The sequence below is a fragment of the Channa argus genome, chromosome 12 (genome assembly GCF_033026475.1).
Source record: "Channa argus isolate prfri chromosome 12, Channa argus male v1.0, whole genome shotgun sequence".
Taxonomy (NCBI): domain Eukaryota; kingdom Metazoa; phylum Chordata; class Actinopteri; order Anabantiformes; family Channidae; genus Channa; species Channa argus.
In genome coordinates, this window is record NC_090208.1 from 20,050,509 (window position 1) to 20,109,330 (window position 58,822).

The 58,822-nt window shown below is 40.0% G+C and overlaps 3 protein-coding genes across 3 annotated transcripts; all 3 read right to left on the bottom strand.

Moving 5' to 3' along the window:
• Positions 1–2,263: 2,263 nt before the first annotated feature.
• On the bottom strand, positions 2,264–3,555 carry LOC137138380 (type-2 ice-structuring protein-like). Its single transcript, XM_067525513.1, has 5 exons — positions 3,467–3,555; positions 3,091–3,206; positions 2,798–2,932; positions 2,611–2,716; positions 2,264–2,448 (listed from the first exon to the last, which is right to left on the bottom strand). The coding sequence occupies exons 1-5, from the start codon at positions 3,531–3,533 to the stop codon at positions 2,375–2,377; spliced, it is 498 nt and encodes a 165-aa protein (XP_067381614.1). The 5' UTR covers positions 3,534–3,555; the 3' UTR covers positions 2,264–2,374.
• Positions 3,556–18,129: 14,574 nt separating this feature from the next.
• Positions 18,130–19,286, bottom strand: LOC137137156 (type-2 ice-structuring protein-like). The gene is made up of 5 exons (XM_067523092.1): positions 19,241–19,286; positions 18,860–18,975; positions 18,553–18,687; positions 18,366–18,471; positions 18,130–18,203 (listed from the first exon to the last, which is right to left on the bottom strand). The coding sequence occupies exons 1-5, from the start codon at positions 19,284–19,286 to the stop codon at positions 18,130–18,132; spliced, it is 477 nt and encodes a 158-aa protein (XP_067379193.1).
• Positions 19,287–25,761: 6,475 nt separating this feature from the next.
• LOC137137234 (uncharacterized) lies at positions 25,762–57,412 on the bottom strand. Its single transcript, XM_067523223.1, has 35 exons — positions 57,318–57,412; positions 52,550–54,818; positions 51,276–51,337; positions 50,869–50,907; positions 50,534–50,743; positions 50,015–50,322; positions 49,468–49,745; positions 49,027–49,161; positions 48,630–48,728; positions 48,469–48,506; positions 46,749–47,776; positions 45,381–46,190; positions 45,215–45,249; positions 41,749–41,901; positions 41,423–41,551; positions 40,764–40,802; positions 40,288–40,413; positions 40,080–40,206; positions 37,891–38,061; positions 37,777–37,811; positions 37,458–37,622; positions 37,203–37,337; positions 36,844–36,882; positions 36,615–36,755; positions 35,357–35,451; positions 35,225–35,248; positions 34,510–34,978; positions 34,102–34,149; positions 30,674–33,955; positions 30,485–30,581; positions 29,100–29,219; positions 28,688–28,948; positions 28,414–28,527; positions 28,197–28,318; positions 25,762–26,710 (listed from the first exon to the last, which is right to left on the bottom strand). The coding sequence occupies exons 2-35, from the start codon at positions 54,662–54,664 to the stop codon at positions 26,639–26,641; spliced, it is 11,121 nt and encodes a 3,706-aa protein (XP_067379324.1). The 5' UTR covers positions 54,665–54,818; positions 57,318–57,412; the 3' UTR covers positions 25,762–26,638.
• Between the last annotated feature and the right edge of the window lie 1,410 nt (positions 57,413–58,822).

Sequence of the window (58,822 nt, forward strand, 5' to 3'; positions counted from 1 at the left end):
GATGCACAGAGCCTGTCAGTCACTCTTAACACTCTTGAGCCAAGACTGTCATTGATGTTTTTCGGAAAGCGTGTCAAAATTCCCTCAAAAGGAGACAAGAACAAAATATCACATCACTAAGAATATTAGTGTATGAATCAGCAGTGACCGATCCTTCCCAGTCTGCAGCACAGTAATAATAATTATAATAATTCTAATAGCTTTATTTATAAAGAACTTATCAAACAAAGTACAAAGTGCTGTACATTAAAAGGAAAATCAAAATAATTTAACATTTACATTTACATCCCCCCCTTTCTGTGTGCATGCCACATAAAGAGAGGAAAGGAAACAGATCCAGAGCAACACATTCCAGCACAGTGCTACCAAATTAACTGCAACCTCCTCTATTTTGTCATAATTCTACAGTGTATCGCTTTGTTTTATTTCATTTTTTAATATTTTTTTGTTATCCAAGATTTTTCATCCATGGATGCTTTGATTGTGAGGCCTAAATGATTTCTCAGGTTACCATCAATATCAGTTTTTCTGGCATCTCTGACAACCCCCTCCATGAGCTCTATGGAAACCGCTTCCCCTGGGGCTGAGTACACTGAAGAAGAGGTATTGAAACTTTACTGTATCTTTGTCCTGCTGAAGAACCGTAAAGTCCAGAGTAGGTCATCTGATAACTTAAAAAGCAAAGCAAGAGAAAACAAAATGGGTTGCCATTCACTAAAGTAGCTTTTAGGGAATTGTAGTTTCTTTAAGGCTACCTCACTCCTTGGCTACCTGTATCCAGACCTCCTGGTTGTTCTCGCACCACCCTACATGCTTGGACATATCGGTCAACTTCAGCATTACCTCGCCAGTATTTTCCTTGCGTAGTGTGTGCTCTCCGGTGCATCGCTTTGAGGTTGTGAGTAGATTGATAGTTAGGATAGAGCAACAACAGTTAAATTTCATTGGTTAACGTTTTATGAATTTTGTTATTTTAAACCCTTTTGTTTGCCATCTGCTAAATAAAGTACAACATATGCAATTCGGTTTCTATGTTTAGAAACTTTAGAAAGGGTTCCTTTAATATGTTCATAGCCTCTGTTGATGTAAAAAAAAAAGTGTGACCAAGCCAAGTTCACTAGATGAAGGTTCCGGTCAGTTTAATCTAAATGTTGAAATTAACCTCCAAGCTGTGAAAAGTTCACTTCTACAACTTAAAAATATTGCAGCAACCACAGCTGTTACAAGATGGAACCTGTGTTTTCTGCCCAGGCAAAACAAACAAAATACTTCCTGTACACAGAGGCACGCACTGAAAATATCAGTTGATTCAAGCTGCAGTTGCGAGCAATCATGCACAAAAGAAAATTTTTTGACAAAGTACCCTAAATTTTCCCACCATTTATTCTGATTTAGCTAATGAAAATATGGGGAACAGTATTTGGAATGTCATAGAAGCAGTTTTGTTCCTCATTCAGAGACCACACATCCATGGTCAGACCAATAAAACACTGCAGTCACTTTCTCAAACTTCACTGAATACCATCTTTGTTCAGAAGAAACGTCAATGAGACGTCAAACTTAAAGCACGCCCAAAAGACAATGGCCTGCACATCCAATAATTTCCTACTTTAAAATTCAGACCTCCTTAAAAGTCAAATACAAGTTATTGTATTTGGGCCTTAAACTCACCAATTAGTTACTTTAGATAGCAAACCTGTGTGGAACCATGGTTATTTTTGACCAGGACCTGTCCTTAACCTCCCACATACACGCTAACTTTTAGAACAGCCTTCTTCCACCTGTGATATATTGCCAAAATTAAGAGCATCCTTTATCAAAGCAATGTTGAAAAAGTAGCCCATGCATTTCTTACTTCTATTTTTGGCTACTGTAATATAAAATCTTGAAAACCACAAATCTAGAATTTCAAACCCTCCTCACATACCCAAGTGCCATATTATCCAATTAACCACTTTTAATCAAAGCAGGCCTACTTGAGATTCCCCACAGTGTCCAACCATAGCATGGGAGCCAGAGCCTTTGGACATCAAGCGCCACTCCTGTGGAATTGGTTTGTAAGCCAGACAGCCTCTCTACTTTTATGACTTGGCTTAAAGTGTTTTCTAGATAAAGCTCAATAAAAAAGCGCAACCAAGCCATTCAAAAACTGTGCAGTGAACATCCCTGTGTAATGGAAGTTGCTTCCCATCTAGTAGACTTGTTTGAACATTGGTGCATCCACAGTGTGATCAGACACAGACCAGCTTGTTTCAATGTCGGAGCCTTTAATTGTGTAGTATTCAGTACAACATGCAAGAGTATGATCAAGACCAAGTTGGTGAAGTAAGCCATCGGTCATATCCATGCACTGCGCATCTGTGCTGCAGAGAGTTCATGGCTGCAGCTGGTCCTTCTCACATACAAAGGGCAGTTTGTTCGAGCAGGGTAGAGGACCGAACTTCTTATCTGCGAAGACAAGACATTTAAAGATCACTCACTGCCTTCTTAGTCAACTAAGAAATCTTAAGGGCTAAATATGCACGATACATTAAATTTTACACAGACAGGACACAGTCATCATCTACTAGAGGGTGTGTGGAATTATGGATCGTTTCAGCCTTGTTTTACCTCCAAAGTTCATCACCAAACAGCACTCGGCAGCAGGACAAACAAGCTGTGCTGGAGACCCCAGGTGAAAATTCAAAGCTAGCTCAAACAAGGCCCATCTTCCCACCTGGAAAAAACACATAAAAGGTTACATGATCATATGGTTTGCAGACTCCTTTCATCTTAGTTTCAGTAATCAGCTACATACCTGTGATGATGTAGAGCCTCTAAGCCATACGGGTTGAGATAGTTTAGTGGCCGTCATTACCAGTTGTTGAATAAAGTCATATTCGTCAACACTGGCCATCAATGCAAGGTGTCCATTTTGAGACTGACAGCAGTTCTTCAGAAGGACACACAGACCAGGAATGTCATGGTATGTTCACACAGCGAGTCCAGAAATGAGAAAAGACAAGACCAAAAATGACCACACAAAATCACAAATGGATGCTAGAATTTTAGCAATGACGTTATGGACCGAATCCAAATTCCCCTGATTACCTCAGCATCGTCCCAAGATGTTCGTGTCGAATTGCAGTAATAACAGCGGTCATTATAGGGAGTCCAGTTGGTGGGACAACGTGGCGTTTTGGTATCACGAGTCTCAGAAACCAACACTGTCCAACAGAATTTTACATGTGTATACTGATGCCATACAACAACATGAATTCTTTACTGTGCGTATTCAAGTACATGACACAGTGGTACACAAGTTCAATCACCTACATTTTATTCCACCTTAAATTCGCACTTGATTAAAGGAAGGAGGCAGGAAGTAGTTTATTTTATGTCAAATATCACATGTAATTACTGATAATGCCCAACGGGTTTTAAAACCTTTGACATAATAACTTGCCATTTACAAATCAATACTCACTAGCAGCTGTGACCAGAGTCAACATGCCACAGATTAGAAGAGACATTTTCACAATCTTCATGGACATGATGTAAATGTTCAAGACTATCACCTTTACTGAAGAGAAACAGAGACATCACTAACAAACTAAAACTTTCTCCAAATGTTTCATTTCAGAGGCAAAAGTCAGTAAGTGTTCAGAACAGACATAATTTCAACACAGATGCAAACAGGGACTCGTTACCAGAGAAGAGGTGAACAGGACAAACGATCACTGAGGTAGATTCAGGTCCAACACAGGCTTCAAAGGGAGCAAACAAAAGCTGGCCGAAGGCTTTTATCCAAACTGTGATGGGCTGATAAGCTGCAGGTGAGAGTGGGTGGAGCCAGGCAGAAACAGCAGAAAGACAAAAGAACATGAACAGGAACTGCAGAGGGGGGAAACTGATGAGTTCTCAGCAAACCTGAATCTGTCAAAATATGTTTACAGTATAAATACATTTTCTATTTTATTTTACCCAAACAGTTCAGTCTCTAAGCTACTAAGCATTAAGGTTTATATGACAATGGCATTGTGTTAGTAGATCAGGTTAGAAGAAGTCATTTTCTACAACATCAGATAATTCTCTGCTCTTAAGCCTTTGTGCTGTGTTCTGTTTACAGTTCAAATTGTTGTAAGCCACATGTAGGCTACGTGTCTTCTTGCTGATTGTATTGGTCAACCTTCCTCTCCCATAGCGGAGCCACATTTGGCTTGAGGGAGGAAGGGGTTGAGACCCTCAGTATGGCTTGAAGATGATCGTCAGTAAGTCTGGACCTGTACTTGGACTTATTGAAGTTCAAGTTAGAGAAAACCTTTTCGTACAAATATGTGCTCCCAAAAAAAGGACATGGTCGGCTTGAACATTCGGGAAACCTCAGGGGAGCCGGGGGTCAATTCTCTCAAATATTGCCCAAGCTCGTCTGATTCTCCACTCACCTCCCTGAACTTGGCTTTGAGGTCAGAGTTGCACATCAGGTCAATGAGCTCCATTTGAAGCACAGGAGGGGCATCTTGCACATTAAACAAGCATGGGTCATGTCTTTCATGATGACATTACCTTCTTAACATTTGTAGATGGTAGAAAGTACCAGTATAGCGAGCGCAAAAAAACTGACTGACACCATTATTTATTTATTACATAAAACAATGGGATGCAGCCATGGAGGCGTTGCTCACTGGCTTTTATTTTCTATAATAGCCCCCTGGATTCAGCGGTACGTCGTAGCCAACGCCGACGTTCCGACGCCCCTGATGAGGCTCCGGCCTGACTCCGAAGCGGGACGGCGGGCGGGAGATGGCCGAGCGGCCCCATCGGAGGTCCAGTGCCCTCGGGGACATCGGTGTTGGTCGTTTGCACTGACGTCATCCAGCTCGAAGTCAAACACGCTCATTTCAAACCCAGTAAGAAGTAGTAATTCTATGACGGCTATGTGACGTCACACGGGCGCCTCCACAGTTGCGCATTGTTTCTCTGCTTGCGTCGAGCCCGGCCGATGGCCCGCCCCCGGGAGCCAGCCACTCCACTGCGATGGGTAGGTTCGTTCACCTCCAGCTTGCACAAAACAGGAACCTTCCACACACGGTAGAGTGCCATTCATATAAAACTTGGGGGCCGCACGAACATTAAACTTTCACATCGTCCTGCGGCCCACTATTGGCCCCCGGGAGTGTGAGACCTCTGCTTTAGATGGCAAAGCTCTGGCCTCCAGTACTACTGTGTGGAACCATGGTTATTTTTGACCGGGACCTGTCCTTAACCTCCCACATACACGCTAACTTTTAGAACGGCCTTCTTCCCCCTGTGAAATATTGCCAAAATTAAAAGCATCCTGTATCAAAGCTAGGTTGAAAAAGTAGCCCATGCATTTCTTATTTCCATATTGGGCTACTGTAATATAAAATCTTGAAAACCGCAAATCTAGAATTTCAAACCCTCCTCACATACCTCAGTGCCATATTATCCAATAAACCCCTTTTAATCGCAAAGCAGGCCTACTTGAGATTCCCACAGTGTCCAACCATAGCATGGGAGCCAGAGCCTTTGGACATCAAGCGCCACTCCTGTGGAATTGGCTTGTAAGCCAGACAGCCTCTCTACTTTTATGACTTGGCTTAAAGTGTTTTCTAGATAAAGCTCAATAAAAAAGCGCAACCAAGCCATTCAAAAACTGCGCAGTGAACATCCCTGTGTAATGGAAGTTGCTTCCCATCTAGTAGACTTGTTTGAACATTGGTGCATCCACAGTGTGATCAGACACAGACCAGCTTGTTTCAATGTCGGAGCCTTTAATTGTGTAGTATTCAGTACAACATGCAAGAGTATGATCAAGACCAAGTTGGTGAAGTAAGCCATCGGTCATATCCATGCACTGCGCATCTGTGCTGCAGAGAGTTCATGGCTGCAGCTGGTCCTTCTCACATACAAAGGGCATTTTGTTCGAGCAGGGTAGAGGACCGAACTTCTTATCTGCGGAGAGACAGGATATTTAGAGCTCAGTTGTCTGCCTTCTTGGTCAACTAAGGAATCTTGAGTGCTAAATTTGCACTATACATGAAATTTTACACAGCCATCGTCTACTAGAGGGTGTGTTGAATTGTGGCTTGTTTCAGCCTCGTTTTACCTCCAATGTTCATCACCAAACAGCACTCGGCAGCAGGACAAAGAAGCTGGGCTAGAGACACCGGTTGTAAAGTCAAAGATACATCAATCAAGAGCCATTTGCCTGCCTGGAAAACAAAAATAAAAATAAAAACACCCCAAAAGGTTAGATGATCATATGGTTTACTGTACCTAAAAGCAGAGGATTCCATAATCAGCAACATACCTGTGTTGTAATGGAGGCTCCAAGCCATATGGGTTGAGAGAGTTTAGTGGCCGTCATTACCAGTTGTTGAATAAAGTTATATTCGTCAACACTGGCCACCGATGCAAGGTGTCCACTTTGAGACCGACAGCAGTTCTACAGGAATGTCATGGTATGTTCACACAGCGAGTCCAGAGATGAGAAAAAAGGACAAGACCAAAAATGACCACACAAAATCAGACATTTGAGTTCAGCAATGACACATTGTGGACTAAATCCAAATTCCCCTGATTACCTCAGCATCATCCCAAGTTGTTTGCGTTGAATTGCAGTAGTAACAGTGGCCATTATAGGGAGTCCAGTTGGTGGGACACTGCGGCGTCTCGGAAACCGACGCTGTCCAACAGAATTGAAAAAGTGTACACTGATTCCAAACAACTACATTGACTCTTTACGGTGCGTACTCACGTACACCACTGAGAGAGCGCTACAGGACCTCATTCACCCACGTCCCCCCCCCCCCCCCAACCCCACCTTAAACTTACACTTGATTACAGTTGGAAGAAAGTCTTTACATGTCACATACCACGTGTAAATATTAGTTGTCTTAACATTTACCTTTGCCAAATATGCAATGCAACCGTTTTAAAGCCATTGACTTGGTAACCCGCAGTTTCCGACTTGACGACATTTCCACACCAATACTCACCAGCGGCTTCGGTCTGAGCCATTGCAGCACAGACGAGGAGGAACGTCGTCAGAATCTTCGCGGACATGATGCGGACGCTAAAGACGATCGCCTTCACCAAAGAGAAACGTTACTAACAAACTAACCCTTTGTCTCTACATTATCATTTCTCTCATGGAGAGGAGGCGGTCAACATTTCTTAGCGTTCAGAAACAGGGAGCAACCTTACAGGGGAGTTCAGAGGCAGCAGGCAGCCAGTAAGCGTTCAAAAGTGACCTAATTGGAACAGGGATTTCTTACCAGCGAAGAGGTGAACAGGACGCACGAGCACTGAGGTAGATTCAGGTCCAACACAGGCTTCAAAGGGAGCAAACAAAAGCCGACCGAAGGCTTTGACCCAAACTGTGATGGGCTGATGAGCTGCAGGTGAGAGTGGGTGGAGCCAGGCAGCAACAGCAGAAAGACAAAAGAACGTGAACAGGAACCGCAGACGGGGGAAACTGATGAGTTCTCAGCAAACCTGAATCTGTCAAAATATGTTTGGGTAAAATAAAATAGAAAATGTATTTATACTGTAAACAGTTCAGGCTCTAAGCTACTAAGCGTTAAGGTTTATATGACAATGGCATTGTGTTAGTAGATCAGGTTAGAAGAAGTCATTTTCTACAACATCAGATCATTCTCTGCTCTTAAGCCTTTGTGCTGTGTTCTGTTTACAGTTCAAATTGTTGTAAGCCACATGTAGGCTACGTGTCTTCTTGCTGATTGTATTGGTCAACCTTCCTCTCCCATAGCGGAGCCACATTTGGCTTGAGGGAGGAAGCGGTTGAAACCCTCAGTATGGCTTGAAGATGATCGTCAGTAAGTGTGGACCTGTACTTGGACTTATTGAAGTTCAAGTTAGAGAAAACCTTTTCGCACAAATATGTGCTCCCAAAAAAGGCACATGGTTGGCTTGAACATTGAGGTCAGAGTTGCACATCAGGTCAATGAGCTCCATTTGAAGCACAGGAGGGGCATCTTGCACATTAAACAAGCATGGGTCATGTCTTTCATGATGACATTACCTTCTTAACATTTGTAGATGGTAGAAAGTACCAGTATAGCGAGCGCAAAAAAACTGACTGACACCATTATTTATTTAGTACATAAAACAATGGGATGCAGCCATGGAGGCGTTGCTCACTGGCTTTTATTTTCTATAATAGCCCCCTGGATTCAGCGGTACGTCGTAGCCAACGCCGACGTTCCGACGCCCCTGATGAGGCTCCGGCCTGACTCCGAAGCGGGACGGCGGGCGGGAGATGGCCGAGCGGCCCCATCGGAGGTCCAGTGCCCTCGGGGACATCGGTGTTGGTCGTTTGCACTGACGTCATCCAGCTCGAAGTCAAACACGCTCATTTCAAACCCAGTAAGAAGTAGTAATTCTATGACGGCTATGTGACGTCACACGGGCGCCTCCACAGTTGCGCATTGTTTCTCTGCTTGCGTCGAGCCCGGCCGATGGCCCGCCCCCGGGAGCCAGCCACTCCACTGCGATGGGTAGGTTCGTTCACCTCCAGCTTGCACAAAACAGGAACCTTCCACACACGGTAGAGTGCCATTCATATAAAACTTGGGGGCCGCACGAACATTAAACTTTCACATCGTCCTGCGGCCCACTATTGGCCCCCGGGAGTGAGAGACCTCTGCTTTAGATGGCAAAGCTCTGGCCTCCAGTACTACTGTGTGGAACCATGGTTATTTTTGACCGGGACCTGTCCTTAACCTCCCACATACACGCTAACTTTTAGAACGGCCTTCTTCCCCCTGTGGAATATTGCCAAAATTAAAAGCATCCTGTATCAAAGCTAGGTTGAAAAAGTAGCCCATGCATTTCTTACTTCCATATTGGGCTACTGTAATATAAAATCTTGAAAACCGCAAATCTAGAATTTCAAACCCTCCTCACATACCTCAGTGCCATATTATCCAATAAACCCCTTTTAATCGCAAAGCAGGCCTACTTGAGATTCCCACAGTGTCCTTTGGACATCAAGCGCCACTCCTGTGGAATTGGCTTTTAACCAGACAGCCTCTCTACTTTTATGACTTGGCTTGAAGTGTTTTCTAGATAAAGCTCAATAAAAACTGACAAAGCTCAACCAAGCCATTCAAAAACTGCACAGTGAACATCCCTGTGTAATGGACGTTGCTTCCCATCTAGTAGACTTGTTTGAACATTGGTGCATCGACAGTGTGATCAGACACAGACCAGCTTGTTTCAATGTCGGAGCCTTTAATTGTGTAATATTCAGTACAACATGCAAGAGTATGATCAAGACCAAGTTGGTGAAGTAAGCCATCGGTCATATCCATGCACTGCGCATCTGTGCTTCAGAGAGTCCATGGCTTCGGCTTGCGCTTCTCACACACAAAGGGCAATTTGTTAGAGCAGGGCAGAGCACCAAATTTCTTAGCTGCAAAGACAAGACATTTAGAGATCACTCATCAGGCTTCTTAGTCAACTAAGAAATCTTGAGCGCTCAATATGCACTATATATTAATTACACAGACAGGACACAGTCATCGTCTACTAGAGGGTGTGTGGAATTATGGCTTGTTTCTGCCTTGTTTTACCTCCAAAGTTCATCACCAAACAGCACTTGGTAGCAGGACAAATAAGCTGTTCTAGAGACGCCGGTTGAAAAGTCAAAGTTACATCAACCAAGAGCCATTTCTCTGCCTGGAAAACAAAAAACACAAGGTTAGATGATCATATGGTTTACAGAATCCTTTGCTTTTAGGTACAGTAATCAGCAACATACCTGTGCTGTAATGGAGCCTCCAAGCCATATGGGTTGAGATAGTTTAGTGGCCGTCATTACCAGTTGTTTAACTAGGTAATATTCTTCAACATTGTCCAACAATGCAAGGTGTCCATTTTGAGACTCACAGCATCTCTACAGAAGGACACACAGACCAGGAATGTCATGGTATGTTCACACATCGAGTCCAGAGATGAGAAAAAGGACAAGACCAAAAATGACCACACAAAATCAGACATAAGACACCAAAACAAATAGATGCCAGAATTTTGCAATGACATATTGTGGACCGAATCCAAATTCCCCTGATTACCTCAGCATCAGCCCAAGAGGTTTGTGTCGAATTGCAGTAATAACAGCGGTCATTATAGGGAGTCCAGTTGGTTGGACACCGTCGCTTCTTGGCATCACGGGTTTCAGAAATCAACACTGTCCAACAGAATTGAACATGTGTACACTGATTTCATACAACAACATTAACTCTTTACTGTGCGTATTCAAGTACACATGAAACAGTGGTACACAAGTTCTATCACCTACATTTTATTCCACCTTAGAACTTGCACTTGATTACAGTTGGCAGGAAGTAGTTTTTATGTCAAATTTCACATGTAATTACTAATAATGCCCACCGGGTTTTAAAACCTATGACTTGGTAACTTGCCATTTCCAGCTTGACATTTACAAATCAATACTCACTAGCAGCTGTGGCCAGAGTCAACGTGCCACAGATGAAAAGAGACATAGTCTTCATGGACATGATGTAAGTTTTAAAGAGGTTTACCTTCACTGAAGAGAAAAAGACACGTCACTAAAAAACTAAGACTTTCTCCAAATGCTTCATTTCAGAGGCAGAAGTCAGTAAGTGTTCAGAACAGACATAATTTCAACAAGGATCCAAACAGGGATTTCTTACCAGAGACGAGGTGAACAGGACACACGAGCACTGTGGTAGATTCAGGTCCAACACAGGCTTCAAAGGGAGAAAACAAAAGCTGGCTGAAGGCTTTTATCCAAACTGTGATGGGCTGATGATCTGCAGGTGAGAGTGGGTGGAGCGAGACAAGCCAGGCAAGGCAGCAGTAATGTACCTGCTGTGCATCAGTGCCTCCAAGCCGTGTGAAGTGCTGGATGAAGTACTTAAAGATTGTACCTAATTAAAAGTACAAATACTAAAAACTAAAATATACTTTTTTTGTCTTCCTGTATTTTTCTGGGGACCACTGCCAACTTATCATTGTGTTTGTGGGACGGGGGTCAAGAAAACCTTCTCTTTCGTTCTCTTGAATGCTGACTCTAATGTCATTTATCAGCTTTTCGAGCACGTTCAATGCTATCTCTGTGACCAGAGGTGGCTCTTTTGCTTCTACAGTACCTGGCCATGGAGGAGGGTGAGAATCACTGTATTCCCCCCAACTGCTTTTCTGGGGGTAGAGGTGATATGGGTGGCTGATGCTTTGGAGAACATGCCGTTGTCCGTGGTTGTAGAGGTGGCCCTGCCTCAGCTCCCTTAACAGTGTCAATTGGGCTTAGTGAAGTGGGCTGATGAGATGATGTATAGTGTTGGACTGATTCCATCAGCCTTTCCATTTCCTCATTCAATTCTCTGAGTTCAGTCAATTCTACTTGTAGTCCTCACTGTAACTATTGCAGCTCCTTTTAATCTGTACAAATATCTTTTAATACTGCTGGGAGGGTGCAGTGGTCTCTGATGTACAAAGGGTGTAGAGTGATCCAAACGACTCCCAAAAAATTATCTTTAGCTAGTGGTTTGGAACCTGGCAGTGTATTGCTGCTGAGGATGTCCTCTTGAGACTGAATCCACTCATCAACAGTAGAATCCCACTGGACATCATGACCACCTGGCAGTTGAAGGTGGATGAAGGCTGCTGTCTTGGCAGCTCTTTCTATTCTATACTCTATATCTCCTCTTCGTGTTCGAGTGTGTACTGTGTAATAATAATAATAATAATAATAATAATAGCTTTATTTATAAAGCACTAATTAAACAAAGTACAAAGTGCTGTACATTAAAAGGAAAATCAAAATAATTTGACATTTACATTTACATCCCCCCCTTTCTGTGTGCATGGCACATAAAGAAAGAGAGGAAAGGAAACAGATCCAGAGCAACACATTCCAGCAAAGTGCTACCAAATTAACTGCAACCTCCTCTATTTTGTCATAATTCTATAGTGTATCGCTTTGTTTATTATATTTATAATATTTTTTTGTTATCCCACACCCAATAACATTAAAGATTTTTCATTTATGGATGCTTTGATTGTGAGGCCTAAATAATTTCTCAGGTTACCATCAATATCAGTTTTTCTAGCCTCTTTGACAACCCCCTCCATGAACTCTATGGAAACCGCTTCCCCTGGGGCTGAGTACACTGGAGAAGAGATATTGAAACTTTACTGTATCTTTGTCCTGCTGAAGAAACGTAAAGTCCAGAGTAGGTCATCTGATAACTTAAAAAGCAAAGAAAGAGAAAACAAAATGGGTTGCCATTCACTAAAGTAGCTTTTAGGGAACTGTAGTTTCTTTAAGGCTACCTCACTCCTTGGTTACCTGTATCCAGACCTCCTGGTTGTTCTAGCACCACCCTACATGCTTGGACATATCGGTCAACTTCAGCATTACCTTGCCAGTATTTTCCTTGCGTAGTGTGTGCTCTCCGGTGCATCGCTTTGAGGTTCTGAGTAGATTGATAGTTAGGATAGAGCAACAACAGTTATATTTTATTGGTTACTGTATTATCGATTTTGTTATTTTAAAACCTTTTGTTTGCCATCTGGTAAATAAAGTACAATATATGCAATTCGGTACAATTCAATGCTTAGAAACTTTTGAAAAGGTTCCTTTAATATGTTCATAGCCTCTGTTCATCTAAACAACAAAAAAAGTGTTACTAAGCCAAGTTCACTAGATGAAGGTTCTGGTCAGTTTAATCTAAATGTTGAAATTAATCTCCAATCTGTAAAAAGTATACTTATACGACTTAAAAATATTCCACCAATCACAAAAGCTGTTACAAGATGGAACCTGTGTGCGTTTTCTGCCCAGGCAAAAGCAGGCAAAACAGAAATAAAAAACTTCCTGTACACACAGGCAGACACTGAAAATATTAGTTGATTCAAGCTGCAGTTGCTAGCAATCATGCACGGAAGAACATTTTTGACAAAATAGGCTAAATTTTCCCACCTATCTTATTCTGATTTAGCTAATGAAAACATGGGGAACAACATTTGGAACGTCATAGAAAGTTTTGTTCCTCATTCAAAGAGACCGCACATCCGTGGTCAGACCAATAAAACACTGCAGTCACTTTCTCAAACCTCACTGAATAGCATCTTTGTTCATAAGAACGTCAGGGCCATGTTTAACATGCACTGTACAATGTAAATCACCTTCTGACATTAACAAGACTGACTGCTGCACTTTCCATTCATACACAACACAGAATCAGGAAACATCCTTCAAAGTTGCACTAGGTAAAATGCAACTCAAACTTGCTCCAAGACTCAAATGTAATTATTTCATTTTACTTGATTTTCCATCCAAAAAGTACTATACAACTTAAAAATATTCCAGTAACCACAACAGGTGTTGGAAGAAGAAACCTTCCTTTAACCAGTCTGACTCCATTAGTATGTCCAGTATCAGGCCTGTACAAGTGCTAGTAAAGAGGCAGCAGGGTTCGTCCCAAACATCGGGATGAAGGTAGTGAATAACTGAACTCCTTCCCCTCATTTCAAATCGAATCTGGTTATGTCCATCTGCAAGATAGTATTGACCATTTAATGTGAGGGCTGACCTGGACTGGAGTAGCAGGGTAACACAAGTTTGATATCGAGTTCCACAGGGTACTGCGTTAGGACCACTCTCCATTAATTGGCAATGCTATGCAGATAACACCCAGCTATATACATCTGTGTGTCCCAATAACACATCAAACTTGAAGCACGTGCAAGAGACAACAGCCCGCACGTCTAATAATTTTCTGCTTTAAAATTCAGACTTACAAGTCAAATACAAGTTATTGGATTTGGGCCTTAATTTCACCATTTAGTTACTTTAGATGGCAGAGGTTGGTTGGTTTCAACGAGGGGGGGGTATTTTAAGTGGAGTGACCATTTAAAAACTTAGGTTTTTACTGGGTAAGCTAGGACAAGCACCAAAGTAGGACAGGAGATATATTCAACTAGTAAGTATTGTTTGAAATTTGTTTGTTGGTTTCAGAGGTAGCTGAGTTTCTCTCATTTTTCTTGAGTCTGCTGATTTAGTCTGTTTGTTTTTAACATAGTTAAGAACTGTAGGTAGAAAGTGTTGCTCTACTGGTGAAGTGAATATTTGGTCTGTTGTGTGTGGTAGTTTCAGCTTAGTAATCACCGAGCGTTCACACCTTTGACCTAACAAAGGCACACAAGTTAGGTTGGTTTACACGAGGGGGCGGTTTCGGCTGTAGCCAATTAAGACCATATTTAAGGCACCTGTTGGGCTGGAGCATCAGCCCTTGTTCAGCCCTCCTTGTGTCCACTGAGCGAGGACACTAGGTAGTTTATTTCAAACTTCTTCTACTTCTATTTTTCTACTTTGCTTCACATTAACCCTTTCTACTCCGGAAAGCCTCTTCTTTGTTATACTATGTGTTTTCAGCAGATCCCTGTTCTCCTCCGCAGACGCAGGACATGGCACCCTACTAGGGGACGACATGTTTCTCACCTGCGCACTCTCACCCAGGCCACTTTGTCACCAGCCTCCTTTTCTCTTGCCCTGTGGAACTGCCAGTCTGCAGTGAACAAGGCCGACTTCATTCCAGCTTTTGTTACACAGTCAGCTGTTCACCTGCTTGCACTTACAGAAACCTGGATCATGCCACAGAACATGGCCACCCCAGCTGCACTCTCCGCCAATTTTTCATCAATGGCACCTGGAAGTTTACCTCGACAGCACCAATGGGCAATCTGTCTCATCTGGAATATCATGCCGTTAGAATCACAGCACCGATTGCAGTCCAGGTGATTGTGATATATCGATCAGGGTGCCAGCTGGGGAACTTCTGCGATGAACTGGACATATTGCTGTCCCACTTCCCGGAAGATGGCACTCCTCTCATCGTCATGGGAGACCTGAACATTCACCTGGACAAACCACAGGCGGCTGATGTGTTTGCTCTTCTAAACACATTTGACCTGAGTCTTGGTTCCACTCCACCGATCCACAAAGCTGGCAACAACCTCGACCTCATCCTCACCCGTAACTGCACCACAGACAACATCTTGGTCACTCCTCTGCATGTATCAGATCATTTCTTCATTCAACTCAGTCTTTATGCCTAGACCTTCGCAATCTCTCCCCACACTTGTAACATTCCGGCGCAACCTCAAGTCTCTCAACCCGGATCGATTCTCCTTGCTGGTCTCCGCAACTCTGCCCCCAACACAGGAACTCTCTATCCGCGATGCAGATGCAGCCACAGACAGCCTTTGCAATACACTTTCATCATGTCTGGATTGTCTCTGTCCCATGTCTTCGAGACCCGCCCGTCTCTCACCTTCTAATCCGTGGCTCACTGACGGGATCCGTGAATAACGCACCATGCTCAGGAGTGCTGAGAGGAAGTGGCACAAATCCAGGAATCCATCTGCCCTTGCTGAGTATCAGAATCTCAAAGACCTTTTTCTCACAGTGTCACCAGGGCAAAGATCAATTACTACCAGGAGAAGCTCAGCAACACCTTGGACACCAGAAAGCTGTTCTCCATTTTCAAATCACTCATCTATCCACCTTCACCTCCGCCATCTACCACTCTCACTGTTGACAACTTTGCCGACTTTTTTACCAACAAGGTGGCAGCCATCAGCTCACAGTTCTCTCCTCCAGATGATGACATCCATCTAACTTCTTCCAACACTGCATTGCTCTCATCATTTGCAATTCTGACTGAGGATGACGTATCCACCCTCCTCCTCTCTAATCATCCGACCACCTGCACTCTGGATCCAATCCCTTCCACTCTTCTTCAAGCAGTTGCACCTGCACTAATGCCAGCTATTACACAAGTCATCAACACATCTCTCAAAACAGGGACTTTTCCAACCTCTTTCAAGCAGGCCTTGATTACCCCACTGCTCAAGAAGCCTTCTCTTGATCCCTCTGTAGTGGAGAACTACAAACCTGTCTCCCTCCTTCATTTTCTGGCCAAGACAATGGAACGAGCAGTGTTCAACCAACTCTCAGACTTCCTTTCCAAGAACAACCTCCTCGATGTCAACAAGTCTGGCTTCAAGAGGGGTCACTCCACAGAAACGGCACTCCTGACTGTTGTGGAATATCTTCGAGCTGCAAAAGCCACAGGTCAATCATCGGTCTTAATTCTACTTGATCTATCATCAGCCTTTGACACTGTAAACCATCAGATCCTCTTGTCCACACTTTCTGACTTGGGCATCTCTGGATCAGTTCTAGACTGGCTCTTTCTTATCTATCGGGACTAACCTTCAAGGTATCCTGGCAGGGGCATCTTTCTCACTCTCATAGCCTCTCTATCGGTGTGCCGCAGGGCTCAGTTTTTGGTCCTCTTCTCTTTTCTATCTATACTTCATCCCTAGGTGCCATCATTCACTCACATGGTCTTTCCTTTCACTGCTACGCTGATGACACACAGCTCTTCCTGTCCTTTCCACCAGACGACGCCACTGTCTCAGCGCGCATTTCTGCCTGTCTCTCAGACATCTCAGCCTGGATGAGCGAGACACCCCTTCACCTCAACCTCTCCAAGACCAAAGTCCTTGTCTTCCCAGCCAGACTTTTGATGCAACACAACATCAGCATCAACATTGGATCTACAGTGATTGTCCCCACTAAATCGGCCAAAAATCTGGGGGTCATCGTTGATGATCAACTGAGCTTTAAAGACCACATCTCCTCAGTCTCTAGGGCTTGCAGATTTGCTTTCTACAACATCAGGAAGAGCAGACCCTACATCACGGAATACACAACCCAACTCATTGTACAGGCGCTGGTCACATCTCGTCTTGATTACTGCAACGCTTTGTTGATGGGGTTTCCAGTATCCACAATCAAACCTTTGCAGATGATCCAAAATGCAGCAGCTCGCCTCATTTTTAATCAGCCAAAAAAGACCCATGTCACACCACTTTTTAGATCTCTACACTGGCTTCCTGTAGCTGCTCGCATCAGGTTCAAAGCTCTGTCTCTTGCTTACAGGGTGGTTAACTCGACAGCTTACCCGCTTACCTCAACTCACTCAAGTCTACAATCCTTCCTGCCCGCTGCGATCTGCCAACGAACAACGTATGGTGGTCCCAGCACCGCATAGAAGACACCAAGCAAAACTGTTTAGCGCAATGATCTCACAATGGTGGAACGAGCTACCAAACGCTGCACGCTCAGCTGACTCTCTCCAATATTCAAAAAACTGCTGAAAACTGAACTGCTCCGCATGTTCCTATGCACTTAAATCTCTTAATAAAAAAAAAAATCCCTTTCTGCTCTCTTGCACTTGCATCTCGTGAACACTTTTCTGATAGGACTTTGCTTTGATGTTTTCTCCTTGATTTTTGCTTGCCTTGTACCTCACTTGTAAGTCGCTTTGGATATAAGCATCTGCTAAATGACTAAATGTAAAGCTCTGGCCTCCACTGCTACTGTGTGGAACCATGGTTATTTTTGACCAGGACCTGTCCTTAACCTCCCACATACACGCTAACTTTTAGAACGGCCTTCTTCTATTGCCAAAATTAAAAGCATCCTGTATCAAAGCTAGGTTGAAAAAGTAGCCCATGCATTTCTTACTTCCATATTGGGCTACTGTAATATAAAATCTTGAAAACCGCAAATCTAGAATTTCAAACCCTCCTCACATACCTCAGTGCCATATTATCCAATAAACCCCTTTTAATCGCAAAGCAGGCCTACTTGAGATTCCCACAGTGTCCAACCATAGCATGGGAGCCAGAGCCTTTGGACATCAAGCGCCACTCCTGTGGAATTGGCTTGTAAGCCAGACAGCCTCTACTTTTATGACTTGGCTTAAAGTGTTTTCTAGATAAAGCTCAATAAAAAAGCGCAACCAAGCCATTCAAAAACTGCACAGTGAACATCCCTGTGTAATGGAAGTTGCTTCCCATCTAGTAGACTTGTTTGAACATTGGTGCATCCACAGTGTGATCAGACACAGACCAGCTTGTTTCAATGTCGGAGCCTTTAATTGTGTAGTATTCAGTACAACATGCAAGAGTATGATCAAGACCAAGTTGGTGAAGTAAGCCATCGGTCATATCCATGCACTGCGCATCTGTGCTGCAGAGAGTTCATGGCTGCAGCTGGTCCTTCTCACATACAAAGGGCATTTTGTTTGAGCAGGGTAGAGCACTGAATTTCTCATCTGTGAAGACAAGACATTTAAATATCACTCACTGCTTTATTAGTCAAGTAAGAAGTCTTGCGGGCCAAATATACACTATACATTAACTTTTACAGAGACAGGACATAGTCATCTTTTACTAGAGGGTGTGTTGAATTATGGCTTGTTCCTGCCTTGTGTTACCTCCAAAGTTCATCACCAAACAGCACTCGGCAGCAGGACAAACAAGCTGTACTGGAGACCTCAGGTGAAAATTCAAAGCTAGCTCAAACAAGGCCCATCTTCCCACCTGGAAATAACATGAAAAAGGTTAGGTCATCATATGGTTTCCAGACTCCTTTGCCCTTAGTTTCAGTAATCAGTTACATACCTGTGATGAAGTAGAGCCTCTAAGCCATACGGGTTGAGATAGTTTAGTGGCTGTCATTACCAGTTGTTGAATAAAGTTATATTCGTCAACACTGGTCATCAATGCAAGGTGTCCATTTTGAGACTGACAGCAGTTCTACAGAAGGACACAGAACAGGAATGTCATGGTATGTTCGAATCCAGAGATGAGAAAGGACAAGACCAAAAATGACCACACAAAAACAGACATTTGATCACAGACAAAATCACAAATGAGGCTTGAATTTTAGCAATGACATTGTGGACCGAATCCAAATTCCCCTGATTACCTCAGCATCGTCCCAAGATGTTAGTGTCGAATTGCAGTAATAACAGCGGTCATTATAGGGAGTCCAGTTGGTGGGACACCGTGGCGTCTTAGTATCACGAGTCTCGGAAACCAACACTGTCCAACAGAATTTAACATGTGTACACTGATGCCATACAACAACATTAACTCTGTGCGTATTCAAGTACACATGAGACAGTTGTACACAAGTTCAATCACCTACATTTTATTCCACCTTAGAATTTGCACTTGATTACAGTTGGCAGGAAGTGGTTTTTATGTCAAATTTCACATGTAATTACTAATAATGCCCAATGGGTTTTAAAACCTTTGACTTGGTAACTTGCCATTTGCAGCTTGACATTTACAAATCAATACTCACTAGCAGCTGTGGCCAGAGTCAACGTGCCACAGATGAGAAGAGACATCGTCCTCATGGACATGAAGTGTTAAAGAGGTTTACCTTCACTGAAGAGAAGCAGACACATCACTAACAAACTAAGACTTTCTCCAAATGCTTCATTTCAGAGGCAGAAGTCAGTAAGTGTTCAGAACAGACATAATTTCAACACAGATACTCGGGACTCGTTACCAGAGAAGAGGTGAACAGGGGACACAAAAACTGAGGTAGATTCAGGTCCAACACAGGCTTCAAAGAGAGCAAACAAAAGCTGGCTGAAGGCTTTTATCCAAACTGTGATGGGCTGATGATCTGCAGGTGAGAGTGGGTGGAGCGAGATAAGCCAGGCAAGGCAGCAGTAATGTACCTGCTTTGCATCAGTGCCTCCAAGCCGTGTGAAGTGCTGGATGAAGTACTTAAAGATTGTACCTAATTAAAAGTATGAATACTAAAAACTAAAATATACTTTTTTGTATGTTCCTGTCTTTTTCTGGGGACCACTGCTGACTTATGATTGTGTTTGTGTGTGGGTGGGGGTGGTTAGGAAAATCTGAAAATGGGGTCAGGTCACAGAGAGCCATATATCCCTTGACAAGGAGACAATGCCAGTGTCAAGGTATGTGGTTGTCTTGTAGCATTATTCTGTTATTTGCTGTTATTTAATACACTGGATGGACATGCATAACCCCACTGTGCACTATTGCGTGTGGCTGCCTTCCTTCAGAAGGAGACCGGAACAAAACAGTCTTGTGTCAAAAAATAGACCATTAGTCCGGTGGTTTTCGCTTTAACTGTGTGCGCTCCTGCGCAGTGTATCCAGATCTTGGTAGACAGGCCAAATTTGCCACAAAAATTGCTTCACTGACTGCATACTGGCTGATTTTAGGCGCTGCTAATATGACGAATAATTCTTTTAAAACAGACAATGGAAGGAAGAACTGACTCTATGCCTGCACCTGGTTTAGTGTAGCAATTCCTGTCTTGCTAGTGATTTGTTTTGCTGGAAACAGCTGCCTGCTGTAACTGGAAATGGACTTGGAAAGTGAATGGTGATCCAAACAGTGGAGGTTCAGCTGTAAAATCCCAAAACACAACACTTTTCAGAACTGATTCTAAGACTAAATTTAAACTATGTGTATGAGTATCTTCACGAGTTTCAGGGAAGACAAAGAGACATGTTAGTATTTTACTAGTAGTTTACTAAATTAATATTTCATACTTGTTTTATGAAATGGTAGAATGTAATAAGGAGTTGTATACTGGTATATATTGAATTTATGGAAAAACACAGCAACCCTGTCTTTTAATTCAATTCAATTTAACTTTATTTATATAGCGCTAATTCACAACAAAGTCATCTCAAAGAGCTTTACAGAATAAAATCAAGACTATAAAGATGTATAGAGAGAACCCAACAATTCCCCCTTGAGCAAGCCCTATGCAACAGTGGAGGAAAAAAAACTCCCTTTTCGGAAGAAACCTCTAGCAGAACCAGGCTCAGGGGCCACTGAGAAGGGTGAGTGGAAAGTGAAGAGAGAAAAGAAAAGAGCAACAACAAAACATCAGGGCAGGTTCTAATCACACATATACAAACACCCCACATCCTCCCACTTCATCTGTTCTCTTCATCATCAACCTCCAATAAAAATGTGTTTTCAGACGGGACCTAAAAGGCAGAACTTCTCAGTTCTAGTCACGAGCCTAGCTGCTGTTTTCTGAACAGTTTGTAGGCGTTTCAAGTCTTTTTGGTGTAGTGAGGAAAATAGGCCATTGCAATAATCTAGATGAGAGGAGATAAAAGCATCAATAATAGTCTCAGCATCTTTAAAATTTAACACACAGCACTGAAGTAGTTTAGTGATGTGATGCTCAAAACACAAGTTGCAGTCAAATAAAACAGCAAGATTACAGGCAACTGGCTTAATGCGTTTTGATCAAGGCCCTAAGGATGGGAGTATATTAGTGGAAATATTTTGAGTTCCAATTATGAGAATTTCTGATTTATTTGAATTTAATTGAAGAAAATTTAAGGACATCGAGTTTCTAATATCAGACATACAATCTTGTAGAGAACTCAGCCTACTATGGTCCATAGGAGTAATAGGGAGATACAGCTGAGTGTCATCGGCAAAACAGTGAGATGAAATATTATGTCTGCGTATGACATCATCCAGTGGAAGCATGTAGATTGAGAAAAGAATTGGGCCAAGTATCAATCCTTGGGGAACACCATACTCAGAGGGGCATGACATATGATTGTCAATGGAGACGCAAGATTTCCTATTAGACAAATATGAAGCAAACCAGTTTAATGCTATGCCCGATATACCCACCCAGTGCCTCAGTCTATCCAACAGAATATTATGGTCTACTCTGTCAAATGCTGCACTTAAATCCAACAGCACTAGGATAGAGCACACTAACCCCAATAACTCGCTTTACAATGCTTTACATCCCCCCCTTTGTGTGCATATCACATAAAGAAAGAGAGGGAGGGAAAGGGATCCAGAGCAACACATTCCAGCACAGTGCTACCAAATTAACTGCAACCTCCTCTATTTTGTCATAATTGTACAGTGTATCGCTTTGTTTTATTTCATTTTTAAATATTTTTTTATCCCACCGCCAATAAAATTAAAGACTTTTCATCCATTAATGCTTTGATTGTGAGGCCTAAATGATTTCTCAGGTTACCATCAATATCAGTTTTTCTAGCATCTTTGACAACCCCCTCCATGAACTCTATGGAAACCGCTTCCCCTGGGGCTGAGTACACTGGAGAAGAGATTTTGAAACTTTACTGTATCTTTGTCCTGCTGAAGAACCGTAAAGTCCAGAGTAGGTCATCTGATAACTTAAAAAGCAAAGAAAGAGAAAACAAAATGGGTTGCCATTCACTAAAGTAGCTTTTAGGGAACTGCAGTTTCTTTAAAGCTACCTCACTCCTTGGTTACCTGTATCCAGACCTCCTGGTTGTTCTCGCACCACCCTACATGCTTGGACATATCGGTCAACTTCAGCATTACCTTGCCAGTATTTTCCTTGCGTAGTGTGTGCTCTTCGGTGCATCGCTTTGAGGTTGTGAGTAGATTGATAGTTAGGATAGAGCAACAACAGTTATATTTCATTGGTTACTGTATTATCGATTTTGTTATTTTAAACCCTTTTGTTTGCCATCTGGTAAATAAAGTACAATATATGCAATTCGGTACAATTCAATGCTGAGAAACTTTTGAAAAGGTTCCTTTAATATGTTCATAGCCTCTGATCATCTAAACAACAAAAAAAGTGTTACTAAGCCAAGTTCACTAGATGAAGGTTCTGGTCAGTTTAATCTAAATGTTGAAATTAACCTCCAAGCTGTAAAAAGTATACTTATACGACTTAAAAATATTCCAGCAATCACAAAAGCTGTTACAAGATGGAACCTGTGTGCGTTAGTGAATAACTGAACTCCTTCCCCTCATTCCAAATCGAATCTGGTTATGTCCATCTGCAAGATAGTATTGACCATTTAATGTGAGGGCTGACCTGGACTGGAGTAGCAGGGTAACACAAGTTTGATATCGAGTTCCACAGGGTACTGCGTTAGGACCACTCTCCATTAATTGGCAATGCTATGCAGATAACACCCAGCTATATACATCTGTGTGTCCCAATAACACATCAAACTTGAAGCACGTGCAAGAGACAACAGCCCGCACGTCTAATAATTTTCTGCTTTAAAATTCAGACTTACAAGTCAAATACAAGTTATTGGATTTGGGCCTTAAGTTCACCATTTAGTTACTTTAGATGGCAAAGCTGTGGCCTCCAGTACTACTGTGTGGAACCATGGTTATTTTTGACCGGGACCTGTCCTTAACCTCCAACATACACGCTAACTTTTAGAACAGCCTTCTTCCACCTGTGAAATATTGCCAAGATTAAGAGCATCCTGTATCAAAGCAATCTTGAAAAAGTAGCCCATGCATTTCTTACTTCCATTTTGGGCTACTGCAATATAAAATCTTGAAAACCGCAAATCTAGAATTTCAAACCCTCCTCACTTACCTAACTGCCATATTATTCAATAAACCCCTTTTAGTCGCAAAGCAGGCCTACTTGAGATTCCCACAGTGTCCAACCATAGCATGGGAGCCAGAGCCTTTGGACATCAAGCACCACTCCTGTGGAATTGGCTTGTAAGCCAAACAGCCTCTCTACTTTTATGACTTGGCTTAAAGTGTTTTCTAGATAAAGCTCAATAAAAACTAACAAAGTGCAACCAAGCCATTCAAAAACTGCGCAGTGAACATCCCTGTGCAATGGAAGTTGCTTCCCATCTAGTAGACTTGTTTGAACATTGGTGCATCGACAGTGTGATCAGACACAGACCAGCTTGTTTCAATGTCGGAGCCTTTAATTGTGTAGTATTCAGTACAACATGCAAGAGTATGATCAAGACCAAGTTGGTGAAGTAAGCCATCGGTCATATCCATGCACTGCGCATCTGTGCTGCAGAGAGTTCATGGCTGCAGCTGGTCCTTCTCACATACAAAGGGCAGTGTGTTCGAGCAGGGTAGAGGACCGAACTTCTTATCTGCGAAGAGACAGGATATTTAGAGTACTCACGTACACCACTGAGAGCGCTACAGGAGTTCATTCACCCACGTCCCCCCCCCACACCTTAAACTTACACTTGATTACAGTTGGAAAAAAGTCTTTACATGTCACATACCACGTGTAAATATTAGTTGTCTTAACATTTAACTTTGCCAAATATGCAATGCAACCATTTTAAAACCGTTTTACTAACAAACTAACACTTTACCTCTACATTATCATTTCTCTCATGGAGAGGAGGCGGTCAACATTTCTTAGCGTTCAGAAACAGGGAGCAACCTTACAGGGGAGTTCAGAGGCAGCAGGCAGCCAGTAAGCGTTCAAAAGTGACCTAATTGGAACAGGGATTTCTTACCAGCGAAGAGGTGAACAGAACACACGAGCACTGAGGTAGATTCAGGTCCAACACAGGCTTCTAAGGGAGCAAACAAAAGCCGGCCGAAGGCTTTGACCCAAACTGTGATGGGCTGATGAGCTGCAGGTGAGAGTGGGTGGAGCCAGGCAGGCCAGGCAGCAACAGCAGAAAGACAAAAGAACATGAACAGGAACTGCAGAGGGGGGAAACTGATGAGTTCTCAGCAAACCTGAATCTGTCAAAATATGTTTACAGTATAAATACATTTTCTATTTTATTTTACCCAAACAGTTCAGGCTCTAAGCTACTAAGCATTAAGGTTTATATGACAATGGCATTGTGTTAGTAGATCAGGTTAGAAGAAGTCATTTTCTACAACATCAGATCATTCTCTGCTCTTAAGCCTTTGTGCTGTGTTCTGTTTACAGTTCAAATTGTTGTAAGCCACATGTAGGCTACGTGTCTTCTTGCTGATTGTATTGGTCAACCTTCCTTTCCCATAGCGGAGCCACATTTGGCTTGAGGGAGGAAGCGGTTGAGACCCTCAGTATGGCTTGAAGATGATCGTCAGTAAGTGTGGACCTGTACTTGGACTTATTGAAGTTCAAGTTAGAGAAAACCTTTTCGCACAAATATGTGCTCCCAAAAAAGGCACATGGTCGGCTTGAACATTCGGGAAAGCTCAGGGGAGCCGGGGGTCAGTGGGTGTAGCGAGGCAGGCCAGGCAGGAACAGCAGGAAAACGAAAGAAAACTGCAGAAGGGGTAAATTGTGGATGAGTTTGACATGAGTGGAAGAGCAGGATAGGAAATAAGGTAAGGCAAATAGGTATTTGCTCTTTTGAAAAGGCATTTCCTGACAATTGCGGAAGAAACATAATTTAAATTTTAACTGCTGTTTCTCAGGCAGGAGGGTTGGTACTTCTTTGTGTGGTGTCCTCTTTTCGTTCTCATTCGAATCATCTTTGTTAATTATTCTCTCATCTCCCTCTAGTAGATCTCGTCAGAATGGTTTGGTTATCACTGCCAGTATCACCCACCGTCTAATATGTGAAAAGTAGTCTTCTCATGGTTGGTGATTTTTTTTCACTCTTTTGTGAAATCCCCTTGATCTCCTTCTTCTACTAGGCTTTTTGTGGCATCAACATCTTTACCTGGTTCAACATTACAAGATGGATGACAATGTAAAACTGTATGATGCCTGATATTAGCACTTTTTGCTGTTTTATTACAAATGGGTAAGAAACTAAAATGAACCACTGACTGCTTTACCACACTGGTATGTCTAGTCCACATTGCCCTACATTATTAGTTAACTAAAGAAATAGCAGAACCGTGTACCGGAACACAGAATTGACGTTTTGTGTTTGCAACATATTAATTCTTATTCTCATCAAATATCTCATTTTATTCCATCTTTTGTTAATCAAGTCATACTGGGAAGCTTCTTGAAGTGAGCCAAGAGAATAAGCCAATATACTTTATATTGAATGATATTGTTTGAGAATTATTCTTAAAAAGGAATCTTGGGCAATAGCAGACACATGGGTTTAAGAAGTAAGTATTTAATATTTTATAGACATAAAACAAAGCAAAATGTACTAGCGAAATAAGTCAACACACTGGACCCTTTTGTAAAAAGACAAAACCCTTAACTGAACTTGTGAGGGTTAATGTAAATGAAAGAACCAATTAAATGAAAACAGTGATCTTTCACTTCACAGGATTCCACTGCGTCAACATTTGTACACTACCTTGACTGATTTTATGATTAATGTGTTTAGAACTGAATTTAGTTTAGGTTTAACTACTTACCAAAATGTTGCTAACACAAACATTTCTCCTTTAAAAAACAAAGACATTTGTCCTGATTTACAATAATGAAATTTTAAAAAATGGCATTTTTTACCAGAAGAAAATTAAGTGATTTTAGCCGAGTTAACAGATTTAAAGGTTACATTTGGGATGCAAAGAAAGCCAAGAAAAAAAAAAAAACATCCCCAAATTTTTAAGCTCTAGTAGTTTTTCACACTTATCTTATCATGTTGTATCATCTACAGTTTTAAATTCTGCTATTTAGTGTGTATAACTTTAAAGTGGCTCCCAGTGTCACTCAAAGATGATACAAGCATTGAAAACAAAATAATCAATGATGAATTGCATTTTTATCTTTCTGCTGTTTTCAGGACAAAGCTGATGCATTTTTCAGAGCAAGGCAGCAAAACTGTTGGAGTTGGAGGGAGTTTGAAATCCAATAGGGCAATTCATGTTAAAATATTTAATAATTTTGGTATATGGTACTGTTGTTAATGTACATTGTTCTGTAAAGCTGCTGACACTTAATTCACCCAGCTTTACCTTTTCACATTTTAATAAAAATAAATGAATGTAAAAAATAGAAGTTGGTAGTTGATTTTTGGGATTAATCAGAAGTGGAGGCTTGATCTTCTTGTGTTGATGTCATTGATGTCTTCTGTTGGAGCTGGTAATATTTCTGGAAAAAAAATAAAAAAACAGTTCAAGCATTTGTTGTTTACTGTTTTAACAAATGCGGATTCAGCATCATTATAATGATGTACATACATCAAGTCAAAATCTACTTCTACGTGATACAGACACCATTCAAATATCATTTTCAGCTCTTTAAGAAAATGGATATTTCATACTTTTTCAGTATTTTCTTTTAGTAAGAGAATAGCTGTAACCATCAAAACCTGCCCAGTTCTAACATCTCTAATATCATACTTTCAACTACAGATATTATTGAAAGAAAATTTAAACTTTCAGCTTTTGTAACTTGCACACATGCACTTCTGAAAGAATTTCAACATTCAAATGTATCGTCCACTCATGAGCAAAAACAAATGTAGGAAAATTTAAACTAACATCTGGGTCATATTCAAATTTAAACACACACACACTTTTTTCAATTTTGTTATGTTGTAACCCTATATTATAATTGTTCAAATTGTTTCCTCGCTTAATAGTCCTTAATGATAAAGCGAAAACAGAAATGTCTGCAACATTTCTAAAACTGAGCAATCAGGGGAGAAGGCTTTAGTAAGAGAGGCAACCAAAAACCTGATGGTCACTATGGTCACTTTGACTGAGCTCCAGAGATGGGCAAAGTTCCAGAAAGAAAGCCATTACTGCAGCCTTCCACTGATCTAGGCTCTATGGCCGAGTGACTAGATGGAAGCCTCTCCAAATCACATAGCCTGCTTTTTTTTGTTTAAAAAAAAAAATAAAAAAAAATTAATAAAATAAAAAATTAAAAAAGGCACCCAAGGTAACAAGATAGGTTTGTCTGATGAAACCAAGTTTGAAACTTTTTGCCCTCAATTCTAAACGTTATGTCTGGAGGAAACCAGGCACAACTCATCACTTGCCCAATACCATCCATAAAGTGAAACATGGTTGTGGCAGCATCATGGTGTGGAGGTATTTTTCAGCAGCATAGACTGTTAAGGGAAAGCGGAATGGGGTAAGATAAAGAGATGCCCTCAATGAAAATCTGTCCACAGAGCTTAGGACCTCAGACTGGGCCTAAAGTTCAATTTCCAACATGTCAACAATCCTAAGCACACAGCCAAGACAAGGGACAACTCTGTCAACGTCCTGAAGTGGCCCAGTAAGAGTCCTGACTTGAATCCAAAAATTCCCCAGTCCCAGTGTGCAAAGCTTCCTGTGTCATACCCAAAAATCCTCAAGACTGTAACTGCTGCTAAAGACGTTTCAACAAAGTACGAAATTTACTAATGTCATAAAAAAAATAAAATAAAATAAAATAAAAATAAAAAAAATTCACAGACATTTTCAGGCTCCACCATAAAAAAGTGAAGGTGGTGGTCTGAATAGTTTCTGAATGCACTGTACACTAACAGCTCCTCACAAACATAGAGCAAACTTTTTAAAAATACTAACTACAGTTTTTGGTGTTGGGGCTCTTTCTAGCTTTGTGTTGTGTTGTGTTAGTGTACCTGCAGGTTGTCATAGTGCCTCTGGCTGCTGCAGTGCAGGTCCTTGGCAGTGCTCTCATTGAGGTAGAAAACAGAGCAAAGGCTACAGAAATAACCTGATTTAGGGACCACAAACTCCTGACCTGAAAACATAAAGAAACAAAAATAAAAAAAAAAATCTAAGATTTAAATCTAAAAGTTTTAATATATTACACTGCTGTATTTATGTGTATCTCACCAAGGGGGTTGTTAGGGCTGAATGGTGGAAACTGGATATCAGCAGCAACAGGAGACTGAGAACGTGATCGCTTTGCTTGAGGCCCAACAAGCTCCTTCTTCCATTGACTAAAAACTGGAGATGAAAAAACAACCATACTTAATTATAGCCAAATCACAGATAGTTTATCTGCTACAATTTTTCGAGATCATTTTCAGAAAGAAGTACTTTTGTTGCCCAAAACAAGAGTTTGAGTGAATCGTATGCAGGAATATTATTGCTCAGCTCTCTGCACCTTTAATGTTCACCCTGCTCCATCTTTCCTTTTCCTCCTCTCCTGCCTCCACACATTCTTCCTGGTTCTGGATCACACCGTAGTGAGGCTGTGGCTCTTGCCCAGCAGTGCTGATATCAGCCTCGCTCACTTCTTCCACCTTTGCCTGGGTCTCCGGCTGCCCTTCACTTGACAGTAGTGATGCATCTTTGGCCAGTAGTGAAGTGGGAAGTGGTTGTTCATCTACTACCTCAACCTTTTTCCATCCAGTAGATTTTCTCACTGTGATTAAAAAAATTAGTTGAGTAAACATGTATAAGGAAAACTGCAAAAAAAAGTAATTCTTCAACTTGGTTTTGTGTTTTAGAGCACCATTCCTGGAAAACAGTAAATCAGAAGATGGCTGTAACAAATATACAGATGTGTGTATTACCAGGGGTCTGTCTGCTTCTCTTCTTGGCTCGACCTCTTGACCTGGTTGTTACCACTTCCTTATCCTCCCCTTCTTCGACCTCTCCCACCTCATCTACTGTAACAAAGTTCATACTCTCCTCTAAAAAAATAAAAATTAAAGATAGAAAAAATACAGTACAATATTCACCTTTCAGACAATTTCAATTTAAAAACAGAAATTTCAACTGTATAAAAAGTAAGTAGAATTAATGGGAGCTGCTGTATTACTATGCATTAGATCGGGGGTCTCCAACCTTTCTTCCCCGAGAGCTACTTTTACAAAACGAAAATGGCCAAGAGCTGCTCATGTTTTGTAACATTATTCTCATTGCTTATTTCAACCCAAAAAAACTGATAAGCTGTTTTCCTGAACCTTTAAAAAATGTTTTTGTATGCGGTTTTGCATTTAGTGCGTCTGTATACATTTCTTTCTGTTGTATTCTCTTGCTGGTATGGGTACCAGCAGTGGCTTTGTGCATGCGCGATTAATTTCTGTTGCAGTCTGGACCCAACAAAGGGGTGAACATCTCCTGCTCTGACTGCAGCTGGGAGGGGCTGCTGTGCAAGGACTGGACTGCCTGTAAGTTCTTGGGGACATTGGTGGGGCCAACGGCAGCATCCGCTGCTCATTGAGAAGAGTAAGAATCATGTCAGAATTTCCAATAGCACAAGAAAAATTCGTTAGATTTGTTGCTAGCAGCTTTTTGGAAAAAGAGCCGCTAGAGGGGTCTGAATACTTGTAAAATGTAGTGACAAAGTCTCTAAGTTGACAACACTGATCACCCATGGCTCATCAAGCTTGACAGCAGTGCACTGTTTGACAACTAATTGTCAAATCTTTCTGTGTAAGAAGGGGGTGGGACACCTATGAATTTGATTGGATATACATTTAAGTTGGTTTGCAGAGTGACCTCTCAAATTTGACTAATCAAGTTTTCAAAGTTATGTAGGATTCATCACCCTTTGGCGAGCTACTTGGAAAGTGGTAGCGAACTAGCAATGTGGAGACCCCTGCATTAGATTGTACATGTGTACCTAATGAAGTTTTCAGTGAGTGTATATTGCTTAGCGGTTTGTCTTGGAGGATCCCTCTAATATGATAATATGAGTAACACCACCACTGAAGAAGTCTGGGGATTAGCTAATACAGATCTCTTACAACCAGTCAAACGCTATGATTCTTATTTGCCTTGGTGTCTGAAACAGCTAACAACAAAAGATTAATAATAAATCCAACAATCATAACAATAGACAAAGATGGCTAACGAAAGTCTTTCCGAAATGTTTCAGATTTAAAAATTATGGTTTATAATGTAAATTATCCTGGACGAGTAAAGTGTTATTTCGAACAGTAAAGTAACCCACCTGTGTCATCGGCCTTGCGTTTAACTGATTTTTTCTCCACTTCATCTTTGTCCGCCGTGTCTTTTTCTGCCTCCCCTTCATCTAAAGTCACTAGTGACTAAAAACCAAGATGACATTTTTATTATTAGTGTTTCTGTAATTGGTAGGACATGAAAGAAAATTTGCAATAGTTTCAAATCTTAACCTCACCTCGGGGTTTAAGAACTCCATTGATGGGAACTCAAGTATGCTTTGTTCGGCTTTCCCCTCCTCCTCTTCTACGATCTCATCGAGAGTAATGAGTGTCTGGAGGTCTCCCTCCATGAGCTCTGTATCCCACTCCTGACCCTCCAGCAAGCTTTCATCTCCAGCCTCATCTGCTCCGACCTCATCCAAAGTCACCAACTCTTTGGCATCTACCTTGTACTTCTCCTTTTCCCTCTCCTTTGCTGCCCTCCTTGTCTTTCCCCCATCACTGTCTCCTCCTCCTCTGCTGCTGCTGCTGCTGCTCCGGCTTCTTCGCTCCCTCTCTTCCTTACCCCTGGTCTTGCTCTCTTCCCTTTCCCTTGCCCCCCTCTCTTCCCGTGCCTTCTCTTGCTCTTTGGCCAGCTGCTTCTCTTTGGCTGCAGCTTGCCTTTCTCTCAATTCTTCCTCCTCTGCCTTGTCGTCAGAGTAATCCTCCTCCTCCTCACTTACTTCATCCAAATTCACAAGAACACTTTTGACTACAGTGTCACTTGTCTTAGGAGGCTGTTTTTTCTTCTCTTGTAGCGGTGCAGGATCACTTACCTCCTTTATATTATCTACTTTTGTTTTCAGACTCCCCATGTTGATGGCTAATGGTTCAGATGTTTCCACGGCAGTGCTGGTACTACAAGTTGGAGTTTCCGCTGGTGTGTCTTCATCTTTTGTCTTACTTCTTTTATTTCTTCCTCTAATGGACATCTCTGTGGTTACTGGCTCTTCTTGAACATGGTCCTCCTCAAGAGAATCTACAATCTGATACAGTTGTTCTTCCTCCTCATCTTTGGGGGGTCTCATGACAGATGCACTTTTATTTGTTTGTTCACTTGTAGGAGGCTTAAAGTCAACTATCTCATCTTCCACTGAATCAAGAATCTGATATGTCGTCTCTTCTTCTTCAACCATTTTTTCATCTTTGTCAACCTTTAGTGTTACACTGTCATTTAAAGTAGTCTTCATTTCTTTTTTTGGTCTTCCCCTTCGTCCCTTTCCTTCTGTGGCAGAAAGATCATCCTTAACAGAATCTAATATTTCATAGATAGCATCCTCCTCACACACCTGTTTTTGAATGTCACACTTCTTTGTGGAGTTGTCTTTTAGAGAGGCATTCTCTTCCTTCTTTGGTGTTTTTTCCCGTAATTCTCTTATAGGTGTGTGCCTCCTTCTTGTTGGAGTGTCCCCGATTTTTATTTTCTCATTTGAAGCATCTTTTTCAACTGTTCTCTCTCGTCTTCCTCTGGTAAATCTTGTCATAATGGTTGGTTTATCATTGCCAGTCTCATCACCCACAGAGTCTAAAATCTCGTAAGTAGCCTCCTCATCCCCAATTATGTTTTCAGACTCTTCTGTGACATTCAATGACATTTTATTCTCTTTCTTTCCTCTTGTACTCCTCCTTCTACCAGACCTTTCTGTAGCACTGGCATCTTGAACTGGTTCATCTTCAACAGAATCTAATACCTCGTATACCATTTCATCTTTGTCTTTTTTAGAAATGCCTGCAGCGGTGTCCATCCTTGTTCGCCTCTCATATTTTTTAAAAGTTCTATCCTGCTTCTTTGTGGATTTCTGTTTCTCTTCACTTCTGGGTGTCCTGGTTCTGGGGCTACTCCTTGTTGCTGGTCTATTATCTTTTCTGGCAGTCAACTCTTCTTTCTTAGGTTTTGTTTCTTTGTTGTTTGTCTCTGAATCCACTTCTCTTATTAAAGTTCTAGGGTCTTCTTTAGATACATGGTCTCTTAAAGTTTCAAGTTTTTGCCTGTCTTCTTCCATTTCCATCTGATCGTCAATTGAATCCAATATCTCAAAGGTGTCCTGTTCATTAACATCACTGTCAGAATCTTTTATGGAATCTTTCTTGTCATGATCTTCATAGGCCTGATCTGCACTTTGAACGTGATCATCAGATTTTTCCACATCTTTGGAGCATTCTGCTAAAAGCAGTTTACTTTCAAGCACTTCTTCATTTTGTTTTCTCTTGTTTCCATCGTCCTTGCTCCTTGAAGTTTTCTTACTTATTTCTTCCTGATTTACTTCTTGATTTTTAGCAAGTGTATCTTCAACCGCTAATTTATCTTTAGATTTGTCAAGAAATTGAATAACATGTTCGTCAGACAGTTTCTTTACTGTAGAATCTTCATCTTTGTTTAGGCAATTGTCCTCTTGACTTGAAGCTGCTTGTTCTTCAGTAGCACTGTCTAGCACTTGAACATAAGTTCCAATTTCAGTTTTTCTGCTGTCCAATGAAGAGGCTTTGCCTTCATCAACACTGACCAAAATTTGAAAGCTTTCTTTATGCAAACTGTGAACATCCTCAGATTCAGGTAACTGTGTTTCAGATTTGCCTTCTTGGTTTCCATTGTCCATCTGTTCACCTGTTTGTTCATCAAGTGAATCGAGAATTTGATAATTTTCACAATCCTCTTCCTCCTCCATATGTTTGAAAACATCGTCGTTTTTCTTCTTTTTTAATGTTTTCAGGTCTGCGAGTGTATCGTAATCAAACTTGATCTCCAGACTCTGGGTTTGGCTTGTCCCCTGTACAGGTGATTGCATCTTTGTTGTTTCTATTTTTGTCTCTGACTCAACAGTTTTAGCAGAAATGTCCTTTGCTGACACTCCGTGGTCAGACTTTGAAATTGATCTCTCTGTGGTTTTTGATTCTAATCTATGGGACACACCATGAGTTTCTCCGGAAACCTTAACTGCGTCTGTTGATGTTAGCTTTTCAATTTCATTTGAAGAGGAAGGGGATGCAGTATTTGATGTTTTGCCTGGAGTTTTCATCTTGCTCTGCTGTGATTTATGACCAGGGGGGGCAAGGGTTTCAGTAGATCGTAAAGAAAAGGAAGCAGAGGTCTTACTGACACTGGCAGCAGAGGGCTTTGCAGGGAACTTAGTGGGCTCAGATGATTCCTTAGGCTCAGAGCTCAGCTTAAAATATGAGCTGCTTTTCGTGGAGCCTTTAGTCAACTTGGATGAGGAAGATGAAGAGAATGAAGGAGGAGTTGAGCTCTTAGAATCTTTTAATGATGTTGTTGAGATCTGTTTGGCAGAGGATGACACATCTGAGCTTTGCTTTTTTCTTTTCTTTCTGGAGGACCTCGTGGATGAGGACGAGCTTTGGTGGCCAGGGCTTGTGTCATCACCTACTTCATCTACAGTGACAAAGTCGTCCATATTGAAATTTTGCTCATCAAAAAAGTAGGCATGTGAAGAAACATCATCATCTGTAAAATCATCCGGCCTCTAGGAGAATGGAGAACAAATCAATCTTTCAAGCAAAAATGTCTAACAATTGACATTCATTTACTGTGAAAAAGGGCTTGTGTTGTGTTTTAATGATTACTCACCCAAAAATAGGAAATTTTCTAGGATAAAAAAAGGTTGGTTACCTTTTGTTGTGGTTTGTCTTCATTTCTAGATATTGTGTTGCTTTTACGCTAAAAAGAAAAAGGTGAAAATTGAAAATGTCGTAATTTGTTAAAAACAAAAATACACAGATCACATCAAATACATAGTGGAATTATCACCTTTCTGACAGTTTCAACCTAAAAACGGAGAAATTATAACCTTGTAAAAGTAGAATTCATGCCGGAGCTTCTCTATTGATTGCATTAAATTGCACAGGTAGTGATAATGTTATGTGTCCGTATCAATATTAGTCATTTATACACTATGTAAGTTTACTGCTTACACTACTTGCCTCAAATGCTGGCTAAATATAATAATGACTTCACATTTTGACACTGTATACTTATGCTATTAGCCAAATGTAAAAACCTTTTAGAGCTAATTTTTACCTTTCTCTCCTTGCTCTGTGTCCTAGTTTCTCTGGCAAGTCTATGCTGGCGTACTGCTGCTGTGAGGGCCTTAAATATGTCCTCATCAATTTGTGGAAGTTCTGGTACAGTTTGCTCAGTGGTTGCCACTGGAGCTGTTTGTGAGCCCTCCTCACTCTTTACATTTTCATGTGCCTTAGCGGCAATGGTTGAAATCATGGCACTCTCAGTTCCCAGTTTCTTGCTTTCCTCCTTAATGGCTATTAGACTTGTAGCAGTGGTACTTGACCCTGTCGTGATGATTTCAGAAATGGTGGATCGTGCAGGAGTTTTTGGTTTAGCAGAAGGTTCACTGTCAGAAAGTTCAGAAGGAGGCAGCTGTGTTTCACATTTCACAGTTGGGGTATTGCCACGGACGCTAATGTTGTCCAGGTCAAGGTATAGTCTGATTTCAGTGGAGTCATCAAGGCGTTGTTTTAGGATCTTCAAACTAAGATAAAACAGAAAAACTTAAGTTACAAATGTAGGGTGGGCTGGTTTCAAAAAATAGCTTAATATAGCACTATGTTTAAGACAACATGTAAAAGAAACAAGGTCTTTGGCTTCTTGCTTCCTATAAAGCATTATCATTTAAAGCACAAACCATTTTCTCAATAATACATTAAAAATAATAAAAAAAAGCATTTTCAATGATATTCAACCCAACAAAGATAATTTAGAAAAGTAATATACTCACGACTCAAAACGTAAAACTTTACCCCTGCAAAGTGGTAAAATAGGTGGTCACTTAGGATGTCAGGGAGGTGGAATATAAAATAAAATATATCTACTGATAAAAATATTGCCACTAATTCAAGGACACACATACCAAGTAATGCCCTTCTTTAAAGAGTCTGGTTTGAAAGTGCTGTACTTCTTCAACACCTGCTTTACAGAATCAGAATCTGCCATCTCTACGCATATCTGAGGAAGAACATCAAGAGTTAAGACATTTTAAAAAAGGACAAGACAAAAGCTACAAGCAGAAAAAAACCTTTTCATGTAATGTTACAATATATTCAAGAAAAGCTGTAGTAATCATAGGCATAGTGGAAGGTGGTTTGAGCTATACAGTATTATCTAAGATCCCATATCCCATAGCCAAAATGCATGGTCAAGTTCTGTTAGATCTGTTCAATCTGTTAAAAGTCCAAAAGAAACATCAGAATAGGAAATAATGACGACTCAAGTTCATTTTAAAATGGCATGGTAGTTGGTGCCAGACAAGCTGGTCTGAGTATTTCAGAAACTGCCAAAATGCTGTTATTTCAAACACAATCATCTCTTGGATTTAGAAAGAATGTTCTCAAAAAGAGAAAATATCCAGTTAGTGACAGTTTTCTGGGTGAAAATGCTTTGGTGATGCTAGATGTCAGAAGAGAATAGCCAGAAAGGTTCAAACTGAAAGATAACAGTAACTCAAATAACCAATCTTTAGCGCCAGAGTATGCAGTAGAGCAAGAAGTTGCAACATGTTGAACCACACCAGGTGCCACTCTTATCAGGTAAGAACAGGAAACTGAAGCTACAATTTGCTAAGGGCTCACAAAAAAAGGCCTCAAATGTCTCAATTTAGGCTGCTCAATTTAGAATTTGGTGTTAACATGCAAGAATCAATCCAACCAGCCGTGTATGAATGGTAAAGGCTAGTGGTGTTGGTATAATGGTGTGGGGGGTATTTTCTTGGCTCACTTTGGACCCCTTAGTAACAACTGAGCATTGTTTACATGCCACAGCTCCCCTGTGTACTGTTTCTGACCAGGTCATCACTTTATACCATAATGTGTCCATCTTCTAATTTCAAGCAGTATAATGTATCATGTCACATGTATTAAATTGATTTCTTAAACATGAGTTCACTGTACTTAAATGGTGTCCACAGCCATGATATGTCATTATGGACCAAAATCTCTAAGGGATGTTACTAGCACATGGTTAAATCTATGTCACACAGAACTAAGGCATTTTTGAAGGCAAAGCTGGCTTCAAAGAAAGACTAGCAAGGTGTATCTAATAAAGTGGTCAGTGTATGTATCATAAATGTAACAGTATGTTAAGTGAAAAGTGCAGCTTTTGCACTGTTATACCCTGTTGGCAAGCGGCAGGAAGCTGACAAATGTAGCAATGGACGCCACCACTTCTATGACCAGCATGACCACGTCCAAACTTGTCTCAGAGATCTCCACACAGAGCAACCGTTCCTCCAGGCACTCTACATCTGGAACACGCTGAAAAATGACAAATAGTTGGAGTTAAGTGGAATCCAAATATAGCTGCATTCAGTTAACAAATGTAGGTAAGTTACTGATGACTTACAGCATTGCTCCATTTCATCAGAGTTCTGTACATCAGCTCCTGCAAAAAGATTACAATTCATGGATTTTCATTTTCATTTTCTTGGAGCTTGCCCTCACAACCCCTAGAGGGTTCAAGGTCCACCCACCATAGTTTTAGTAAACCCTGTGGGAAACACTGTAGGCATATGGAGAGTGCAGGCATGCTTCTGAATATTTAAAGTAAATGCAATTTAAATCACAGCCGTTCAATATTAAAATTGCATTCTGGTAAACTGCAATATTAGTTGGAAATTATTCATTGTTTAGCTCTAATTAAAATGTACCCCTAAAGTTAAAGCCAGAGTGCCCACCCTTAAATTCTCTCCCTAGTATTCATACCTCCTTTGATTCAGGATACATATTCTCTAAGACAAAATGGACAGTAAGTGTGTAGCCTCTCAGAGAAACTGGATTTCTGATGTGACTATGGGCGAAATCGCAACATTCAGTCCAGCTGTTGAAGTACACAAAGGCCTGGAAGTGAGAATAGAAGAAATGGCAAATGCTTAAGTGAACAAAAAAACCTGCATAAAATTAAGCCTCTAAACACAATAAGGTTTGTGCCTGTGTCAGCATACAGTAATTAGTCTTTACCCTTCTCTGCAATGTTAGGACCACCACATTGTAGTACAAAGAGGGAAGATTCTGTTTGGAGAAATAACACCAGACCAGCTTGGCAACATCCTCTTGCTTGTAATTTCCTTCTGGTAAACCGGTCAACATGATTGTCGGGACCACAGAACCTCGACGGTTGGCCTTCTACAGGACACAATGAACAAGGTCAAAATCTTTTATAAAGAGTAGGAGAACAGAAGAACAGGAAATATCTTGTAGTATTAGGTGCTCAACTCTCACCCTACCTGGAACATCTTATATGAATTCTATTTAAAACAGGTTACAAAAATGTGCTTACCACAATGTCATCCATCTTTCTCACTGTCATATAATCTAGGAGTCAAAAAATTACAAGGTCACTTTGCTGAACACAGGATTTCAGTTTAATTCAGTGTGCAGCTTTTTCTTTTACCTGGGATGATGAACCAAGGAGACATGGTAGGAAACACAAAGGGACAAGTTTTCATCATGACCCAAAATGGTGAAATGCTGCCATGTGGAACACCAAATTTTGTAGTTGGAGTAGTTGCCCCAGCAATAATATCCTTGCAGTCTGGCAAAGCGTTTGCAGCAAGTCTTGGAGCTGCACAAACAAAAACAAGCCGTGTTATGTTTATATTTTGAGAGGGACAGAAAAGTACAGTACATGCTAAAAGGAGTCAATGCAATCACAAATTTGCCTTAAGAAGCTTTGCAATCTACAACTCAGTCAAGTAATTCGATTATTGGTGGTTGTGGCTCAGTTAATACAGTAGACATCCCTAGACTGCATGATTGGTGGGTAAATTCATGGTTTTTCTTGGCCACATATTGCCATGGCCTTGGAGACACTGAACCCCAGTGAAGTAGTATGTGTGTGCAGCTTTCCAACAAGTTTTTCAGCAGGGGGATCAATAAATTATATAGAGTTTAAAATGTTTGGCAGCTTTCTGCACAAGCTGTTTGCTGTTGCTCTCTGTAATACCAATTCTAGTAAGTGTAATTGGTGTTACATCCATTATATTTCCTCATGTCTTTCTCCACTTTGTTAAACTGCCTAATATTTCCCCCATCAAGCCCTTTCGTACATTCACATTTTGTAATTTTACAACCTGAAATGAAAACAACATTTTTTCTGCTCGATTTACTCAAGTAACAAAATACGAGCAAAAGAAAATATATTAAATGATCTGAAAAAGCAATGAATGCTTTTTGAAAAAGGACAATCACGGGGTTGTCCTGCAGTTACTCCTTTGTTATCTTAGTTGTGTGCTTAGCATCGTTATCCTGTTGAAAGATGAACCATCGTCCCAGTCTGAGGTCCAGAGCGCTCCAGAGCAGGTTTTCATCTTTCCCTCCATCCTGACTAGTCTCTCAGTTCCTGCTGCTGAAAAACATACAGAAAGCATGATGCTTCCACCACCATGCTTTACTGTAGCGATCGTATTCAGGCCAAAGAGTTCCATTTTTTGTTTCATCAGACCAGAGAATTTTGTTTTTCTTGGTCTGAGAGACCTTCAGGCGGGCTGTCATGTCCCTTTTACTGAGGAGTGGATTCTGTCTGGCCACGCTACCATATAGGCCTGTTTGGTGGAGTCCTGCAGAGATAGTTCTTCTTCTTGAAGGTTCTCCTCTCTCCACAGAGAAATGCTGGAGCTCTAGGATGAGTCCTGGTGGTTCCAACTGTGGGACCTTATATAGACAGGTGTATGCCTTTCCAATTTATGTCTAATCAACTTAATGTCCTACAGGTGGACTCCAATCAAGTAATAGAAACATCTCAAGAATGCTGAACATTTTTGCACATTTTTTATTTTAAATAAATTTGCAAAGATTTCAAACAAACTATTTTCACCTTGTCATATTGGGGTTTTGTTTGTAGAATTTTGAGGAAAATATTGAATGTGATCCATTCTGGAATAAGACTGTAGCATAACAAAATGTGGAAAAAGTTAAGCTCTGGAAATACTTTCTGGATGCACTGTATTTTGGCAGTGGGCTTGAATCACTCATCTTAAAAGGGTAACCTTCTTATCATCTTCAGCTTCTGGACAGAGAGCAGCATGTTACCTCAAAAATCTTATGGTAGGTGTGGTGTTCTTTGCATGGTGACTTGTCTTTTTGCCAAACATATCGTTTGGCATTGAGGGTATAAGGTTAATGAGGGTAAAGAGTTAAATTTTTTCATCTCATCTGATCATAGGAGCTTTTTCTATTCGGCCTCAGAATCTTACGGATGCTCTTTGGCAAAGCTCAAATGAGACTTAATGTGTCATAAAGAGAGCTTGTTTTTCACACTTAGAGTGCTTTTAGAAGCACTACCAAGCACTAGAATGCTCTAGAAATAGCATATATTTCAGATATTATTGAAATCATTACAGAATTTCACAGAAATAATAAGTTACACCTAATTGAGTTACACCTGAAGTTCTCTCTCTGGAAGTGGGGAAGTAAGCACAGTGGGTAATCCTTTTCAAAATGAAGTCAGTCAGTTCTTAATTGTTTATAAATTTTTAAATACATTTTCAGAGCTGCAACTGCTATTTCTTTCAACTTGAATAAATGAAGCTAGAAAAAATTTGGTTTCTTAATTTTAGGCTGTGCTTCTGGGCAAAAACTTACGCAAGGATGTACACCCACTGCGAGGCACTGCCAGCCTGTAGAGTTGGTGGCCATGGGTCTGTTTAAGGAGGCTGTACCAAGCTCCGATCCGATCAGCATCACGAATGGACTCAAATTCAATAAATACCTAAGCCACAGACATGAAGGACAGGCAGGGTAAGCATAAGTTCATTGTAAAATTTATGCAAAGGTGTGAGTGTGTTTATACCTTGTTGAGGAGAGGCAGGTAGTTTTTGACAAAATCAATTTTTTTCAGTGTTTCCCTGAGGTCTCTGGCCTCGCTTGGTGAAATGTTCTTAATGAAGATTGTTCTTGCTCCATCATCAAGCACTGGCTGCGTTAACAACAACAACAACATGATAATATTTAAACCAACAAATCAACAAGAAGACACAGACCCACATACAACAGTACCCACATACCGCAATAAAACAAAAAATATTTTGTATAGTTAAAGCAGGAGACTTAACAATGAAGGCTTTCCTGCATTCCCTCACTGCTTTGCATTAATGCTGATAGTTCCTGACTTATATCATGTTAAATATAGTTTAGAGAGACAAATGCTTATATTTGAATTCAATTACAAGGGTGCACATTGCAATGCACCTGAAAGTTATATTTAGAACAACTTTTAATAGTCAGACATTATTTACAAAGAAATGAGTGTGTATGCATGTTACTCACAGACTTCATCCGCTTCATTAGCGATTTATAAAATCCAAACTGAAATGAATGAGAGTAGGAGGTGTTAAAAGTAAATATACCTTTCAACACACATTCTAAGCTAATATTAGTACTTCTTGTTAAATAAATATTGTTATTTACTAATTAGAAAAAAAATCAATTTATATAAAAGACTCAATACGATTACAAAAATTTAATCTTTTTTTCCCAGACTGTTGTCGTAAAATTTTGTTGTAAAACATTCATCAGTCCCTCTGGATTTTTTACTGCCCTAGAATGCCGGATTTTGTGAAGAACTTTTCTAAAAGAGAATTTAGATGTACCTCGCAATGTTTTAATGAAATGTTAAACTGCAACGTTGCACAAAATTAACAAGCAACAGGTTGCAATAGCAACATTGCGAATTCCTGGAGGAACTGATTTATGTACTTGCCATCCTTAATTTCATCTAACCATAGAGATTAGCATTTGTTTTTGGTAAAAACAGCATTGTAGCTATTGCAATACTCAATCTGGGTGAATGCTTGTTTAAACTGATTTCCTTTAAGTAATATGTAGGTTTCATATTTTTCAAGAAATTTAAGTACTGGTCTTCAAAATAAAGTGGACATTTATTAAAATATGGAATTAAAAAGGAGCAGTGTTGTGGAGATTCTTACTGGTGTCATTGCAATGCCACTGGCCACTACTTGTATCCCAAGTTTTGACCCTTTAAGAATCATACATGTCCTGTTTGAGGTTTTCATAATTTTTTGCACATTTTCAACTGCTGGCATCAGGGCAAAGGCCTGAAAAAAAAAAAAAAAAAAGATATATATATATATATATAGATATATAGATATATAGATATATAGATAGATATATATATTATCAACAGTTGCAAGTTACAGCTGATAGATTAAAAGAAAAACAAATAAGACAGGTCATCAATCAGATCAAAAGATTAATAAAGCAAACCCATACAGATTTATAACCTGGTGCCTACCATGCATGTCTGAGGAACAACATAGATGTTTTCATCTGTATATATAAACCCAAATGGCATGAGCAGTTCAGCAATGTCTTCTTCTGTGTAGCAGCCATCATAATACTTTGGTAAGTTGGTTATGAGCAACAGCTTCTGACCAAGTGACAAAAACTGTAAGAAAAAAAAAAAAACAACAGACAAAGGAGCAAGAGAGATAGTTATAATGCATTAAAGAATGTGCACTAAAGATTTTTTTCCTGTGAAACAAAATATTTCCTGAGCTCCTATTTAAGCAACAACACAAGTCAAAGAAATTAATATTATACTATTTTATTTTATATTATATTCTAAATGAAAGTGTATAAGTTGGTCTGAAAGAGAAGTGCTACAGAATTTTGGCAGTTACTAATATTACCTGTAGAGGACGCTAAAACAGCTAATCATTATTAATATTTGTTGTCTCTTTTTGGACCTTGCCAAAAACTACTTTGAGAAAATGCAGCCCTTCCCATATATTATTTTAATTGTTGGGAGCAGAGGTTAACAAATTAGCAAAACAAAGTAAATATGTGGGAAAAATAAACCGTACAAGCAGATAAGAATTCCTCTGAATATCTAAATTTTATTGAATATTTCCAGCTGAAGCAGCAAGTGAGGATCAGTGCAGACACAGCTGTAATACAGAGAAAAGCTGTAATTATAATAAATATTTAAAATATCTGGACAGAACAGGACTATGTTAACAGGATGGAGGCTGGTATCTTGTTACTTAGAGGCAGTTTGAGACAAAGAGGGCTTTTCTGGTAGAAATTTGTGTTAACCCATAATTATATTTCTGTATTCTGTATGAACATGATGATATACGACTGACATTCGGAGATGTTCGCATTTGTCTTGGTTATACTTGCACGACATATGTAGAGTGCATCCAGAAAGTATACACAACGCTTAACCTTCCCCTTTGTTTTATTATTTTACATCCTTATTTCAAAATTGATTTAATTCATTGTTTTCCTAGTTCTACAAACAATACTCCATGTTATTGTGGAAGATGTTTGTTTAAAATCTGCAAATTTATTACAAACAAAAAATGAAAAACAAAATCACATGCACACAAGTATTCACCGTCTTTGCTTAATACTTTGTTGAAGCAATTTTAGCACCAATTAAAGCCTCAAGTCTTTGTGGCTGCAAGCTTGGCCACCTATTTATGGGCAGTTTCTCCCATTCTTCTTTGCTGTACCTCTCTAACTCCATCAGGTTGGATGGGGAGCGTTGGTGCACAGCCATTTTCTGATCTCTCCAGAGATGTTCAATCAAGTTCAAGTCTGGGCTCTGGCTGGGTCACTCAAGGACATTCGCATAGTTGTCTCAATGCCACTTGGTGGTGTGCTTAGGGTCGTTGAACTGTTGACAGATGAATCGTCCCCCCAGTCTGAGGTCCAGAGCACTCAAACAGGTTTTCAAGGACGTCTCCGTACATTGCTGCATTCATCTTTCCCTCAATCCTGACTGGTCTCTCAGTTCCTACCGCTGAAAAACCTCCCCACAGCATCATGCTGCTACCACCACCATGCTTTACTGTTGGGATGATATTGGCCAGGTGGGGAGAAGTGCCTGGTTTCCTCCAGACATGGCACTTGGCATTTAGGCCAAAGAGTTCAATCTTTGTTTCATCAGACCAGACAATTTTGTTTTTCATGGTCGGAGAGACCTTCAGGTGGGCTGACATGTGCCTTTTACTGAGTAGGGGTTTCTGTCTGGCCACTATACCATATAGGCCTGATTGGTGGAGTGCTGCAGAGACAGTACTTCTTCTGAAAGGTCCTCCTCTCTCCACAGAAAAATGCTGGAGCTCTTTCAGAGTTACCATCGGGTTCTTGGTCACATCCCTGACTGAGGGATCTCTCTCTCGATAGCTCAGTCTGGCCAGTCCGCTCTAGGAAGAGTCCTGGTGGTTCCAAACTTCTTCCATTTACAGATGATGGTGGCCACTGTGCTCATTGGGACCTTCAATGCTGCAGAAATTTTTCTGTACCCTTTCCCAGATCTGTGCCTTCATACAACACTGTCTCAGAGGTCTACAGAAAATTCCTTGGACTTCATGTCTTGGTTTGTGCTCTGACATGCACTGTTAACTCTGGGACCTTATTTAGACAGGTGTATGCCTTTCCAATTCATGTCCAATCAACTAAATGTCCTACAGGTGGACTCCAACCAAGTAGTAGAAACATCTCAAGAATGATCATTGAAAACAGGATTTTGAGTGTGATGACAAAGACTGTGAATACTTATGTACTTGTGATTTTTCATTTTTATATTTTAAATAAATTTGCAAAGATTTCAAAAAACTACTTTCACGTAATTGTGGGGTATTGTTTGTAGAATTTTGAGGAAAATAATGAATTTGATCCATTCTGGAATAATATATGGTGAAAAAGTTAAACACTGGGAATACTTTCTGGATGCACTGTAATTTGGCAGTGGGCTTTGAATCACTGTTAAGTTAAAAGGGTAACCTTCTTATCATCTTAAGCTTCTGGACAGAGAGCAGCATTATATCTCAAAGATCTTATGCTAGGTGTGATGTTCTGTGGGTTAAGAGCTAGAAATACTTTCTGGTTGCACTGTACATCCCCATGACATGGCAGTGTTACGTTTAGCAAACCAGTATTTTCTAAAGAACTAGAATTATGTAAAGTGGAAAGTAAAGTTACCCCAGCATAAAGAATTTACTACACTAAATTGCTGAATAGAGAGAAGGAGAACACATGCAGCAAGTTTTCTTCATATTTTCTAGCCTCATCTGCTAACTGATCCTTTAACTGTTCCAACTTTGTTTTTTTAAATTTTCTTTTGTGTTTTCATTTCAATCCCACCTCCCTACTGATTTTAGCCCATTAGTTGTTCGACACGTTATCTCATCAAGATTTGGTGCATCTAGAGGCCTCTGTGAGCTTCTGCAATCCATGTTTACCCATAAATGACTTATCTGCATTAGTCTGGATAGATTTGCATTGACAGAGACATAATTTCACCTTTAGGATGTACCATCAGACACTTGGTCCAGAGATTTCTTCTCATTGATCTATAACGCCCAAAATGTTGCCACTGTGTTCAGTGAAACTTGTAGAGCTGCTAAAATGATTACACAGGGCCCTGGATAGCTAATTAGAACTGCTTATCAAATGGACATTCCTTCTGAGCGGATAAACCATAAACTGTGTTATTTCTATTAAATTTTAAATTTTTTAAATCCGATTAAGACGTCCCCATGATGGCTGTGAACTGTTGCTTTATGAAGATCCATCAGGTTTTTTGCATTTTGCCTAATTCGCTACTTTATCCATTTGTAAAATGCATTTTCACAATACAACTGAACCAACATAATCATTTTTTTACCTTTTGACCTATATTACAGTTTATGACTATGGAAAACATACTTAATTATATTAGTAATTAATATAAAATTGAGAAAACGTACTTTCTTTGAGAGGCAGGTATTTAACCTGAGGCACACTGCGAAAAAGAAAGCACAAAGTAAATGTTAAAAAAAGAGAGCGAAAAATATGAATTATATCACATACAGACACCTGCAATTTATATCAAATCAATCAAAGCAGTAAGACAGGCTCCTTTTAATTACTCACTGATACTTTCTTGATGCAGGTGCTTTCCTACCATCTCCCCAATAGTCAAGGAGGTAACAACAGCTGAAGATGATGTGGTTGCTATCGGCTGTTTCTCGCTCTCAACTGTAGCCGGAGAAATTGCGATTGCTGCTGGCTGTTTCTCACTCACTACTGTACTCGGAGGAAGCATGGTTGCTGCAGGTTGTTGCTCGCTTGCTGACATAGCCAGAGAATCTGTATTTCTTGCCAGTTGTTGCTCGCTCATTGTTTTACCTGGAGAATCCATAGTCGCTGCTGGTTGTTGCTCGCTCACTACTGTAGCAGGAGAAACCGTAGTCACCGCCAGTTGTTCCTCATTCACTGCTGTAGCCGGAGAATCTATAGTTGCTGGCGGTTGTTGGTTGCTCACAACTGTATTCAGAGAATCCGTAGTTGCTTCCAGGTACCGTTTCATCACTAATCTAGCAGGAGAATGCATAGTGGCTGCTACTTGTTGCTCACTCACTACTGATGAATGAGAATCTGTACTTGCTGCCAGCTGTTGCTCGCTCACTACAGTAGCCTGAGAATTTGTGGATTTTGCTGATTGTTGGTCATTTAATACTGTAGCCAGAGGATCTGTGGTCACCTGTGGTTGTTGCTCACTCACAACTCTATCTGGATAATCTGTGATTGCCCCTAGTTGTTGCTCCCTCACTGCTGAGACTGTTGCTTCTGGTTTGGCAGATGCAGCTACTTCAGCTGACAAAGTTAAAACACTGCTTACTACTGTGGAGGCATTCTTGGCTAAAGCTTCATCACTTTCAATCTTCACAGCTGTCCCAGAATCTTAAAAAGGAGTAAATAAAATTAAAATAAATACATATAGATGAACACAAGATCACAATGTTTATCCATGACTCATGACACATTTTCTATTTCAATATAATCAATGTAACCTTTAGGTTTTGAAGAACTGTAGTTTACTTGAAAACGTTTTGGCATTGTATTTAATGATGAGTGCAGTTTAACTGGATGAGAAGTATTTTCCTAATACTTACAGCTATTCAGGTTTAGCTTTGGCTGTAGTTTTGCACATTTTGCTGCTCTAACATGGAAATTTCCCCACTGTGGGACAAATATAGGTTTATCTTACCTTTATTAGTATGAGTAAATAAAAACTGTAATACTAAATGAGTAAATGTAAAATGTAAATACTAAACTAATTTTAATGTTGTAAAAGTCACAAGATTTAAGTATATGACCCTCAGACGAGATAAGTAAGGACATATTGAAGAATTAAATGGCTTCTTAGTTTTAATCTTTTTATGGGATTAACTAATGTAGAATATTGTCTTTGAAACATAATCCAATAATCACTCATTCATTAGGTTGTTGTCATCATACCTTTTTGCACTGTTTTTGTCTCCAGCCCTTTGACAGTCTGTCTTCCCTCCAAAAGAGCTTCAGCTGAGCTTCCTGCAAGTGTTTGTGAACCATCTGTCCACATTTCTGGTCCACATTTCTGGTCTGCCTTCACAAGATTTTCTGAAGATTTGATGGGGATTGACTTTTGACTTTTACTGTCAGAAGGTGTAGGAGTGCTTTCTCTGCTCTGAGGTGGAACAGTAGTTGGTTTAGGGTGAGACATATCAAGTCTTGTCTCATCTGTACTGCTTATTGACGGACTCTCATTGTGGTCTGGTGGGACAGCTTCTATACATGTAATCGTTTTCCCTTTATCATCCCCACAACTATCAACATCCATGGTCTCTGCCACTTCACTTCCTGTTTCCCCAAGGTCCATTGGTTCTGTATCATTGGCTTCTTCTGCCTCAATATCAACTTTTGACTCAGAAACTGTTGCCTTTCCCATTTCAACAACCTTGGCTATGTGTTCTGGCACTACCACAGATTCTGGAGCCTTTGTTTCTAATCGTTTGGGCTCAGAAGGCTCTACTTCAGGCTGATTTTCTGAAGCTATAGGTTTTGATAGCACGTTTAAGTCATCTGCATCTTTAACCTTTTGATTTGTCCCAGCTCCGGCCAGGGCCACAACCTCAGCTGGAGTTTCTGAGGTCATTTCCACATTGGATGCCAATACCTCCACTATAGTACCAATTTCTGTGCCTTTTGGTGGTTCTGTTCCATTAGCTGATTTATCAGCTTTGGGTTTCTGATCATCTGAGAGATTTTTTGCTTTGGAACCCAAGACCTTTGCTTTAGTAATATTTATGGGGCCTTTAACATCTGTTTTCTCCTTGGCAAATCGTCTAGTTGTAGTTTTTTTTGAGCTAGACAATAAGGATGAAGGCTTTTTAGGACAATTAAGTAAGGTTTTGTGCGGTGAAGGATGAAGAACCTTTTTAATTTTTTGGTTTGTGGTTGAGGGCATAGCAGCTTGAGGTGGTGAGACACTTGACGTGACAGGTTTTCTATAAAAAAAATGAGAGTAACCTGGGGTCAAAAGAAAGAATTTTAACAAATACAAGCTTGAGGTTATGGTTTGAATGCTTTGATGGGTTCTTTGCTTTGAGATAGTATTATCATTTAAAAGGTAGAATGCATTTTATTAAATCAAAATTAAATCTATTTTTTTTAATCAGCAAAAAAAAGGACATTTAACATACATAAATTCACACATTATTGCAGACATTGTAATTGTACACCAGAAAATAAAAATTGTTGCTGTAATTTTATATTAACCTTTTGTTGAAACTTTGTAAAACATTAAATTAAACTGCTGAATCATTTAATGATTTAACCTTCCAAAAGTGAATACACCAATTACACTCACTGGCTACTTTATTAGGTACACCCGTTCAATCTAATGCAATCCAATAATGCAGCTCTGAAATAAATTGTATTTTTACAATGTTATAGTTTCTGTTTTTAAGCTGAAACTGTCAGAATGGTGATAATTAGACTAATTAGATATGTTTGTTATTGAGACCATAGTGGGTGGTGGAGTTGTACAGGCCAAAGATTTGGCCACCTTATTAAAAATGAATGAGGGGTTCAAAACTTTGCACTACAGTACAACTCCACCAACCACCCACAAAAACAAAATGACACCTCCACCCTAAAATTTAAATAAATAAATAAATAAAATAAAAAATAAACTCACTTCTGAGGCGGCTTCTTTTGATCCTTAGAGACAGCACCCTGTGAACAAAAAAAAAAAGATTTTCATATTAATCAAATCTTTGATTCATTTAATTAATGACACTAGGAAAGACAATGTATATTTCCAAGGACAGAGATAGGACAACAGAAAAATCATAGTACCTTTTCTATCACAACAGAGACTCCCATTCCATTCATGTCAAACATCTTTACATTCTTGAGCTTCTTGGCATCTTCTTCTTTTTCAAAGCACACAATTGCCTACACGTGCATTTAAAGGTACTCAAATTACTACAATTATAAGGACTATCTGCTCACTGCATTATAGGCACAAAACATTAACAGCTCACTAGTACAATATTGACATATTAAAAACCCACCAATTTCTAAATTTAATAGGTTGTTCCGGGCTTATTGTCTTAAGTCAAAATGAGATGAGTTGTTTTTATGCACTTTTGTAAAGTATCAATTAGTATCTTTCATATTGTAAAGTGAACAACATTAGCAAATATTGGATTAGCTAGCATTAACACATATTCCTGACTGTCTCAATTCATACCTCTGATTTGGATCGAAACAGTACGACTGATTTAGTTTTTCCATACTGCTCTACAGCAGCAACCACATCATTGTGAGAGAGAGAATTACGAATGCCTTGTAGCTTCACCATGGTTGGTGGTGCAGCCTTAACCAACTAGGAAACAAAGAAACAGAAATATTGCATTTTGATCAACTACAAACTGACTTCTTTTTTAAATAGTTAAGACACTGATGCATTTTTCTCTTATCTCGTATTAATGCTATTACAATAACTATATTCAGGCAATATGATTAGCTTTATACAATATAATAGCTTTACATTCTGTTTATGTGATGATAAAAACATTATTCCAATGATATAGAGATTCAGGAGAAGAAAATTTCCAATTTTGTTTTACCAGATTTAGACTGTTGCAAAATAAATCTTTGATATGCTTAACACACGCACAAATACACCAACCTTAGTCTTTGTGGAAGCACTTGTCCCTGCCTTTTGCAGGCTGGGCTTCACTTTAGAGGATGTTGACTCTTTCTTCTTTGCTGTTAAGAGTGAGGAAGATGAAGTGGGAGCAGAGATCGAACTCTTGCCCTCATCAGACTGAGAAGGCAAGGACCGTTTTGCTCCTTTTGACGAAGAGGATGCAGAAGACTTCATCTTGGCAATCTCAGCCAGTAAGGCAGGAGCCAGAGTTTTAACCACAGCCTCTAGGTCAGACTGTTTCGACAGAGACTGGACATCTACAGAGTGAATGTTAAAAAGTGTCAGGGAGAATAGCATTAAGAAACCTCTACTGGACCTTTGAGATGTTTAATGAAATTAGAAATAATTATATTACAAAGTTCTTTTAACTTTCTCTCTCAGCTGATTAACAGCTTTTATGATCTTTTCTCTGAAAAGTTCTTTCATTAGCATCAAAGGCAACAAAAAAACACATGGCACATTTTCTATAAATGTCAAATGTGGAAAAAACAGCACAAAAAACATAACACAAATTTGCTTCTCAAACCTGATTTTTCCAGTATTTTCTTTGCCAGTCTCTCAGCACTGCTCGACTTCTTTCGCTCAGGGGACGACCTTTCTAAAGATGATAGTTTTTCATGGCTCCTTCTTGGAGACAGTCGTTTTTTGTCACTTCTCCATGGTGACAATCGTCGCTCACGGCTCCCTGGAGATGGCCGCCTCTCTTCACTCCTCCTTTCATTGCTACGTCTCGGAGAACACCTTCTCTCCTCTCTCCACCGTGGTGAGGATCGTCTTTCGTGGCTCCTTGAACGTGATCGATGGCGGGAATAAGTTGGAGAGTGGGAACGAGACCTGAAGTACAAATAAAAATAATTTAAAAGTAAACTATTTTGTAAATTAGTACATTTTAAATTAATTATTCCAGAAAGATTCCTAAATCAATGTTAAACAATGTGTTGATTCAGATATTTACACTGTGGTATCAAATTTGGTCATTTCAGACTGGTGCTGACTCCCTCCTGTTCACCTAATTATATTTTGTATGAGACAATTTGTAACAGACCTGCGAGTGTATCTAGAGCTGTGTGGTGACCGTGATCGGGACCGGCTGCGTTTTTCTCGTCTACCCTCCGAGCCATGGTGCCAAGAGGTCCTAGGTGAGCGTGAGCGTGAACGTGAACGAGAACGACTTTCACGCCTGGATCTCTGATGACGATGCTGGGAAGTCTGGGCAGAAGTTAAGGATGAAGGCTTGGCATCTTTCCCTGCAGCACTAGAGACAGTGGAAAAAAAGCCCAGGAAATTAAACAAAAAAAATTTGGGGGGGTAGTGAAAAAAACAAAACAAAACAAAAAAACGGCACTGTTTTCTAATATGTCTAAAGATTAAGAAATTTACCTCGGCCCAAGTACTATCTCACCATCCCACTCTGGGTATCTGTGGAAGAAAACAATTAAAATCCATTGAGTTAAAAACAGCAAGGACAACATTTTGAGAAAATCAAATGGTGATGCTTTTATGGTCAAATGGTATCAAGGAATTGAGTATGAGGTACAAAGAAGAATAGATTCTTAAAAAAAATAAAAATAATGTTTCATGAACTCAGACAGAAGTTCAACAAGCTTTTCAAAAAGGAAGATGCTTCTGAATGCACTGATAGCTACAGCAGAGTATTAGGGTGCCACAGGGGCACAACATATGCAGGTTTTCTCTCACCAATAATCCCTGATAGACCTCCCATTACAGAATGGTGTTAAATGTAAAATAAAAAAAAAAAAAGAGAGATTAAGTAAAGGAAGACTGACTTTGCTCGGAGGACTTTGCAGCTCTCAAGGTGAAGGCTCGTGTTCTGGTGGGAAATCCAGTCCTAGTAGTCAGAACAACAACACAGCTTTTAAATACACACTTTTATAATCCAAACTGTTATTTGCATCAATACCGTAACTACTATGTCAAACAATAATAATAAACAATAATAAATTACAGCAGTTAAAATGATCTTTAGATCTTCAAAGCTTGAATCTTGCTGCCAAGTCCAACAATGTCCAATTCATTTGCCTTCATCTGTGGCAAAATGTCTTTGCTGATACAGGTTCAAAATAATCGATCAAGTCCACAAAAGCAACACTTGAAATCTTCAGCCAGCAGCAGTTCAAAGAATGAGAATAACTATAGTCCAGGTGAAGAGTCAGAACTTTAACCTAAAGAGCTGAGTCAATAAAATATTATGTAAAGTGATGGTTTACAAGCCTATAAAAAAAAATTTAAAATGAGGCTGAGTGACAGTCACAGCACAAACAAAAAGCTTGTCATTTTAGGTTCCTTGATGTATGGCTCTTCAGTCTTCTGTAGTATCAAAGTCTTCCAACGTTTGGTCAAGGTCATCATCAAGTATGGATTTGGACAAATCGCAAAGTCTGAGACAACATCTGGTATGGTGGCAGGAAGATTTGGTAAACTGGCTGGAGGAAGAAGATGGCGATTTTTTTTTTTGTTGAGCTAGCAAAATATGAAATGGATTGTCCAAAAATAGAAGAGAAATCAGTCTACAATGCAATACCATTTAGGGACACAAAAATACAATACAGAAAAAGCTTCGATGTCTGTTATGGTGCCAAGCTCAACAAGCCAGGATTACAAAAAAATTATATGCATTATAAATATTTGTCTTTGTCACGTCAATTTAAACCACGACTGTTACATATTCCTTTTTGGCTGAACTTAATGGTATTTTGACCTTTCAATTCAGTCACATTTCAATCATTCACTGTAGCCTTGAACTATAAATGGCAATACTAATTAACTACAAATGATAGTTTTGAAACATTCCAGAACAAACAATTTAGTTTACAGAACATCAGAATCTGTTAAAAGGGTTAAACAATCTCAAGTTTGTTGCAAAATTTTACACAGTGTGTGGTAGCATAAGTTAGGGTTTAAAAAAAAAAGAAAAAATTAAAAAAAAAAATGTTTAGTGTAGCATCCTTAGACTTTTCTAAAAATAAAACAAAGTTGTTTTTAAAAATGAAAAAGTACAATTTTCAAAAGGGAGAGAGACAGAGTACAGTCATCCACTTACCTTCATATGAGTACACTTTTTGTTACACAGAGAACAGGTATGTGGAAAGGTTCTTGGTGTGGCAGCTGCATAGTCATGCATCATCATTGGTGTTGGCAGACCTTTGGAAAATGCCACTGTTGCTGGAGGTTGCCTGTTGGACAGCGGCATTGGCATACGAATGAGGTTCAACATGCCTGGGATTGGCTGAGGTGGAGCTGACAGAGGAACAATGGGACGAGGACCACCCGATAAAAACATTGGGCGTGCAAGTGAGGCATTCAGGATGCTGGGGTTAAGAGGAGGAAATGGCATTGGTTTTGCAGCTGCAATAACCGGAGGCCACACTGCTTTCCCAATCTGTGACACCGGCTGTGTCTGTGCCTGCTGCTGCTGCTGCTGCTGCATCTGTTGTTGCTTCTGCTGAAACTCCTGCTTTATCATCTGCTCAGCAACCACTGACCCCTGTCCTTTAGTTTTACTCTGATTCTTAGTGGCGCTAGCATCATTATGGCCAATGACGACAAGGCCAGGTCGGCTGGGATGCACAGTACGAAGAAGAGAACAGGACGGTGTAGTTTTCGATGTTGTCTGGTGAGCTGCATCCAATTCTTTTGAAAAAAGAGTTTTGGAGGCATCAGATTTTGTAACTCTAATGTCTGTGTCTTTCTTTGGCAGGCAAAAAGAACTGTGGATTGTGTGAGAAGTCTGGATTTGTTGGGTCTGCGATCGTTTATTTGGATCATTGCTAGGGGAAGCCACAGAGCTCAGTTCCTTATTACCCGTCTCAGCACTGAACAAGGACCTGAGACTGGCAATAGATCTCCCCTGGTCACATGAGGAATCCATAGCACTGCTTCTCACCTCAGTTGGATTACTTTTAAGTGGTTTTCGACTGTGGCTGCTACTATCATAAGTGTCCATCAGCAATGTATTTGCACTCCCGCTGCTGTTAGATCTACTGCCACCAGTCCTTCCAATCTCATCCCCAACTCTTGCAGTATATTTGCCAGTATGTCCATAGTCAATTACTTTACTTGGCTGAAGAACAGCTGATGGCATTTCCTCCTGGCACATTCCTGTCATGCCAGAACTACCTAAACTTTCCACTCCACTCATGCTTTGAGTAGGTTGGGATTCAGAATAGGGTTTTGATTGAATAGAAGTTGTAGCTCTCTTGGCCTTCTGAATGCGGATTTGGCGTAAAATGAATGGCAAGTTGGCAGGTGTGATCTGATCTTCAGGGTAAGAGATGAGATGCTCTAGGTCCTCTTTTTCAAGTCCAAAGTGCAGAAGGATATTAGCAGCCGATTCAGATGTGTACTTTGGGCGACTAGACTCAGTAGCCAAAGGTTTGTTTGAATAGTCACCTAAGCCTGGAATGGACTGTATGTCACGTTGTCTTTCACTAGATGAAGTAAACCTACCGTCACCACTGCTTGCATAGCTGGATGAAGCTGATGAATAAAAGTTGGAGGAATCGTCAGCAGTGTGTCTTTTGTAGTTTGGTACCCACTCCATGGAACTACTACCACTTTCATTGTCAGAGTGTCTAGGTCCTGTAAATGAAGTGGTTGGGGACATTGAATAGGTGGTTATCCCAGTGCTTGAGGAGAGAAACTCATCTCTTTGAGCACTAATAAAGGGAGTGCCCTGGCCTATAGGCTGATGAGTTGGTTTTCCAAGGAACCTCACTTCTTCCCTAGCTCTGCTAAGGTGCATGTCTATAGATCTCTCAATGTCCTCATCCATTATGGCCCTACTCTGTTCAGGCCTGTAGCTCACTGATTGAGACATAAGTGGTGGGATCTTTCCCCCAGAGTTGGCAGAAGTTGCAGAAGAAACCCCAGAAGTACTGAAGCTGGACCCTGGTCCGAGATGAGGAGATGCTCTACGAGGGCCGCTCTCTGGTTTTATGCTGGAGAGTCCATACTGCCCCTGGTTGGTTCTTTGGTTCCCAGGACTATAAGGGTTATATTGGGGATGCGACATGGTGTTCACAATCTTCAGAAAGTTAATTAGACTGATGGCGGTAGCGGTCGGGGAGGGCGGTGTTGCAGGTATAAAGGGAGCAGGTGTGTTGGCATTGGCTGTCAAGGTAGATGCCCGGCTGCCAACAGCAAAAGCATTGTTCATCTGCGTCAGAACTAGATGGGCTTTCAGCTGAGCCAGCCGCAAGGATGCAGCCTGCTGGCCAATCAGAAGCGAGTTCCCTGGGAGCCCTCCAAGTAGGGGGCTTATTAGGGGCCCTTGAGGAGAAGGGGCACAATTCTTCAATTGCAATGCAAAGCTGAAAAAAAAAACAACAAAAACAAAAACAAAAACAAAAAAAAGAAAGGAGTTATTCAATGGGACTGGATGTCAGCATCATGGATGGGTAAAATCCATCATATGGAAGGTCTTGTCTTGACTCGTTCACTCTGGTGCTTCCTGTCGGATACACATTCAGTCCACCTACTTCACCTCCTGGTCTTCACTAGCAGGGAAAAACTAAAGAAGCAACAAGGCACAGATAAAGCTAGAAAACAATGTCACTTCTGTCAACAGAAAATAATGACATTCTGTCTTCTGTGGAAAACAGTTGAAACCCACAACAGCAGACAGAAAAAGCACAATTGCAAGAATATCAAAGTAGATCAATGATTTAAATAAGCCTGAAAACAATGAGATAAAGGCTGGTAGTCAAGGACAGTCTAAATAAAATGAGAACTTCAGGTGTGGCTCTAAATCACAATTTATTGAGTTATGGGTTTGGGAGTGTAACAAAATGGAATCGTACAGATTTAATTACATTGGGATTCACGTGGTTAACAATACAATGACCTAAAATTATCAGCAATTCCATTATGATATTGTCCTCAATTAGCTGGCATTGCAAATATTCAAATCTCCAACACTTATAAGGCACAACCAATGAAGAATCAAGGAAGAACCATATGTTATTTTCAAAATAACACCCAATGAAGATTGCCTTCCAAACTTCTAACCCCTCTTTTTTTTAAATCTACATTCAATCAATACACAAACTCATTTCTGGCAAAGCTTTTCATTCAAAAAGAGAAACACAGTGACTTGTTCACTTAAAAAGTGACAAAGTCTAAGTATGACACAATTAGCACAAAAGGCAGCTGTAGCTAAGGAGGTAGAGAGGGTTGCCCACTAATTAGAATATCAGTGGTTTGAACCCAACCTCCTCCAGGCCACATACCAAGTGTCCTTGTTGTGGATATGTTACGTTGTAAAATGCTCTGGATGAAACCATCTGCCAAATGGCTGCCTATAAATGCACAGCAAAGAAGATCATCCTCAAAATATATGTGGTCCTGTATTTTTACCCTTCTTGCACTGCTTTTTATGCTATTGAACTTATTTCTTCCAATGAGCACACCATTGTCCCAAGTCGTATTAAAAAAAACAACACACACACGTAAGAACCCACTGAATATTTCTAGATCATTTGAGGAGCTATGGGATGCAGCTAGGAAGAGTTACTGGTTTAAAATAAAAAAAGAAAAAAGAAAAAAAAAGAGAGAGAGAGAGAGAGAATGAGACTTGTGGTGGACGCAACAAGATCCACTGGATTAAAGATCTACTTTGCTGGACTTTCTGAAGCAACTGCAACAATTCATTCTCCTATTATTATACATTCGAGTTGTAGAACAGTGTTGAAATTAGGTGGAGTATCTTCTCTAACAAACAATCTGATCAGCCAGACATCAGCTACAGAGAACATTAACAAGTAACTCAGATAATTCATGATGATTAGTGGCAGCTGGAACAACCCAGCCTCTTGTGATTTTAACCTGCAAATTTAGGTCACACAACAAGTTGTTCAATTAACGTTTTGTATAGTACATTTTGCCATGCACCTCTGAATTTAGAGCCTGGAAAGCCCAGATACATTTTTAGATTCACACAATCCAATGCAGCACACTGCTGTATTGTAGAAACCTGACTGTGAAGAACAGATCTACTACAATACCAGGTCAAGATGAACAAAAGGAGAAAGGAATTTTAGAACTTATGATTTTTGCCTTTTTTAGCCAATATCTCTTGTTTAAAAATGTGCCCTGATCAGCTAAGGACATCTCTACTATGAAGTTGTATCATCAGTTAGCTGTGATAATAACAATAATTGTAATAACAAAATTACAATTTTAAACAGAAACATTCTTTAAAGTTCTAAATCGAAGCTCATCACATATCAGATTTGATTATCAAGTGGAACCTTTGCTGCCTATGTCTGCAAGTTTCCAAATGTTTCTTAATGTAGTAACGCAAAATGTACTATAAATCATATTCTTATCCATTCCCTGTGCTACATAAAAAAATCTAATAATATCAGTTTTGATTTATCAAAATAAGCCGAAAAGGAGAGTTGTTTCTATATGTCAATCAAGTAGTGAGTTTAAATAGTAGAGTTACTTGGATGAAACCTTGGTCGACTTAATCGAATCGACCTTTATCAATTATTTACAAACCTGTAAATGTGTAAATTGTCGAAGACGAAGTTTGGTTCAACCATCACTGATACTAAGAAGAGCCCAATTTAAGTTTTACAAGACACCAATCTTTAAAATGATGGTTCACAGCCGCGCTTTCAAAAAAGGACAGACGGCTAAACTGGCCTCGCTTGCTATTGCTAGCAAGTGCTAACGTCCGCTAGCAGTAGTGTTGATATTTGTTGCCGAGATACGGTTATAAAGAAACAATTGACAAATATCGACCACAGCTACTGGAACTACACATGTTTCTTTCCGTGTAATTACAACGCCGTTTTGTTGCATACCTTCCGTTATTTTTGTTAAATCTTGCACCAGCAGGGATCTCAGACTTGTCATCGTACGGTTAGCAGATCGAAAACCTGGGAACTTCCGGTTTAGGTTACCAGACTAAATTTCAGCGTAAAAGCACGAGATTATTCATCACATTCTAACAAACGTTATTTGTTGTGGGTTCTGTTGTTCCTTCGTCTTGCTTAAAATGGAAAATTATAATCCAGATGTATTCGCAAAAAATACTCAACAGTACTAACGTTGATAAGGTAGTCTACTGAGTGTGAGCAATTAGGCACATTTACAGTAATTCAAGTGACGTACATGGCCTCAAAATGTTTTGGTTGTCATTTTGCAAGAACATACATTATATACACACTGGCAACTTTGTTAGATATACGTGTACAATCTAATGCAATGCAATACAGCAGATCTGCCGCTGATTCTACTTTTATGAAGTTAGATTTTCTCACTTCTAAAGTTGAAACTATCAGAAAGCTAATAATTCTATTATGCATTCTTTATTAAAGTCATAGTCGTATTGGAATGTATTATAATAAAATCTGGTTGTACTGTTTGGGCCATCCTATCTGAAATAAATGAGGAGGCCAAAACAATACATTATCCCTATTATGCTTTTATCCCTAAACCATAAGTTTGCATCTGCTTACATGCAGTAACACTGTAGGAGTATGAAAAGTTAACCCTAAACTTAACATAATAATGTACATTCAAATTTTATTTCATTATGAGAAGCGAGAAGCCGAAAGGAGAGTAGTAGTATGAGAAGCGAGAAAAATGGTCAAAAAGTGTGTAAAAAAAGTTATAGTCAAATTATGAAATTTATATTGCTGTTAAGTTTGCATTCCCCTTAATAAATGAAATTAATAAAGGTTTATTTTGGATGAAATAACAGTTGTACTAGCTGAATGTTCATTTGATGCTTTGATGAAAACAATCGTTTTACGCTTTTTAACATTTCAAAATAAGAGCATGCAGACTTTTGCACCCCACACTGTAACAATGTAACCTCTTGTTCGCAAACTACCTGTAATGAGTCTGATATAATTCTTACATTTAGTAAAGTCATAAATTATTTTAAAAATCGATTGTAATAAACAGATTTCCTAAATACTTTTTAAAAAGAGAAGGAAGTGTGTACCTACTATTCTGCCACACAGACGCGCTATAGGCAAGCATTTTATTAGACCCCCATTCTTCTTCTATATAAGATACAAAGATACAACCACACAAAATAAGGCTTCCAAAGTGTTCTGTTCTGAGGTAAAATGTCTAAGTGCAAGTTTTTGTTTTCAAAAAAACATTTTATTTATTTAAATTACATTGTCAGCAAATGGTTAGATAGTAATTCTACTTTTTCTTAGTAGAATATCATCTTTAGTTCAGCTTATTGCCGGCACCCTGACCAAAAACATCTGCTCACTAGCAATACTATAACATTATAACAACAAATGGTTCTTTTCGCAACTTACAGTATTTCCTTGTTGTGTACTCTGTT

Bases quoted from the DNA above. Each gene is read 5' to 3' on its own strand.
- LOC137138380 (XM_067525513.1), bottom strand. From the start codon at position 3,533: ATGTCCATGAAGATTGTGAAAATGTCTCTTCTAATCTGTGGCATGTTG. The intron at 3,207-3,466 runs GTGAGTATTGAT...TCTGTTGGACAG, and splicing joins GACTCTGGTCACAGCTGCTA to TGTTGGTTTCTGAGACTCGT. The intron at 2,449-2,610 runs GTAAAACAAGGC...TTGTCTTCGCAG, and splicing joins TTTGGTGATGAACTTTGGAG to ATAAGAAGTTCGGTCCTCTA.
- LOC137137156 (XM_067523092.1), bottom strand. From the start codon at position 19,286: ATGTCTCTTCTCATCTGTGGCACGTTGACTCTGGCCACAGCTGCTA. The intron at 18,472-18,552 runs GTATGTAACTGA...TGTTATTTCCAG, and splicing joins GAGGCTCTACTTCATCACAG to GTGGGAAGATGGGCCTTGTT. The intron at 18,204-18,365 runs GTAACACAAGGC...TTGTCTTCACAG, and splicing joins TTTGGTGATGAACTTTGGAG to ATGAGAAATTCAGTGCTCTA.
- LOC137137234 (XM_067523223.1), bottom strand. From the start codon at position 54,664: ATGAACAATGCTTTTGCTGTTGGCAGCCGGGCATCTACCTTGACAGCC. The intron at 50,908-51,275 runs GTCAGTCTTCCT...TTTCTTCCACAG, and splicing joins TGCAAAGTCCTCCGAGCAAA to ATACCCAGAGTGGGATGGTG. The intron at 40,414-40,763 runs GTGAGTAACATG...TTGTTAACGCAG, and splicing joins TAATGAAGCGGATGAAGTCT to CCAGTGCTTGATGATGGAGC.